General features: G+C 34.9%; 3 protein-coding genes across 3 annotated transcripts; 2 read left to right on the forward strand and 1 right to left on the reverse strand.

The window, feature by feature from the left end:
• Positions 1–11,030: 11,030 nt before the first annotated feature.
• LOC105223965 (LIM homeobox transcription factor 1-beta) lies at positions 11,031–26,183 on the forward strand. Its single transcript, XM_019989442.3, has 4 exons — positions 11,031–12,423; positions 24,482–24,680; positions 24,764–25,419; positions 25,491–26,183. Exons 1-4 carry the CDS (start codon positions 11,667–11,669, stop codon positions 25,736–25,738), a joined length of 1,860 nt encoding a protein of 619 aa, XP_019845001.3. The 5' UTR covers positions 11,031–11,666; the 3' UTR covers positions 25,739–26,183.
• Positions 26,184–28,113: 1,930 nt separating this feature from the next.
• LOC105223926 (U6 snRNA-associated Sm-like protein LSm2) lies at positions 28,114–28,710 on the forward strand. Its single transcript, XM_011201819.4, has 3 exons — positions 28,114–28,205; positions 28,284–28,351; positions 28,412–28,710. Exons 1-3 carry the CDS (start codon positions 28,203–28,205, stop codon positions 28,626–28,628), a joined length of 288 nt encoding a protein of 95 aa, XP_011200121.1. The 5' UTR covers positions 28,114–28,202; the 3' UTR covers positions 28,629–28,710.
• A 10,182-nt stretch (positions 28,711–38,892) lies between these two features.
• On the reverse strand, positions 38,893–47,529 carry LOC105223924 (gonadotropin-releasing hormone receptor). Its single transcript, XM_019989452.3, has 5 exons — positions 46,721–47,529; positions 42,871–43,054; positions 42,563–42,765; positions 42,302–42,447; positions 38,893–39,785 (listed from the first exon to the last, which is right to left on the reverse strand). Exons 1-5 carry the CDS (start codon positions 47,474–47,476, stop codon positions 39,248–39,250), a joined length of 1,827 nt encoding a protein of 608 aa, XP_019845011.2. The 5' UTR covers positions 47,477–47,529; the 3' UTR covers positions 38,893–39,247.
• Positions 47,530–72,089: the final 24,560 nt, after the last annotated feature.

Here is a 72,089-nt window from a genome sequence, read left to right on the forward strand (position 1 = left end):
AAGCCAACAAGCAAAGGGTAGCCACTGGACCACGTACGCGCCCGGGGCTCCAGCATTGCGGTTGCGTATTTTGCTAACTTTCAAGTGTTTAAATAAACCGACAGTTTGACTGCTTCATATTATGTTGGTTGGCCCAGCAGGCCGGCGATGTGGAGTAGACTAATTTTACGAACCCCGACAGGCTGAGCACCCGTTCGATCGCCGCACAAAAGCGGCCGAACGTGGCAAACACACACACATACACACGCAGAAATGCGTCGAAGTGTCTACAAAGAATTGGTACGTGTGTAGGCCGTTGAAAGATTTACTCCTCGCAATTGGTTCATAATAATAATTTCGCAGATGTTTAAAATGTTCGTGGCGTGTCATTTCGTTTGTGTTTGGGTTCGTGTTGTAAATATGCACTGAATTGCCGGCAAATTAGTGTACTCAGCAGACAAATCTGTCGATTGCGCTGTGCGCTCGCATTGGCCGTCCGTCCGTCCGGCCGTTCGTCGGTTCGCAGCTATTGTCTGCATGTGCAACACAAACACTTAACTCTTCAAATGCTTCCCGCTATGTTTATACTCACACACATACATATGTATGTGTGTATGTGTTTGGCAGGAATCAAAATCGGAGGAATTCTGCCGCGTCTCTTGTGTCAACATTGCGATATATCAATGGCATTGCTTGCTATTGCTCCAGCATTTGTGAGCGAGATTGAGCGTGTTGTGTGAATGGCATCGCATGCCATCTGTTTGCCCGTTTCGCTAAGTCAATTATGTACAATATTACGAGTAAGCAAAGAAAAGTGAAAGTCGCTGCATAGTAACACACACATACTCATGCATAAATGCACAACTACTTTACAAGTGTTTGTGTGTCCGTTTAGACATCATTTAGATGCAAATGAATTTAGTATTATTTGAGTAAGCAAAAAAGTGCAAATTTATCGGGACTTATTGATGTACTTTGCATGTAAATCTGTGTGTATGTATGTATGTGTGATTATATAGCACACAACGGAAAAATTCACTTGTTTCTGGATATTCAGCCAAACTAATTTTTTCGAAAAATCGCGTAATAATTAAAAATTGTTATTTCTTTGTTTTTCGAAGTTAGCCTCTAAGTTCGAAATTTTGATTTTCGAAATTCGAAATTGAACTTATTAATATAACAAAGAGAAAATATGTACTATAAGCACGTTTTCCTCTTTTTCTAAATACATACATCAACGTTTTTTCGTCAGGCTTCTTTGACAGATGCTGTGCGTTGCAAGTTCTGTAAGGTCACTCTCTTGGAAACCATCGTGACTGTTAAAGAACTAAGACCGTGGATTTCACAATCTGCTCTTGACACATTTTTTAGCAGCAAAATCATTTGCCAAAAACAGAAAAAATTAGTATTCACTTGGAGGCAGATCTAATCAATAATAATACGGAATGCGCAATAGACTCCCAGCTAAAATTTCGGAGCTACTGCCGGGTCACTATCGATGTGTGTTAGCTGTCGTTGCTCTACTGAAACGCAATCCCTCTTTTATTTGCGAAATCAATCGGTTTCTAGGCGATTTTTTCATAAAGAAAGTCCAAAGTTGACGGTTCAGATCCGAATTAAAAGTTTGGTCGTAGAGAAATAGCTCATAGTACATGATTCCTTTCTAATTGCATCGAGGCCATAGCTAAAATTTTCTTGACTTAGCCACAGTTCGCCGTTGTTCGACCACGATTGCTTTCGCTTGACGCGTGTGACCACCTTTTCATATCCACAAAACCATCCGCATTTTCAATGAGGTTCAAGACTGTCTTGCATTAACTCAAGTGGAACCAAAACATTGAGCTTCTTTGGCAATCGAAACAGTGCTTACAAGGCAGTCGTGCTCGACGATTTCCATATTTTTTACCCTGAACAGGGTATATTAAGTTTGACACGATAATTACAACATCCAAAATGAAGCGTCAGAGTCTCCTATAGTATGTATGTACATATGTATATAATGATCAGGGTGACGACCTGAGTCGATTAAGCTATGTATATACACGAAGTAGTCCCTTAGTATTCGAGATATCGATTTGAATATTGCACCCATCTTTTTCTCACCAAGAATCACTCATTGACGAAACGGCCGATATCGGTTTACTATTGTACTTGTATATTGACGACCATACAAACTGAATGATCGAAATCAAGTACTTCTATGGAATACTTTTCCTATGACTAGATACTATATCACAAAATTTTGCTTATTATATAATTAGCTGGCATAAATTGACCGATCAAAGTTCTTGTAAAGAATTTTTTGTGTTTGTGAAACTATGGATCATATTATGACTACCAAGAAAAAAACTACATCAAATCAAGCTGCAGTGGCTACAAACAAACCCAAAAGGGAAGGGACGAAATGAAAAGCTCTGCACAGTATTAGCCTAACAGCGGCAATTAAGCAGAAGAAACCTCTTCTATATAAAAAAAATATTGCAGCACGACTAAAATGCAGCAGGGTATATAAACATTGGAGCATTGTAGAGATTGGAAGTAGGTTATTAGTCTAGTTAGGTCAAATTAAAACCGATTAATTAGCCGAATGGCAAAGCATATTACTGGCGTTGGTCTCATGAAAAGTTAAAAGACACATCAAGCAGAGGAGACAATGAAGCACGGAAGTGGCAGTTTGAGACACAAAATCCTGGGGAATACTTATAAAAAAAAAAAAATTACATATTTTAAAGATTAATTGCCAGATTTCATGCACAAATACATATGTCTACACCGTCACGCACATCAGTTTCAAATAATACGGTGATTCCAGACATGGCCAAACATTGGTAGTGAAAAATTGATTTCATGATAAAAGTTTTCGCCTTTAGCATAGGTGGCCTCAATGCCCAGATATTGTGTGGACTCCACGTGTTTACCATTGCAGAGTCTGACCTGCTTTCCGTTCTTTAACTATCGTGTAACTTTGAAATTTATGACTATTACATCGACGTGAATTTTAAAATTATTTTTGACTTGGTACTGTCGGTAACGAAGTTGCCTTATGCTTTTCAAAAAATATTGATTATTCTCTAGTGGGAGAGCCGAAATTTGTTTATTTGTTGTAGTTCAGTTTTTGAAATATTGATCTGAAATTTTGCACACGTTTTTTCCTCTCATTTGTCAGAAGGGACCACCTAGCATGTACACTCGTGGCCACGCAAACCTTACTACTATACTTTCTTAAATTTTTTCGGCCTTTTTGTTTCGTTCGGCATTTTCTTCAATTTTGTTTTTTTCATGTTTTTAGTACGCATAAGTAAATTAAATTATATTATCTATCTTATAATTAATTTTATTTCTTTTTAATTTATTACGTTAATGAGTAAAACACAAATTAGGTTTTGTGTGCTTATACAAAAGCGGCCGATTTTATTGTTTCTAATTAATACACCTACTAAACTTCGTATTTCAATTTAAGAAAATTAAATAAAATATTAATTTCAAATATAGTGTAAATGAAATTAAATTAAATAAATAAAAAAAAATAAAAAATATAATTTTTCATCGCATGTCAGTCTCTAACATTTCGAGCTCATTTCGTAAAGTTCACTATCTTTCAATTGATTTATCTATAGCTGAATGTGTTTTGCTTCTGTTTTTAATATTTTTGATTATCATTAACTTATTTCTAAATAAAAAATTTCTATACCGCTATAAGTAGTCAAATATGCACAATACTTGAAAATTTTGAGTGGTAACGTTTGCGTGGCCACGGGTGTAGGTGAATCCTAATTGCGCAAGGTTGGCTATTATTCTGTCAGCACAGGACAATATTCAATATTTTCTGGGTATTTTTCGTTTTATTGAAGAAAAACTGCAAAATATAATGTGTTTTTTCTTTTCTGTTGTCCATCTTTGACATGCGATCAAACACTCTGTTACGAAAAATCATTAGAAGGACCTTTTTGTAGAAGATTCAATTTCCTACAAATTCTATGAAACGAGATAATTTTTTCAAATATTTGGAAAGCGAGATTGAATTTTCTATCTGATAGTAACAACAGAAGGGTTACAATTGCCTAAAAAACCTATTTTTCAGGAGCACCAGTCGAAAAAATGTTCGCTTATAAAGGATGACCCATTTCAAGGTTCCTACTTTTTAAAGGAAAAAACCACAGAAACTTTAAATTTAACGGCGAATGTTTATTATCACCCAAAAGAACATTCTTTGTCATTTATTTTTTGAAGATCACATTTTTCAAATGTTGGCCGCGGCTACGTCTCAGATAGGTCCATCCGTTGAGTCCACTGAGTAATTGGGGGAAATGATACACGTAATGTTTTCCTCCCAGGCCTGAATCGAAGAGCGATTGTCCGCATAGACTTAGACTTTACTCTTCCCCATAGGGAAAATACTAACTGTATGATATCACACGATCTTGGTGGGTCACGGGCCGGCCCAAACCATGAAATTATCTATTCACTGAAGTTGTCTCTCATATCAATTGATTGCTGCAATGTGTGGGAAGTGGCACTGTTTTGTTCAAACCAAATGTCGCCAAGATAACGAGCTTCAATTTCAGGCATCAAATAGTCGATTATCATGGCGTGATAAAGTTGCTAATTGACGGTTATGTTCTCATCGGCATCATTTTAAAAGAAATATAAAACTGTTGATTCCACCGACACACTAACCACGCCAAACCGTTGTTTTTTCAGATGTAATGATAGCTCTTAAGGTTGAAGGTTGGTCTTCGTCCTAAACGAACAAAATTTGAATCGAAAACGTGGGATCTTCTAGGAACTTTTCAAGAGCCCATGGAGCGAAGCTGTGTCGCTTAAAAAAGTCGATCGGTTTCAGTTCCTGCACAAGCTGTATTTTGTATGCTTTCATTTAAAATATCGACGTTAAATGCGTCAAGTCCGAGTTGCTGCAACGGCGCCGAAGTCGACTCTCCACGGTCTTCATGTACGCTCTCAGCTACGGCTGCTATATTTTCTTCACGGCTTGCTGGACGTGGTCTATTTGGTCCAATATTATCCAAAAATGAAATGCTGAGTCTCAAGATGGGTGGGGTTGTTGCGCTCAGTACGCAGATTATGTTGACCATAAATTGAGAGGAGCTCGCGAAATTCATTCTTTACAGAACGTGAATTTTCGCAATTAAGTTGAACGATTGTTTCAGGCGTAAGTCTTTCCATGATGGAATGTTAAAGAATTCTGAGCAAAATTAACATGACAGGCTTGACACAACTCACGCGTGATCTGTCAAAAAAAGGTTATCGAAAAAAGTTTGTCTACTTGGATCACCCGTTATTTATGCTATCAACGTTTTTCTTTGACGCAGAGTCAATATAGTAATAAAACCAAATTAATCTATGGTCTTCAAAATAAGTCAATATGAAGCCAAATTTGAATAATCCTTTCACGTTTTCGTTGAACAATAAAGTTGAACCCTTTCACTACATTTTTTTAATATTGCCAACATATGCTTTTTTCGATTGCACCTGAACTTAGTCCTTCCGTACTTATTTTTTAATAATTGGGTTAAGCTTTTGGAATATTAGTATTAGTATTAGTATAAAAAAAAATTTATCAAATATCTTCATATGTACATATGTATGTATATGTAAATGTAGGACTGTGCAGAGTATATTAATATACAATATACACTCATTAAATATATTCTTTCATTACAAATCAAATTTTTTTCTATTAAAGAGCTTTAAGCTTACATGTTTACTATTATCTATTGCACACACACATACGAACTCAAGTATGTATGTGTATATATCTGAATGTGTAAATAAAATATGCGATTTTGTAGTGTTTTGCTTTTGTCCCCAAGCAACAGCATATTACCCCCCTCCGCCTCACGGTTGTACACAGTAGATACTCGTACAACACAACAAACACTTCAGAAACCAATTGAAATCGTGCTCTTGGATAGATGGTTGTCTGGTTAGAAATTTAAATTGTTGCATTGGGAACACTGCCAATGTTCTTGGAACCCCTTAACGTTTGGCTAAACTTAGCTCTTCACGACCATAGACCTCTACTACACGCTATGTATGTATGTAGGTGTATATATGTGTGTGTGTGTTTGGCTGTATTGTTCGCATTAAAAACAGCAAAAGTAAAAACAAAGGCAAACGGCTAGAATAAATATTTCCACGCATCAACTGATCCATAAAAGAATCGAGTCAGAAAAGATGTGGTGCTGGCAACTTGGTAATGCCAGCATGCACAAGACAACAAAAACAATGCTGCAAGTCAAACAAAATGAACAAAGGAAAATGGATGAAACCAACTTTCTCGTACTCTTGGCAACGCCATATTTGGTTTGGCTTTCTAAGTAGACTTGACGTTCGACGTCGTTCAGGCGGAAAGTCAACTGATAGGGTGTTGTGTAGGGTATGACATAGAAAAAAAATTAGAGAAATTTGAATTTTGTTACTGAAAACTTCAATTTAACCAGCCATTTTGTTTTTATTTTTTAAATTTTTTTTTAACTAACTGTTAGACCCTAGAATACTAGATACAATTTTTTGTTGTCAAAGAGCAAGTAAGTCATATAAGGTTTATGTATGATTTTTTTAATGAAATTTCCTACTACTTATGACCTTTGCTTACTTGTGATCCGTATAAGTTTGAAAAATATTTGGTTGTTTTAATCTTTTTTTCGAAATTCTGAAGTGTAGTTGCTGTGGGCAAGACAAAAAAACCCTCAATCGCAAAGAGATTGTGTTACACGTATCAATTATCCGTCACACCCGAATTTTACAAGAAGCTCTCTGGTGCAGACTAAATAAAATATAAAGAGAGTTGCCACCTCTATGAAAGCAGTAAAAATATAATAATTGTTACAGAACCACATTAAAAACTTAAGAAGTTCAGAAAATTTTTTAGTTGAAAATACTTTTCGAAGAGAGTTGCCACCTGTTCAAAAATAATCTGAAAATTTTAATCGTTTTAAGGCAGTTTACAATTGAGAATTTTTTGTATAAGAGTTGCCACCTGTTCAAAAATAGCCTGAAAATTTTATGTTAGATACATAAATATATAAACACAGATTATAAACTGAAGCGGTTTAAGGCAGTTTACAATTGGAAAAATATTTACGAGGGTTGCCACCTGTTTAAAAAATACTTGCATAAAAAATTTTAATAACACAAAATTTCACATTTCCCAAATTAATGGTATCTTTTATCCATATTTTTAGGAAAGGTTGCAACTTTTTAAACTTTTTTGGAGAACCTTTTAATATAAAAAATATATAAATATATAAACAAAGGTTTTATTTACGGAATCTAATATATTTTAATCATTGGCAATTTATCTGGAAAAATGTTGGATACCATTGATTCCGCGGCTAGTCTCCAGGAGGACTTCGGAAAAAGATGTCTGGTGGTAAGAGAAATTTTTTTATTTAAAACTGTTTCAAATCAAAGTCAAGTCATCCTAAGATATACATATGTACATAAGTTTTTTTCGAAGTTGTTATCGAAAATCGGATTCCTTCGATTATCACCTGACAAAATAATCTAAGAACGTTGTTGTTGTTGTAACAGCAAAATTCTTCGGGTCTGCTCCGGTTACGTAGACCCGACTGCTGTGGGTCAAATCGATCGGTCAAGCCATTTCAGAGGAATTTGCCTCACTGAATGATAAACTGAAAGAACGTTTCGACAAGTTGAATTTTCTTTTCACATTCACATTTTCATATTCATTTGAAAAATTTAGAAGCCATTTGTTAAAAAACTTTCATCGATAAAGGAACATCATTCGTAAACTATGTACTAGATTATTTTACTGCGAATCTGCAGTCAAAATTTCAAGTAAATAGTCCTCGGTTCTATAGTCGCCAACTTGAAAAAGTTTTGAAAAAAATGCTTTGAAATCTTTTCGTGCTCCGATAGTATTTTAGCAACTCAACTCAATTTTATGATCGTAAAATACACAAACTTCAAGCCAAAATATTTTTTTCGAATGTTTGAAAATCCCGGGCTGACCTAGCCTAATAAATATCAAGCTTGCAAATGCTAATGAAAAAAACTCGTTTTATAGACTTTATTTTCGAAGAAGTAAACGCTAAGAAATCCTTTTTGTTTCCTCATTCGAGCACATGAACCGTTAGAAGTGATGGTTTAATACTCTTTAGCTCTTTTTCTTATTGGTGAAAACTGGTTATATAATTTATACCAAACCAATAATTCCAAATTACTTTCGAACTAACTCTACACCACATTGCAAAAATTATAAAATCTCCAAAATTATATTTTATAATTTTTATAAACATTCTTAATAAATTTTTTTTATTTTATAAATTTTCCTACACTCTCTCTTATACAAACACCCTATATTTATCGGCAAACTTTATGTATGCGCATAGCATTGCTGTGCTATTTATGTTCTGCCTTTGCAACCACAAAAAAAGTCGAATAACAATTGTACAAGAACAACACGACGTTGGCACGAACAAAAACAAGGCCACCATTTTTTCTTTTCAAAAGAAAGTGTCGTCCACTTTGTTTCCAAGTTGGCGAGAAAGTCTGCCTTCTTTCCACAATATCCACTGTTTTTTTGCTGCTTTTGTTTTCTGCGTCTTCGCCCATCCCCTTTAAATAGCTTACCGCCCTTTTGCTGTCTTGCCGCCCGCTGCCCCTTCTTGCATTGCCTGCCTTCGCGAGCAATCATCAAACCAGTCACCACTCACTCACGCTCACTTACTCGCTCACCACACAACGCTCGCCAATGCAGTCATTGCATAGAAAAGTGCCAAAGCGGCTTGCTGTGGCCGCCAACAAAAACAAAAACACAAACAACTACAATGCAAATACAAATGTGTTATGGAAAAGAGAGAAAAAGTTCGTTTTGAATTTTATGCCAACTTTACAGCAGTGTTTCCCCTCTTGGAAGTGCCGTTAGCACAAAAGCCATAAGTAAATTTCCCTTCTGTCATAGCAAATCGATTCTCTGCTCTCAGCAAAATTGCCTGCCAGCATTGAGCAGCGCCAGCCAATCAGCGCCCATGTGGGATGTGACCTCCTCTCCATTGCACACACAAGGCAAACTTAATCGTGCATGAGTGATTTCCTTCGCGCAAACGCTCGCAAACACTCGCAATTGCTTACGAGCATGTGCATGTGTGCATGTGAGTGTGTGTGTTTGTAGTTGGCAGTGAATAATTCGCTTGTGCTCCGTTGAGGGTTGACTCTGCCTGAAGTTGAGTAATAATAATCATTGGGTCATGCGCGTTGTTTGGCTTAAACTTACAACCCTTACCAAGTTAGTATGTTATCGCATTGGTTAGCCAGTATTGCCATGTGCTCGCAATATTGTTGTTATTATTATTTGTATTGCATTGGTTGGGTTTTTACTTATGATAATTATTAGTTTTTTAATATTTTAGAGAACACAAGAATTAATAAATTAAAAAAAAAATAATAAATGGAATTAAAAAATAATGTAATTAAAATTAATTATTATTTCACATGCAAAAATACATTTATTTATTATTTTAGTTAAAAAAAATTGGTGAAGCTCATCATTTTTTTTTTGTTAACTTTTTAATATTTTTTTTGGATTATTTGATCCTGAGAATTTCGTCTCATAATATTGCAAGCACTTTTCTGATCGAAAATTATAAAAATGTATCAAAGATTCTTAAATTTAAGGAACCACAAATAGACCACGTCCAGAAGAATATAATACAGCAGCCGTAGCCGAGAGTGTACACAAAGCCTGAGGACAGTCGACGCGGTGTCGTTCGCAGCAACTCGGACTGACGTATGGAACTACTTGGCGCATTTTACGTCGAGATCCTAAATTGGATGCGTACGGAATACATCTTGTGCAAAGACTGAAGATGCTCTACCTTCCACAGAGACATCGCTTCGCTTTATAGGCTTTTGAAAAGTTCCAAGAACAGCTGACGTTTTCGAGCTAAATTTTGTTCAGCGATGGAGCCCATTTCGATCTCCATGGGTATGTAAATAATCAAAATTGCCGCATTTGGATCGAGGAGTAGCCCGACGACATTCAAAAGCTGTCATTTCATCCAGAAAACAACGGTTAAATTTGAAGTTTCTGTGTTTTTTCTTTAAAAAAGTAGCGAATCCTTAAAGCGATTACCCTTTATTAAAGAATATATTACAAACTTTTGAAAAATATAATCTTTTGGAGCCTTCTAAAATTATAAATATTTATAAAACTAAAAATACGTGAGAAAACTCAAGAGTTGCTTCTTTCAAATTATAAAAATTTATAAAAGAAATCTAGAATACATTATTATAGAATTACATTATTACGAAAATATCAAAATGATAATAATTTAAACCCCGACGTTTGTGGGAAATATCTTCTTTTTAGTCTAATTTCTGGCTTTTGATGCCTGTAACATCGGGTTGATCCTTTTCTCTTCGAGAAGTCCTTCGAGTAAAGCGATTTGTGATAAAAAATGAAGGATTTGAAACAAACTGACGACTAAGCAATAAATGATACCACTGTGAGAGAGCTTCTAAGCTAAATGAAGGGTTCCAAGCAAATTAGAGAACAAGTTTCATATATTTTTGTGGTAGAAAATATGTATATTGAGTCTATATAAGTCTAAAATTGACAGTTTAGGATCATTTGTAAACCTATTTTGAAGAGCTTTTCACAATTGCGATCCCCAAGCAACAAAACCCTTTAAAATCAGAATCCTTCAGCCGATATAACTTGCTACTCAAAGCAAATTCGCTTGAAACTCAAATACTAGATCTTTCAGCATTCAGTAAGGTGTTGAACAGGTCCATGTGTCATTCTTCTTCTTTTTTATTGGCGTAGACACCGTTTACACGGTTATAGCGGAGTTTAAAACAAAAACTTTAACTTTAAAAATCCAACTAAGCGTGTATATCCACAGCTTAAGCGCTGGTCACACGATAAAATATTTCACTTCAAAATTTTTTTAACTATTTAAACTCATAAAGAAGTTTTGGCAACCCTGCTCACGACTTCCTATGACCGTTTAGTGGTGGTTGCTCCAGCCTATGTTTATCAGTGTTCACGTGTTATTGTTGTGGGAATATTATTGTTACTTGAACGACTTGTAAACACACGGAACGCGCACGAAGGGTTGAACGGCTATAAAGTTCTTGTTTTCTGTTTTTTTTGCGCATGCTGCAGCACGCTGCGGAGTACGCTCAGCGCTGACAATTGACAATGCCAATGGGCGCCCAAAAAGAGAGTCGCACGGCCGACTTTTATATGTGCGCTTGTGTATAACGGTGTTGGCAGTGAAATGTTATGATTTCATCGTCTGCAAATTCACATGTGAACTGACAGCGGACGTTGACGGTTGTGCATGCAAGTCAAAACGTTAAGTAACGGTATACAAAAACGCAGAAAAACACACACATACAAAAAATACAAATAAATAGTTGCAGTGAGTTTGAAAGTAAAAATAATATAAAATAAATACATACATACATACATAGAAAGTGAGTGCCGCAAGAGTGTTGCCACACGTGTTGAAACGCTGCAGTGGTCAGCAGTGAAAGTGCAAAATGTGCGTGAAAGCTCAAGCTTTTTACTAAAACAAATATCACAATTAAATGCGCGTAAACAGTGTGTGATTACAACAACAAAAAATTAAAAGAAAAATTTGCATAAGACATAACGGTGTCTTAATCGAGAGCAAAGTAGCAAACGCTGGTAGACAATGCTTGAATTCTATCCAATGCCCACAAACTTGAGTCGTGGCGCTGGCTTTTATTCACACCATCATCAGAATCATGGCGGTACGCGTACATTTGGTAATGCGCCCAATGCGGTCGGCAGCGCAACTGTATTGAATAATAGTGGCAACTGTGGACAGCAGCAACAACAACAGCAACAGCAGCAATTTCAACAACAACAACAACAACAACAACACCAGCAGCAACAGCAACAACAACTACAACATAATCAAGTGCAACAACAACAACAACAACAATTAACTGCCTCGCCGACGCATGCAACATGCGCTCCACTTAATCGCAGCAACAGCAGTACACCAACAACAGCGGCCACTTCGACACCCGCTACACCAACTGCAACCGTTTCCGCAACTGCAACAGCAGGCGCGTCCGTCGCGTCACCGCACCGCGGCGATCCGTCAGCAAAGGCGGCTTTTAACATAGCCGCAAGCGAAAAAGCCACTGCGGCAGCCCCCGAAGTCAATTCCAGTGCAACACTTGCAACCGCCATACCCGTGTGTCCCGCCGCCGCCACCGCTGCCGCCACTTCCACGGCACACATTTTAATGATACCCACTTCAATTTCAACATCGTGTTCGTCATCACCTTCGTCGTCGTCATCCTTAATGACGGTGTCCGCCTCCGTTATGGCTCCAACACCGGCCGCTTTATTGCCGACGGCGACGGCGTCGACGACAGCATCGCTGTCCGAACTGTCTGCGGGCTGTAATGGTCGAACAGGTATAATAAATACTAGTTAAGCGTTTTCGTAAAGTTTTGAATAATTTTGCGCAACAACAGCAACAAATTTCAATTGTGAAAAGTGTTAAAGGCAAGCGTTTTTGGGCAATTATCGCGTGTCGAGACATTCGCAAGCCATTTGAGCCATTCGCTAGGTTCCCCGCTAAGGTGTGTACATTCGTGGAAATTGCGTTAAAATATTGAGAATAGCTTGGTCATACTTTAAAAATAGTCAAGGTTAAAGTTGCATACACATATACAGAGGTGTGTTTGTGTTTTATTTATCTCAAGGATACTGGCTAGTCGTAGCTTTGTGTGGGTCGGCGCTTTAAGTTTACAAGAAGGCGTGATTAATTTGGGGTTTTCTTGAGAAGATTTAATAAAAGTAAGCTTTAAGAATTTAAATATTTATTTTCAATATTATTAAAAATTTTGATTTAAAGCGAAAAATATTTTTTAATTACACCTTATAAGTTTTGAATACATTTATTTCATACTTTTGGAAAATAATGGGTAACTAAGTCGCCAGAGTCAATTTTCAGATTTCTTGCCTTTTTTGTACTTTGTTACGTTACTGAGATGTACATTTTATAAGTGGTTTAAAATAAATAAGCGTTTTTTTGGCTCGGATCAAGAGGTTTGAGTACTAAACAAATTTTAGGCGTGTTGAGGGTTCGTGAAATATTAAAAAAAGAAAAGAACAAGAATTCTTTGGAAAATTGTTAATATAACTGTTACAGCGCTCAAGTGAACCTTTTTTGCATTCGTGGTTTCGGATATCATTCCTCAATGTCATGACATGAAGTACAGGAAGTATGATTAAACATTGAAAGCTTCTTCTTTATTGGCATTTAGTCGGAGATTGAGCGCTAAGCTATCGAAATAACGATTTACTCAATTTTAGAATAAGAAGTTGGTAGCAATTACAACGAGTGTGTTTTGTAAAAGTATTACTGTTTAAGGGAACATTTTCAGCCAAAGTTCACTCAACAAAGAATGTTGAAATAACACCCGAAAGGATTCAGTTCTACAAAAAAAAGTAAGGTTTTTTATGGGATGATGGTAATTCCCTTCTAGTGAAGTGTCAAAGCGTTGAGTTTATGGTATGCTTAACAGTAAAGTCTTTTCAAATAAATCTTTCAAAAAAAAAAAAATAGCTGCTAAAAATTATCGAAAACTTATACGGTATTGTGTGTTAAATATTTTTGATATCATATTCAAGAAAACTCAGCAGCTTCAAGGATTACAGAAAGCAAATTAAGGGGTTACATGGGTTCCTCGGTTAAAAAACAGCAGTTTTCAACAATTCTTTCTCATATAAAATATTAAATATTTTATTAGAAATTTGTATTATTACAAACATACACTATTAGCAAAGAAATCCTGAAATTAAAAAAAAAAATTTAAAAGTACCGTGCCATTTTCGATGACCCCTCGGAATAAAGATGCGCCCACGTTGACAGGATAACTCTTTACGGGATCATATAAAGTAAAAAATGCGTGTTTTAGTTAAAACCTTAACTTAGAACTTGGACGAAGGAAAAATAAAACAAAAAATCCTTCTTCCAATTCTTGAGGAGTTGTATCTCAAAGCCTGTGTAAAATTTTACGAATTTCGGTTGGATAGTTCTCGAGAAATCTTGTCATCCGTCTTCAAAAACACAGTTTCGATAAAAATGTGTTTAAAGACGGCACACTTAGCCTAGTTAGCCTCGAGTCCATAAGCTCTCAAGGCTGTATTTCCGAAATTATTCCTCGGATCAACTTGACAATATTCTAGAGGTATTGCAGAATTTAACAAGATAATAAAAAAATTGATTTTTTGAAACCCGTTAACCCATGTAACCTCTTAATATACAGTATTCTGATAAACTTACGTCCACGGTGGATAGCTTAGTTGGAAGGAGTTATTAAGCTGTTGAAAGGGATTTTTTTTTTAAACTACTTTGAAGCTGGCAAATTAAAAAATGTATGTGATTTATTACAAATGATTTTGTTATTTTAGTCCAAAATAATGAAAATTTATAGACTGAAAATTTATAATTCTTCGAAATGTAATTTTTAAAAGCTATTTTTTATGCTAGTTCCACAGAAAACATCTTGATAGATACTAGGATTGTAAAAGGCAAGCTTATATTATTTTTAAAACAATTTTATACAAAATTTAATTTTTTTGATTTGATGCAAAGTGCCCAAAAAAAGTATTACGTATATTATGAATTTTTTGGTTTGAGTTTGATAGAAGTGTTGCAACTTGGCTTCTACTGTCAACGGATCAATGTGAAGCTAAAAATAAAGAGTTTAGTGGAAGTACCTTCTCAAGCTCGGGGGAGCTCAGTTGATTCAAAATTTTCTCTTTCAAAATGACAATTTTGCATTATAGAGCGTGAACCATTTTATGTGAGAAATGAAGTCAATCAACGAGAATTTAAAATACTTAGTGTAAAAGAATCTATAGAAGAATTTCGTAATCGTTTTTTTCTTTCTTAGAAAACCTTGATAACGTATTGCGATTCAACCGCTGGATAATAGACATGTAGGTGACTTAAAAGATAGCATCTCTTAGGTATCCCCTTTCGTTTCAATGGGTCTCAACTTCATTTATTATAAGACTGTCTAGACAAAAAAATCAGATTTTGTGAGCAAATTAAAGTTTTCAACTGACTACAACCTTAAACGGTGACTCAAAATAAAACCTCTTCTCAACAAATTATATAAAAGGTAATCATATGAATGCTTCTTTGAACAAGAATATGTGATTTCAGCAGAATTCTGCAGCATTAACTCAAAAATCACGTTTTTTGATTTATGCCGGTCTTGCAGCAAATGAGCGATATGAATACTTAACTCCATCAAGTCGAATTAAGCTCCGAAGTCAATAATTTGTTGGGAAATTGTTGCGTTGTCTTGAACAATAATCTATGCCAGGTATATTTTGTGAAATAAAAAAGTTTTCTTAACAAAGACAGCTATTTGTTAGGTGATCCAAGTAGAAGTACTTTTTTCAAAAGCCTTTTTTGACATGTCAGACTTTTTGACAGATTACGCTATATCGATATAGTCGATACCGACAAATGAGCGTCTGCTTGGGGAGAAAAGAACGTGGGCAAAATCCATTTAGATCCATTTCTCAAAAACTGAGATTAGAACTGATTTAAAGAACAAATCTGGTATCTATCACATCCGTACTAAAAAATTTCAGTCAAGGAAAGAAAGGAAAAGTAAACTGCAATTAACAATTTTATTTACAGTTAGTTAAAAAAAAATCATTACATAAATTGTTCCTCAAAGTAATGCGGGATATATGAGCACCCAAACATTGGTTGCGGATTAAAAACTTGAACCGACTTAAAAAAATCATAGATATTATTTACACGAATTTTCAGATTAAAAATTTGCTGTTTTAGTTGGGAGGAAGGTTAGAAATGTAGTATTAGGCTAGTGCTGAAGCGTATGAAAATGTTAAAAAGTAAAAAAAAAAAAACTAGAAACCTATTGGAAAAGTGAGCTAAAATAACAAAAATGTAGGAAAAATTACTTATGGACGAGACGAGGTTGGGAAGAGGATTGGGAGGCGAGTCGTTGAATTTTTAAGCGTTAAAAATGGTTTATCGTGATTTCCGGCAAAACTACGAGACCAATGGAAAAGAGTTGTATGATAAAATTGGAGAGAATTAAAGGTTGTATAAGTTTTACCTGCAACCTTTTTTACATAACCTCAAAATTTATGTCAAAAATTCAAATAACCAAGTTATTGGTGATATATTATTATTTTTTTTTAAACATGTTTTTTGCATGAACTCTGTTATTTTTTTTAATTTAAAATAAAATTTTTAAATTTTAATTTAAATTTGAATTTAAATTTTTAATTTTTAATTTTTTTACCCCATTTTGTCATTATTGGAAAATTACCTTGATTTTTAATCAAAAATTCTCAATTTAAAATAGCAGCTTTTTTTTAATTTGGAATGTATATTTTTTGATAATATAAAAATACACACTTCTTCTTTATTGCGCAATATTTTTTTATTGCACAATAAAATTATTCAATTTTAAAATTGAATTTTTAGAATATTTGACAAGTTGCTAAACCTTTTTTACAATTTTTTTTACTTGTTCCTTGTGCTTGTTTACTTTTCGTTGGTTGTTTTTAATGGCATTAACTTTTCTTTAAATATTTTGTTCAATTATAAACTTGCTTTGCTATACGTCACAGTTGAACAATATGTAAAATCTTGAAATTTCATACAAATCACTTGAATTGTTATTCCAAATGAATTTCTTGACGAATAAACTACATGCCTTGCTAATTAAAAGTGTGTGAAAAATATTGAATTCTTCTGCATTAAACACTTAAATATCACCCTAACATTTTTGCTCACTTTTTAGCTTGAAATTGAAACATAATATTTACATAAGAAAAAATCTTTAAATGTGCACTGGCTTTTAATTTTCTTCTAACCCCGACCACAAGTCAAGCAGCTTAAGCCAAAAAGCAGTTATGTATTTACAATTTTATTTATTTATTGCAAGTAAAATAAAGGCAAAGCAACAAACACACACGCACGACAAATTGTAGGCAACTATTTGAAGGCAAAACCCTAAAGCCAACACACGCACACATGCAAACTCCACAACAGCAGACCCAGCAGCCCACGCACCTACGCGTATGCTACACAATTTGTGCCTTTTATAAGTATGACTGTGTGTGTATTTGTGTGTGTGGCTGTGTAGGTGCAATGCCCGCCGCTTGCCTCGTTCGGAATGCGATGCACGTAAGTTGACCACGAAATTATGCCGGCAATGAACCTGAAAAGCGCACACACCAATTATATAACGCAGCGATTGGATGGCCACTAAAAATTTGCATGCGTCCATCAGCACACACGCACACACATACATACAAACACATACACATAAATACCTGCTTAAGCCATTATGAAGCGCCATTTCGTGCATTTCAAGCACAGCAAATTCTTCACACACACACACATACGTCCATATACATGCATACAAACAAATAGCCTGCAGATCCACTCATTCTTCGGTTGATAACAGATGCCACTTCGAATTTTTGAAATAAACACACATTTTTCTTACTAAATTTCATGCGCATAAACTCCTAGAATTTTGCAAAATTCGCAAACAATGTCAGAATGTCGAGAAACGCCTCAAGTCTACTAAATACTACTACAGCGCAGATAAATGTGTATGTGTGTGTGTGCGTCGCAATGCATGTCTAAACTAGTAAATATTGTACAAGCGCTCATTTAAATGCATATTATTAGAATATATGTGAGCTTTGTACATTTCTATATACATACATATATACATATGTGTGTATCATGTATAAATGTATGTGTTATATACATACATATGTGTGTTTTGAGCTGCTTTCACTGCACTTTGGCTTAACGGTATGTCGCAGCGCTGTGCTCCACCACAAATATTCCTGTTGACATGTGTGCATGCGAGCGACAAGCCGTCGCCAAATGCAACTCTGCGTTGTGGGCGTTCGACTTCACCTTCCAACGGCTAGGATACCGTTAGATGAAATGTTTTCTGCACTCCAACCATTGATGTCCCGAACTAAATGAGGCTCAAGTAATTTTCGCCACAATTTTAGAGTGAGTTCCGAGGCAGTTGGTCTTGAAGACTTAAAATGATGTTGAGTGGAAATGTATAATATTTTAAACTGGAAATTTATAGTACTTTAAATTTATAGAGAAATTAAAATTTAATTTATAATTTTTTTTTTTGATTTTGAGTATATGAGACTCTTTGAAATAGAGCACAGCCCTCCTAGAATAAAAGCTGTTACTCTCTCAAAACTCTTTTGATCAAGCATAAGTAAGATGATTACCAAAGGCTCCCATAACCTTCTTTGAAAGAAAACTGCTATCACTAGATTTGAGTTTAACAAGTCAAAGCTATTTGAAATTTCAAGAGATGCAACTGAAATTTAACTCCAGTTCCTTTTTTTTCTGCTATACTGAAGTTTGTGAAGTACTAGGTTCAGAAGAAGTTAATATTTAAGGGATTATAACATTTGAAAGTCAGAAAAAAAACATTATTTTTTGTGAATTTTTGTTGAAGAGGCATTTCAAATTAAGAATATGTTAATTTACGAAATTTAATGTACTTTAGTAATCGGTGACTCCTTCCGAAAAGTTGTGGGTCTCCTTGATTCCGAAGCCGACCTCTATGAGGACCTCCACAATGTTCCCAGACAGCCGGGTTTACGTAACTGGAACGCACCCATATTTTTTATCCGGCGAGAACTGTCAATTTGGCTGAATTCTGCTGCCATAACAACAAAAACAACAACTGTTCCTCCGTAAACGATGTCTAGTGGAGGGTTTACTGCTCAAAATTATTTCAAGCTCCCAAAAAAATATTACTGGTGCAATACATAGATGAATGCAGGTAGCAATAGAAGAACTAGTCAAAATTTTGAATTTTAATAAATGACGTATTCCTAAAAAATGCGTTTTTTGTTCAAAAAATTTACGTATAGAGTGGCTCAAAAAAGGTCTTATGAAAAGTCTTATTTTTTCGATTATTACCTGACAAATATATTCAAAGGAGGTCGTGTGTAGATTTCAAGTGGATCGGTTAGACGTTTCGGAGAAAATGTTCCATTTTTTCTTTAGAGACATTATTCCATCAGTGTAAACTTTTCTGGTTTCTCTGCGACAAGTAAATTTCACAGGCTTCTCTTGAAGCCAACATTACTCCATTAAGGGTGTTTTGAATTGACCAAAACAAATGGTAGTCCAATGGTGCAAGGTCAGGACTATATGATAGATGCACCAAAACTTGCCAGCCAAGCTCGCCCAGTTTTTGCCGAGTTATCAAAGATGTGTGTGGTCTAACGTTGCCTTGATGGAAGACGAAGTTCTTTCTGTTGATCAGTTCTGGCCGTTTCTTTCGATTGCTTGCTTCAATCTCATCAGTTATTGACAGTAAAATGTAGAATCAATCGTTCGACCAGGCTGGATCAGCTCATCGTAGTTAATTCCTTTCCAATCCCACCAAACACACAGCTTTGCGACCATTTGCTGAGCTTCACCACGCTTGGACATCAAACATCGAGCTTCTTTTGGTAGCCAGTCTTTTTTAAATGGTTCAAAACCGTTTGATGATGAATGTTCCGTAGCGATGTCGTGGCTGTTTGTGCGATGGTACTGGTCAATCTTTTCTATAATTTCATCGACTTTTTCAACGATAAGTCGACCAGAGCGAGGTGCATCTTTCACACCGAAATTCCTAGAACGGAATACGAAAAGACTTTTTTGACTACCCAATATATTGATTTTTTCCTCCGAAGACATAACTTCTCTTACTCTTTCTTTAATGGTACAATTTTCCAATTAAAAAAAACAATCAGATTGGATTGAATATATACCATAATATATAGTCCATTGAAAGAACTTAATAACTGATTGGTTAAGTCAACGATTTCTTATTGCAAATGATTCGAAATCCCCTAGTTCGACTAGACAGTAGACCCATTGATATCTCACGAAAATTCGTATTCAAGATTCAGAGATCTGTTATTACCTCTGCCGTCTCGAGTGGCCTTAAACCAATGTTTAAATTATTACAGTTTACACTGTCACGCGGTCAAACAAAATTTCTCTAGTTTGTGGGCAAACATAGTTAAGAAATTGCTGCAGGGCAGGATTTTCGGGCTAATTTTAAAAAGTGTCGATGAGTATTTCAAGTTTTCCATATAAATAATACGAAATAAGTCTTTTGCAATAAAAATACTATTAATCCTGAACCAGTTTGGAAACATTTTTTATATCATGGATAATTGTAGAGCAGACAATTTTTTCAAAAATCCACCTCAATGGAGTTTTTTTTTCAATTCAAAAATTTTTATAGTTAAAAATTTTTAAAAGCGCTTACCCATACCTTTGAACATTTTCCTAACATTTTTACTTCTTATATACAAGTATGTGGGTTCATTTTAATCCATAAATTCGATAAGTCAGCTTTTTGACACAGCCTAATAAACAGGTTTGTATTTATAGAACGCGAAATAGCAGTGTCATTTATTAAACAGCAGTCAACTTACAACCAACCAAACCCACACACATACATACATACATATTTATGTAAGGATATGAACATGTTTGTAACATATTTGTATTGACTGTTTCGAAATCATACTCGTTGCCCCATCGCTTGTCCTTAGTCAGTCAAATCATGGATAGATAAGCAATTTATCATAATTCGAGTGCCTAACTGTCATGCTGTCAATCGACAGTATTTATTTTGTTTCACTTTGTTTTCGTTCTGTTTTTGTCTGTTTTGTTCGTTTTTTATGCCTTTATTATTTGTTCGAATATCGCAGATAACCTGTTATCAAGCAGCTAATGTGTCTCTAAATAGGCGCTTTGTGGCAGATATTGGATACAATTTTCAACATTTGACACGCAACAATGAACCCTAAGCGCTCGAATGGATGACGGCACACAGATACTCATAACTACAAAGATGTATGTGTATATGTCAGGCTGCATTGTGTGATTATTAGGGGGTTATATTCACTTGAGTTTACAAAAATCGAATTTATTTTTTGCATATATGTATGTACATATAATATATATGTTATATATGATGTTTATATGTATATTTGAAATTATTCCCCGAAATTTTGAAAATTATCCCGCAAATAGTTTCGGAGATATGATATTTTAGCCAGTCTGAACACTCGGAAATCCTTACACACTTCGACTTCATACCAAATCAGCTGGATCATGAAGTCTGGCGACACCTTCTCTGCCCATATACCGGCGAGGGAGTTGAGGGTGGAAAGAAGCCGCTACAGGAGAATGGCAGTGAGCTTCTTTACGGATGCGGTCAAAGCTTGGCGTGAAGATTCGCGGAGGGTTTTACTGTACGGAGCTCTCTATCAACTCCAGCCACAGATTTCCTGCCTATTGCAGTGTTTTCCAAGCCGAGATTGCAGCCATTAAGGTAGCAGACAATATACTGCTCCGGAGTGCAGCCTCCTTCAGCGAAATAATCATCCACTCAGATATCATGTCGGCGATATTAGCTTTGAACTCATTAACAGTGCATTCAGGGTTGGTCAGGGAGTGCCTAACCTCGCTAGCAATAGCATGGACAGTCTTTGTGATGAGACTGGTATGGGTGCCAGGTCACAGTGGAGTTGCAGAAATTTTAAAGCTGATGAGCTAGCAGCGAAAGGCACTCTAGAACCGCTTTTAGTACAATGAGAGCGGGTCGGTGCTCCCGTATCCTCTTATGTTCTACTACTAGATAGCGGGGCTTCGCGGAAGCTATCGCAAAAGCCTTTTGACCGATAATGGATCACAAAAGATCTAGGGATCTCTTTGTCCTCAGCAAGATTAGCCTCTCCTTGCTCTTAGGCTGGAAATCTTACCAGACGGAACCTACAAAAGTTGAGGTGGAAACCACTCAACACTTCCTTCTTGACTGTCCCGTGGTTGAGAGGTCAAGACTTAAACACTTGGAAGCCTATAATTTATAAGTTCGAACACAGGAGTTCTTCTTTTCTATGGCTTTACAAAGGACTACATACATATAGTAGTCCACGTGCGATCTCTCTAGATCAGTCATTAAACCTAAACTAATCTAACCTAATGGGCTTCCAAAATCCATCAGTGAGCAAAATTTCTTTTTACCGATCGATTTAAAGATTTGCACACGATCTTCTTAGACATATTCGTAAAGTAGTGATCGAAGCAATAAAATTTTTGATAGAAATTTCAACTATTGAAGCCAGTCTAAAGTCAAAATGTTGACTAGTCGTGCGATAATTATCTGTGTTCATCTATTGTAATAATGATTTTGTTTCTTTTTGTTTTTGGCTTTTGGATTTGAGTTATTTATAAGCTGAAAAATCTTCTATACGGGTCCGATACTTTTTCGGATGTTGCCTGTATGTAGATCGACTACGGAGTCAAAGCAATTAAATTTTTTTCAAAATAAATCGCTGATTACTTTCGAAACAATCATCATAAAATCTATTGGGCATACGAGTATAATGTATTGACAACCCACTATTTTATACCTGAAACTGAACCTCGTAATCTCGGCGACATTTGATTTTAGCCAGCCGGCGCCGCTTCTTCAACTTCTGTAAGCAGGTCGATTGCCCACCAAAATCGTGTGACACCGTTACACTTTTTCATGTGGGGATATGTAAAGTCTAAAGTCTATGCGAATAATCCCGCTTCGATTCAGGACTTGCAGCTAAACATCATTCGCTAGGTACCAGTCGAAATGCTCGAACGAGTCATCGAAATGTGGACTCAACGGATGGACCGCCTGAGACGTAGCCGCGGCCAACATTTAAAAGAGATAATCTTCAAAAAATAAATGCCAAAGAATGTTTTCTCAAATGATAAAAACATTCCCCATTAAATTTGAAATTTCTGCGTTTTTTCTTTCAAAAGTAGGAAAGCTCGAAATTTATTACCCTTTATATAAACACATGCAATTTATCTATAAACCTGCGCCGAATAGATCGAGAACTAATGGATTTATAGATAATCAAGTGCAATAAGCATTCCTATGTATAAATATGTATGCACGTATATATTCATATATTTATTGCATTTATTTATATGCTCTTTTTATGCATTTTCCATTGATACAATTCTTCGTATTCGTTTAGGGTACTGCATATACAATTTGTGAAATTCAATAGTATTATCTCAATCAATAAATGAGTTAGTAAATAAATATACTCAAATATACACATACATATGTATGTATATATAAATTGTATTATCTGTTTGATATCGCTTTATCGCTTATTCAGAGATAGAAAGGATTAAAGGTTACTTTGTTTACAAAAATCTAATTTACGGTAGTCAAGTTCGTATATAGGATACACAATCAATAGGGAATGCTAGAGAGCCATGAAATAAGACTTTTTCGGGTCTGAATTGAAAGATGTTAATGTGAGGGACATTTGGTTCCAACAAGACTGCGCTAGATGCCTCACAGCCAATGAAATAATCAATTTGTTGAAAGAAACTTTGATAACCCCACTATCTGACGTCATGGGCTTGTGGCGTGGCCTCCAAGATCGTGCGATTTAACAATAACGATTGGACTATTCTTATAGAGTTTTGTGAAGTCGCTTGTCTACGCGACCATTGACGCTTTTAAGGAAAACAACCGGCGCGTTATTGTTGACATATAACCTCAAATGCTGTAAAAAGAAGTCGAAAAGGTCTCTAAGCTGGAATTTATTCGAGTCAGCCGCAACGGTCAGCCTTGAAATCTAACGCAAAATTACTCTTCCCAATAGGAGTTGAGTTACATTGGACTGACTGGGCAAATAAAAAGCAAAGTGCTCTCTCGACGAACAAAGACCAAACTTTATTGCTAATCAAGAAACTGCGGCCGCGCTGACTAGGTCATATTCTTCGGATTGAAGAGATCACTCCAGCTTTGAAGGTTTTCAATTCAGTAACCGCCGGTGGCAGCAGAGGAAGAGGAAGATTTCCATTCCGTTGGAGATATGTTGGAGAAGGGCCAGCTGAACTTGGTATCTCGAATTGGGGCCAAATAGTGAATACCCAGACTTGTTGGATCACTTGATGGCCAAAAATCAGCAAATAATATAGAAGTTGCTGTTTAATTTCGTCCAAAGCTGTTTTGTTGTATCTTTTGTCTCTGTCACTTTGAAAGGGTCTTAGTTCCCACTAAACTCTGCATAGATTTTAGAGGTCTACAAGACTTAGAATTCATTGTAATTGTACCTCCGGTAGTGTAGACAGTGAAAGAGTAATAAAATTGTCTTTATATCCAGTATTGTTGGAAGACTAGACACCAACATTGCTTTAGAAGAACAGTAAATAGTTACCACAAGCAATAGAACAGTAGTTTCCGCTACCAAATTCTCCAGCGTCAATAAGGTTCGAACTAGTTTTGGGGGGTTGTTGCTAAAGTTGCTTTAACCCACGAACTAACCTCAAATATATCATATTTTCTTGTAGCTTTTCACTAAAATCATAAAATATAAACCACAAATCTTCTTTATTTGCAGAAGTTGGACAGGTGAAGTGCGAGAAGAATTACGAAATATGCGAAGGTTGCGGACAAAAGATACACGATCGTTATCTCATGAATGTCGGCGAATCGAACTGGCACGAACACTGTCTATCTTGTTGTTATTGTGGAATACAGTTGTTCAATACCTGCTACGTGCGCAATTCAAAGCTTTATTGTAAACTCGATTACGAACGGTAGGTAAAATTCCGAGACACGCCAAAACAGCAACCAAAAATGGACGAAATTAATCAAAAATAAACAAAATTGTATTTTTTAGATTATTCAGCATCAAATGCACCGGCTGTTGTCATCCGATTCTGCCACATGAGATGGTCATGCGACCGATACCCGCTTTCATTTACCACCTGCCTTGTTTCATCTGCTACATTTGCCGACTGCCACTGCAGAAAGGCGAGCAATTCCTGCTGCGTGACGGCCAGCTCTTCTGCTGTCGACACGATCTCGAGAAAGAGCTCTACTTGGCGACAGCACAGCATTGCGGTTTCGTCGGACTGGACGATGATGATTTGATGCGCCCGCGTGATGGACGACGCGGCCCAAAGCGGCCACGCACCATATTGACATCACAGCAGCGCAAACAATTCAAAGCGTCCTTCGATCAATCGCCCAAGCCGTGTCGCAAGGTGCGCGAGGCGCTCGCAAAGGACACCGGACTGTCGGTGCGCGTGGTGCAGGTGTGGTTTCAGAATCAACGCGCCAAAATGAAGAAAATACAACGTAAGGCGAAAAATGGCGGTGGCAATGGCGGTGCGGTGAGCTCGCGCAGCGGCGATGAGAAGGATTTGGGTAAGGACGACAAGGATATAAAGCAAGAATGTGGCATAGCGGGTGTGGATGGCGCTTATTTGAGTTTAGGCGACAGCGGTTTCGGCAGTCAACCGCTGAATCCGAACCTACCCTTCTCGCCCGATGGTGTGTAGTGTGAAATTCTCCATTTGTAATCATTGCCAATATTTATTTTCTTCTTTTTTTGATTCCTGCAGATTACCCGCATAATTCGAATGATAGTTTTTGTAGCTCCGATTTGTCCTTGGATGGCAGCAATTTCGATCAACTGGACGATGACACCGATTCGTTGTCACTCAACAATCTGGAGCTGCAGTCCACCGGCTCCTCGGGTAATCAACACTCCAATCCACACGACATCATCGCCAATCTCAGCACGAGTCTCGTCAATCCGATTGACAAGCTGTACTTGATGCAGAATTCTTACTTTAATGTAGAGCAATAAACCAAATTGACCGTTATGGAATAGAGGATACGAATTTATTAGTATTAAGCTACATGTCAAGTGGGGTGGGGACTTGTTGTGGGCGCAGCAAGCACCATGTATGTATATGTGAGTTGAGCGGATTTTGTTGCACGTCCCAGGGGTAAAAAAAAAACCAACAACACAAAAACAATAACAAAACCATAATGAAAAACTATGCGGCAATTAATTATTTATATGTACTATATACATACATACATACATCCATACAGCGGTATGTCTAAGTTAATACCCAAGAAACCAAAATAATTAGGCAGATTCTGGCATGTTGCATACACCTGTAGTAACAACATTTGTGATTTAAAATTTAAATTTTATCTAAAACAGATCTTATTATTGTTAGTTTTAAATAAATAAAACAAAAAAATATAATAATAAATTAAAATAAAATAAATTTAAAAGTTATTACAAAGCAATATAACTATACTTTCTTTTCGGAGGGATCGAGTATAAATTATGAATGTGGTAAGAAGGTCTAAAGAGTGCCATAGTAACTACTGAACTGAAAGAGAACCCTTAAAAATGTATAATATCTGATCAAATTTGACCCGGACTGATAAAAAAAGAACTTTTGATAAGAATCTGACATTGACAAGCGTCATAACCAAAACTTTAATCGAAATTTGTTGAGTCGATCAATGAAAGATGTTGATATTCTCTATTTCTTTGATGCCAACTATCATAGATGATTTTCATTAATTAATAATTTTTGAAGACGAACCCATTCAGTCTTCAGTGACCAGTATATAGTGTCACAAGTTGCCGGAATCTGTCCCGAAGACGTTTATAATTTCTTTGAATCATACTATATATCATTCCACTAACAGATTTGCCCGTCGCAGGTCAGGAGTTAATTGCAAGGTCCTGCATCAAACTGCTGTTTTTTTGCTTTCGGAACAGCTCCTTTGGGGTATAGATCTCACCATCCTAGAAGCGGCTCTGAAGCAAACTCGTCAGCCAGTTTTTTCCTGGCGTTGCCCGGTGCAAACTGACAGGTGGTTTAACACTGCTGAACCAGTAGTTTTGTACCTAAAAGCAAATAATCCAGAGAACTGAAACTGAAGTCAACAATAGAGAACGAAGTTTCTTAACTACCAAAAAAGACCTTAATCATAGCCTTTTATCACTATTAATATTTGACAGAATCAATCCGTTGAACAACCCAAGAGTAGCCTCATCTCACCATATGTATAACTTTTATAGCAGCTTAGCCATTCGTAGAGTAATACCGAAAGCTCCGTCAGAATCGGGAAGGACCTCTCCGGGCCGTTCAATACCAAACAAGGCGACTCCATATCGTGCGACTTCTTCAAACAAACAGTTGTCGGTACCTAATCCCCGTTAGGATGATAAGTTGTCATCGACCTTATCCAATGGAAAGCCCAGGAAACTTGTTTTTTCGACGGGGTCCGACCAAAGGGATTCGGTGTCAGATGAGTAGGGTTACCAGGGCATGCAAAGAGATGGATAGTGTCGTGCGGGGACTCATTGCACGCTGGACATATGGTTGATATGTCAAAGGGTATTCTGGATAAAGGGGAGTTTAATATGCTGCAGTACACTCCCACAACAGCCGATTTTTCTTTACCAGAATTGGGGCGGATTTTATTTCGGAGATCTAACCCCGTTTAGATCGGTAAGTCTTAGTAGTAGTCGATGCGGATAACTACAAGTAATATTATATTTTTCAGGTCATTAGAACTCGACTTAAGGTAGTGTACATAGACTCGACTGTCAAGGTCATGCTGAAACTTATTGAGCCTGGGATTATGAGTATATTAGGGTCAAGTCAGAACATTTATAGACTGAAATTTTAAAATAATAAAATATTTACATTACTCGGCTATTACTCCAAATACGGCTATTGTGAGACCCTTTATTAGTAATATTTCATTATAAGCTTCGAAACAAACTAAACTTTTTCCCTAACTGATGAACTTTGAACAGATATCTTGTAACTTGTATCAAAGAATGTTAATAAATAGAGACGGCGCAAATGTTAAATCAAATCCTTTTGAGTACTAATTTTTAGTTTTCATATGAGAGAACATCGAAAAATGTAACTTCGAAATGCACCCAAACATTAAAAATTATTTTTTAGTACAGCTAACATTTGCACCTTCTCTATTGATTAACATTCTCTGTTTGCGCCTTCTCTGTTTATTAACATTCTCTGCTATAGAAATCAAGACAATACACAAACAAAAGCATTCACATGCAGATGTCGCTGGAATGCAACACTAAGGTTTATAACTTGTCTAAAATCGCACATCAGCTGTAGTACAAAAATTATTATTTTTACATACGGCCAGACCGACAAATCCCAATTAAAACCATGGATTTTCCATATGGCCACACAATCAGCTGTTGTTCTGCCCGAAACAATTGTCAAAAATTAGCGGAAGCGTCTAAATAAATTTGCGAAATGGTAAATATTTCTTGAAATAATAAATATAACATGAGTATATAAATAATTAAATAAGCATTATTTTATATTTCCAATTAGCTTTTCTACTCATTCTTCAAATCCCTTGTGGGCAAAGACGTTGTGGTCGAGCTAAAAAATGACTTGAGGTAAGCACACATTTGCTGCACATATTTTGCCGGTATTTGTTAATTTTATTCTCTATCTAGCATATGCGGCACATTGCACTCTGTGGACCAATACTTGAATATCAAATTGACTGATATTAATGTGACAGATCCCGATAAATACCCGCATATGTTATCTGTGAAAAATTGCTTCATACGCGGCTCCGTCGTGCGGTACGTACAACTGCCAGGTGACGAGGTGGACACACAATTGTTGCAGGACGCGGCACGCAAAGAGGCTGTAGTGAGCACGAGATAAAATAAATACATTTCCAATGTAGTTTATAAACACAAGTATATGTATATCGGTTCAATAATATTTAAAGTGCATAATTTTGTAATTGAACGCTTTGTTTTTATGTGTTGGTGCAAAATGTGCTGAATTGGACGCCGTAGTGAAATAAGTGAATTTAGACCAATACTTAGAAGTTTAAGGCTGCAGTGCTAGAGTTAGTGTGTACATTACCTAACAAGACACCGATATATTTATACAAGGGCACTTAGAGTTCTCAAAACAATAAAAATAATGTGAATGAACTTTGCTAGAAAAGTTTAATCATATCCCAAATCGTGTTAAATGATCAGTTATTTAAAGTATGTGAGTAAAAGAAATGGTTTTCAATTTCACAAGTATACATTGTGCAAGTTAGATGACGTTTCAGCTTCTCTTGCCAGTTGAGTCTACGTAACCATAATGAAATTAGATTTATATCTGCCAATTCGGTAGTTTCTTCTTCTTCACTGGCGTAGACCGGTTATAGTTCGGTAGCATACCTCAACAATTTTTGGAAAATCTTTTCTATCCGTCTATTACAACAACAACAACCTTGAGAAAAGAGCAAGTTGTGTGTATATTTCACAAGCTTGTTGCTTTCTTATATAAAAGGTCGCAAAATCTATCAAGAAAAACATTTTTTTTACTAATGTATTATATTCTAAATAATAGTGTCAAGAAATATGTGTATGTGATTACCCAGCCATAGTTTTACTCCAAATAGACCAGGGTAAATAATTTTTGAAAGCACAAAAAATCCTAACAAGATGGAACTACGCACTCCACTTCTTCTTCTCCATCTAAGATCGTGTGTAAGTTATTATTTTTTTAATTTGGTGTTATTTTATCTGCCTTTTCCAATGGATTTCAACAAACTCTGAATTATTTTAATTTTTAACCATTTTAAAGCGCTTCTGCACTGGAATACAAGGTTAGGGTGAACCAAATTTTGTAACAGAATTATTTTCAATTTATATCTTCTTCTGCTGGTTAAACTGACGTGCTCTTACCTTAAGTTTTTGCCATGAATGACGAATAAAACCGTAAACTCATTCGTCCAGCATATCTTGGCTATCAAAGCAGTTTTATTGACATAACAACAAAGGAAATTAAATTGTATAATTTCATTACATATCCTTTAATATCGAATTCAATAAATAAAATTGAACGATTGTATATCCACTTAAAAACATTTATGTACAGAGGAGTATGTACATACAACCATGTAAGTATGTCGAAGAAAATATGTGTAGGAAGTACCCATCAAGGAATTGTAAACATACGATATTTCAGTGTAAATATTTGATACAAATTTGAATTTTAGCATATGTTTCAGTACTTACATATGCACATAATTTAATATCCTTAAGACACACCATTTTTCCTTTAAATGTCGAAAATCACAAATAGGGATCAGTAAACAGGAAACTTATCGATAGTTAAATTTCCATTACGCTTTTTAAGGCAAAAAGGTTTCCTGCTTGCCTGAAACAGGATATATGTTTCATTCCCAGCGGTTAATTGTATGTAATGTGCGGGCGTACATTAGGCACATTTAGGGCAGATAATTTTTTTTGTTCGAATTTAAATTGGAGTCTGATGATTTGGAAAACATTTTTAAAGTTCGAAAACAGAAAAGTTAAAATATAAATTTTTAAATGTTCATATTTACAATTTGGAAAGAAAATTTAGAGCAATTTAAAATTTAATTTTGGAATTAAAGAACTTTGCTCTAAATTTGGCTTAAAGAGGCAATTTTGCTTGCCTACATACGCATTGAGGCAGAAACGGGCCTTATCGCTGAACTAAATTTGGCTCGAAGCTTTTGAAGAGTCCATAGAACGAAGCTTCGGAAGGTCGAGCAGCTTCAATGAAATGAAACCACCCTAATGCAATTTTTTCTTAATCCCCTAAGTTCGTAAGTTAAATTGAATTATGTTGCTGCAATTGTGTACTTCTGTATGTGTTGTTGTTTGTGCGCCTGCAATAAAAAACAAATCTAAAGCCGTTAAATAAAGCATGCGTTAAAACGATTGCCATAAATGGCGACCATATCGGAATGTCATTAGAAGGTCAGTGATATTGGGTCAACAAGTTGCCATTGCCATTTCCGCTTGGGCGCAAGAGTCATAAAATAAAATAAGCAACGCATAAATAAAAAGCAAAGTGCACAACCAACCAACCGAGCGGCAGCCGTTGACATCGCGAAGGCTCGCACTCCATTAGTCGGAAGTCATAAATCGCAAGACGCAAGACGCCAAACCACCTTCAAACGTTATACAAGTATGTGCCTGAAGCTCATGTAAATGTGCCTTACTCCTTCGCATGCTTGAACTTTAACGCTGCCATATTATTCATTGTTATTGTATTTTCAATACGATTCGAGTGAAATAAATTCGCATCTGGCGTTGGTTATAACAAATTTTAATGCCTGTACTAAAAGCGAAGAGCACCGATGTTATTATATTATATGTGAACGCATAAGGTGGCCGCAGTATATCAATATCAATGGCAATAACAATCATATATACCGTTAAATGTGCACACATATTATTAAATTGCAATATTTCTTAAACGCATAATTGCACACGAATGTGTGGCCCTTCGTTAAATTTATTATGGCATTTACCTGGTTTTGGACTAAATTCATGAATGTGTGGCAAATAAAAATGATTTGCGCACAATTTGTCTAAATATTACTCAAGTACATTAAAGTCGGCTTTAATTTAAAGATTTTACATTTTTAAAAATTATTATATATACGGCTATGTAAGCTGATGTTGAGCAACACTAAAAGCTCCATTAAGATCGTGAAAGACCTTTCCGAGCCATTTGATATCAAGCGAGGTTTCAGACAAAGAGAATTTGTCTTGTTTGTTGTTGTTTGCTCTTTTTAGCTGATCTCAAAGTAATGCTTGAGAGTATGAGGAACTTATTATGTTAAATAAGTAACAAAAATTTGTGGATCCTTTTAAGTGGTGTCAATGAATAAACTTCTGGTAAGAAATTAGAGCGTTCCCAAGGCTTTGACAGGGCAAAAATTATATAATGAAATATATATACCTAAAATATTTGCATGCGAAAATAAAAAAATTGAGTTTTTTGTCAGTCCGGGTCAATTTTGATCATATGGTTGTTGCTTACCAGGTAATTTGCAAAAGAATATAAGTTCAAGAGACCTACTCTAATCTTAAGCTACGATTTTCAATTGACTTAACTTGGGATCAGTTCAGAATAGCTCACCTTCTTGCAAATACAAGCTAAGGCTCTTTAGTGGACTCATGTTATATACTTATGTATATAAGGAACATACATACATCCCTTATTGTAAAAACTATTATTTGGATATTTCAAATAAATAAAATATTTCCTAAAAATCTAAAAAAATACTTTCAAAATATTTACTAAAATATAAATTTTATTTATTTTTAAAAATTGACTTTAACTTTAGTGTAAATATAATTTTTATCATCTTAAGTGTTAAATACTTAAATTACACATTTATATAACTTTTGCTAATATACAATTTTTGTACTTGACAAACCGTAACACACACTTCAACGATTTTAATTTTTATATTGTTTTAATTGTCTCTTTCCCGTGACCTTAGTGAACTAGAAGAACGCCTGAGTTGGTCATTAAATGACAAAGGAAGCAAAATAGCAATAAAAGTGACATTGTCAGAAGTTTATAACTGTAATTTCACACAAATGTAGTATATTTGATTTTATGCTTCAAATGGCAGCAAATTACCTTTATTTCACGGCTAAAGTTGAAAATTGAAAATTTCATTTTTAAATTTTACTTTTTACTTAAATTTGTATTAAATTTAAATTTTAACTTTTTATACACTTAAATATTATGCACAACCAGTATTTGTAAAATATTTACATATATTACAACTTTTAATATTTTTTTAATTAATTTTTGTTTTTACATTTTTTTAAATTGTTGATTTTTAGTATTTTAATTAATAAAAATAATAAGTGTACATATACATTTATTTAAATTAAAATGAATGTTTTTATATTATACTATTTTTATTAATTTTTATAATTTCAAATAACAATTTTTATAGAGAAAAAATATTTATAAAAATTTGATAAAAATGTTATTTTTATTTTTAACTGAAATTTATTAAAAAAATAATACTTATTGTACATTAAAAAAAAAATATTTTTTTTTAGTATTAGGAAAAATTATTTTTATATATACGAATATATAAATTTTTTTCAATTGTTGAGTTTTAATATTTTTAATGAAAAAGTAAATATGTACACGTATGAAAAAATTAAAAATTCAAAACATTTGTATATGCTTTTTCTTCAATATTATATCACTTTAAGTAATTTTTTTTTTATATAAAATAAATTTAATTTTATTTTTCCATTTTTTCCGTTTCCTTTTAGCTTTAACTAAAATTATTGCTAGTAAAAAACTATTACTTTTAATAATAATGCATAATACATACATACAATATTTATAAAAAATTATGTTTATATAACAATCTTAAGAAGTCTTGAATAAAAATTTCGGAGAACAATCTAATGAGTTGCTATAGCATACTTAGCCATAATATAGATTTCGGTGTCAGATTCACATAAAAATGTAAGCATTATATACATATTACACAGGTTAGTCCAGCACTCAAGAAACTCACTTTAAGTAACTTAGACGAATAATTGAGAAATTAAAAAAAAAAATGAACATACTCAACAAAAATCAATGATGATATTTTAAAACAAAATACCATAGACAAATTATACCCACGTCCAAGAAAACAGCGACTTATTCAACCAGCATCATACAGGAAATACGACTTTTTGTCAATTATTCCAAACTTCAATACAAAAAAATTAAGAAATTGTAACATAACCTCATTCACGTACCAACTGTTGTTCGACCGCAACCGGAATTTATGTGCCAAGCACGACTAAAATTCTAATAGCAATTCCCTTAGCTTTAAATGCTGATTAGAGGTTCCTACACAACAAATCCCTTGCACCACTAACCAAACTCAAGTACAAAAAAAGCTTCTCAAAAGCAGCTCCACCCACTTTACCACAATTTTCAAGGACAAAATGAAAATGTTTCTCACATAATTTGACTATAAATCCACTTACCATCATAATTGATTCTCCGATTGCACAACTCTGCTTGCTTGTAGTCGCAACAACACTTGTGCCGCCCCAACCTTCTTAAAATTTGCACACAAAAAAACCTTTGTATACTTCTTTCTTCTAAGTACGCACACAGCCACCCATATACTACATTTAAGCACTTGGCTAGAAAAAGCTTATGCAAAACACTACTTTTCTCTAATTTCACTTATTTGCGCATTAGCGCACACTTAGCTATGGGATTTTGCACAAAAAACTTTCAATTTGATCACAATTTCACAGAATATGCGTAATTTCAATTAAATTCAACACACACGACGCGGAAATATTTGCGGAACTGCTAAAATGGCGCCGGAAATTTGACAGGCAGACAGCGTCGCATTTTTTGTGGGTGAATGGTTGTTATGGAATTCACAATAGTTTGAAAAATTAAGTCACCTATCGGTTAAGTTATCGGTTAACTACCCAATAACGCTAATAGATATTTTTTTTAAAGGTTTTAAGAGTTTCTTAAAAAAATTTATTAATATACAGAGCTGCCATTTGAAAAAAATCAGATAATAAAATTAATATAAAAAGTACGGATGTCAGTTGTTAAGTAAATATTTAAAATATATATTAATAAATATGTACATATATAAAAATATTGAACAAATTGTTGGCCTATAAAATTGTTATAAAAACTATGGAAGTCCGATTAGAGGTTAATATTAATCAAAACCCATAAACAATTTGAAAAATAAACAGAGTTGCCACCTTAAAAAATAAGATAAAAAATTACTGAAAAAAGTATGGAACTAAATATTAAGCAAAATCTATTAAAATAATTTGATTAATAAACAGAGTTACCATATTTAAAAAAATATGAGATTATAAAATTGTTATTAAAAGTGTGGAGGTCAGTTGTTAAATAAATATTAAGTAAAATTAAGTCAAAATTAAAATAATCTGATTAATAAATAGGGTTGCCATATTAAAAAAATAACTGATAGTTGCTGGAGAAACATGCTAAAGCCAGCAGTAAGGTGAATATTAAGCAAAACAATTGTAAACATATTTTTAAAAAGAGGGTTGCCACATTAAAAAAATATTAGCTTATAAAATTGTTATTGAAAGTGACATGGAATATATATTAAACGAAACGTTTTGAAATGTTTTTGAAATAAACTAAAAAATATAGGCCTGCTGGCAACCTTGGTAGAAGCATGTACAAATACATTTTCTAATAAATAAATATTTAAAAAATTTAAATACATTTAAATAAATCAAATCCGCTCATAGTAAATTCAATATATATATTTTTTTATTAAACAATCTTTTCATTATGCAAAAGCAATAAATTATAAAAATAATACTAAAAACTTATAAAAAAAAACAACTCTAAAAGGTCATTGTGAATAGTACACTAAAAACGTCTAACCGTTTTGTCAAATTTCCGCCGCCATTTCAATTGCCTCAGTTCCGAATTTATTTGCCGGTCGTGTGTATTGCAATTTGTGAAATTTTGTGTAAATTTTCGGTAATATTGTAGAAATTTATGATTTTTGCGTAGAATCTTAAAGTAGTGTTCGCCCTAATTGTTATTCAAATGAAACAAATGTCGGTGTAGTGTTTTTCAAGCGAGTTTTTGAGCAGTGAGTAGTTGTAGTACGCTCACATGGACCGAGGAAATTGATGTGCTAGTGTTTGTTTGTGTAATATAATAATTAAGTGTGTGTGTTAATGCAACCTTCGTCATTTGTTGATGACAGCTGCAACTTCAAATTCAAGTAAGGTAAGCAAGGTTTTCTTCTTGAATATTATTAGTTATTAAGTAGAAACTATTGAAGAAAAATATATGAAAGCCACCATTTTAATGGAATGCTACAGCTAGAATAGCAGTATTATTTTTGTTGTCACTTTGACATCATCTTTATTGTTATGAAGCTTGACGTTTCCTGACTGTTTCACAAATGTGACTTTAGATGGTGCTTCGGATCCTCATTTGCATTTTCAAATGCTTGCATACTTTTAGGCTGCGCCATTTTTATTTGCAATTAGAAACCATCTCATGTGAGCAACAGTTTGAGAACTTTTGTAGTACAGTTTTGCAATTAAATTAATATTAGGGGTATTCTCTTGCTCTTGCAAGATTGCAGATTGCAAAAATACTACACCGAAATATACAAGGGCACGAGAGCACCCATTGCAGAATCTAGTGATATATGAGTGACTGATTCAGTCAATTTATTGTAAATGACTATTGTGCATGGCTATTGTGAATTGGCGCACCTTCTGCATACATTTTTTAACAAAAAAAACTGTAAAAAAACTTTATAATTTATATAGAAATTATAAATATAATTAAAATTTACCTTTCTCAACAGTTTAACGACGTAATATGTCTTTATGTAAAATGGCAACTACAACAGGGTTTGCACTTTTATTTTTGCGTGACATTGCACGCTAATATACATGGGTTTTGGTCTGACATATTTTACAGCCATTGCAAATAATTTTCTGCGTGTGTTTGTTGTTGTGCCGTTGTAAATCTGCAATGCTTGCACCGTGCACCGGGTTTTGCAAGAGCAAGAGAATACCCCTATTGTATGACGATCAAATTGAAATCCAATAACTATAGATTCGGCAAAAATTTTTAATTTTCATACACCTCATATTAATTTGTGCTGCTGTGAGCAAAAGACCCATTCGTCAAATATTTTTTCTTAGATTGGTATGACTGTCAGTGACATGTGTGTCAAATGTCACATCAAAATAATTATTAGTGTTTAGTATTCGCTTGTCTTTCTGAGGTACATAAAGTGCATTCGGCGATTTTTACGATGAGTGAAATTATTCAACAAAGTAGTTTCATTATATTTTCAATAAAATTTCTGTTGCTGAAACATTCAGAATGTTGGAACGGGCCTTCGATTATAACTTTTTGTTGGGAGCAAGTGTTTTTGATTGGTAGAAATTATTCAATAATTATTCGAGAACGCCTTGACGACGAACTATGCCCAGGACGGCCATCAACATCAGCTGATGATCAACACGTCAATAAAATGAAGAAGTTGGTGCTTGAGCATCGACGATTAACAGTTACTAGCATCGTCGGAATATCGGAAGGATCGGTGAGAACCATTTCGAAAGATCACTTACACAAATCACTCAATTTTTTCGAAAAATAGCGTCTATTTAACAACTCTGAAATAATGCTTTTCGACTACCAGGATATCATGAAACGTATTATTACTGGCGATGGGATCTATGCTTATGATCTGGAAACAGACTATCAATTGACCGAATATCGTGTCAAAGGTGAGTCGAAGCCGAAAAAACAACGTAAGCAGATCAAAAAATATTATGTTGACAGTTTTCTTCGATTATCAAACTTCAAACTCTTTTCGACCGACCAAATTGCCAACGAGGAATATTTGAGTGTTATGCGTCGTGTGCCTGAAGCTATTCGTAGCAAGAGGACGGAATTATGTGCCGGCAACTCTTGGGTTTTTGCCCCACGATAATGCACCGTTGCATATTGTAACGATTCTTCGTGTATTTTTCGACAAACTTTCAACCAATATCGTGCTGCAACCACCGTATTCGCCTGGTTTAGGTATGTGTGACTTATAAATCGAATCGGCAGAGGAACTAACGTAAGAAGATAATAAGAAAAAAACATAATAGACGTTAAACGAGATAACCTACATTTTTAATGAACATCATTAAGCATAAATAAGCAGAAGCTCCCAAAAAGTATAAATTGATCTAAAAGAATCCGATAATTTTTGTTTGAAACTACAAAAACTACGGCTACAAAATCGTTGAAAACGTGTTTTGAGGAGTCTACCTTACCATGAATACAACTATTTGGGTGGTTGAAAGCATTTTAAGTGAAGGTCGTGAAGTCCTCGAACACTTGAATCATGCAATGATCGACCCTTGTTTATAACGGTAACATAGAAAAAGTTGAAGAAACACTACCATTGTCGTGTTGGCATTAGAGAGGTCGCAAACGGATCCAACTTCTCCTATGGAAAAATCGTTTCTTTAAGTTGCATTATCGGATAGTATTCACTGTAATAAACATTCTAAAGGGAAGAGAGTGGGGAATATAGCTACTCCAATCTTTAAACACATTTTTTTTTCACAATAGTATTTTTGAAAACGCTTTCCACTCTCAAAGGAAGAGTTTAGAAGACATTTAGTTCCAATTTGGAGACTTAACTACAAATTAATAATCTTTTTGAAATTTTTGTTTTAGAATAAAATTGCGGCCCCAATCGTGGACATCGTACAGGATATTTTTCTGTATTCGTCTTGAATGTATTTATTTATAAAAAAAAATCGGACCGATTAGTTAATTTTAGCATTAAAAAAACGAAAAAATTAGTGATTTTTCGGAGGTTCACCCTGAGACGAGCCCTTAAGTAGTGAAATTGTGGTAGATCCTTAGAACAACTGCCCTGAAAGCCTTTGAGAAGTAGTTAAGGATCTTTTACTCACATTTTTGTTAGTTCCCTTTTTTTATATCCTGAACAGTTGAAGAAGCTGCTCATTTGTCGGAACGGCCGATATCGGACCAATCTTATATATATTTGCGTACTGACTGAACGTTCGGAAAACTTTTCCATTTGAGAAGATATCTTCCCGAAATTTGGCAAAAGGCAATGACGCAATTTTCGAAGAAATTATTGAAATCGGATAGCTATAGCATGTAGCTCTCATACAAATTGGCCGATCACAGTTCTTGTAAAGAATCTTTTGTATTTGAGAAAGATATTATAGCTTTGGTACAACCGAAGTTAACGTTTTTTCTTGTTGCTTCTTCTTATTACACATTTTAAAATATTCGTGCGATTCGGACGAGAAGAAATTAACCTTACGTTTTACAATCGAATTGAGCTTACTAGTATAAATAACGTTTTTTTTTAATTATTTAAACATAATTATTTAATTATAATTATTTGCATATAATTATTTAAATATAGTTATCAAACATTAATATTATATACTAAATAAAATAAAATACATACAAATACTCTAATAAATAGCTATTTTCATACATTTTTTTTCTCTAACTTTTTCTGCTTAAAAATTCGTTGTTTGGTATAAATTTGTAATTTTAATTTTTTCTTATCTGCAAATATGTACATATGTACATAATTTTTAAATTTACACAACTTTCATATTTTGCTTCCTTATTGCCGCAGACGCCCAAATATACTTGTAATATAACCTAAGTACTCCCTACTATTATGCAAAATAACAAAAGTTTTTACTTTACATTTTATGTACATAATCCTATTCAATACATACACACACATAAAGCATATTGTCGGAGAAAGTAAATATATAACTACATATATACTTACGTAAACAAGCAGTTATGTACACACAAACACATAACCGGATGTGTTATTTAAATAAGGAACTTTTTCGAAAAGTATTTTGTATGCAAATCCCCCACATACACACATACTCCCCTCCACAGACACTCGCTTACACATTAGAGATATGCTCATCGGCGCATATCTTACAATCTTCCAAGCTCAACACACACACCGACCGATGGAAGCCATTCTCGGACACAGGTGGCGCAGCTTTCGGCGCTTGCATACGATTATTGGGCGGCGCAATTGCTAATGCCTCGAAACTTTGTGCGCGCAAAATGGCTGGCTTCTTAAAGCTATACACGACCGTGGTGCTGTGTGAATTTGCATCGCGCTTAGCGCCGCCACCACCGCTCCCTTCGCAGCCGCTCTCGTGTTCGTGGTCGCCCATCTCGCTGCGTGTAAAATTTGTGGAGCAGGTTTGCGGCGATGAACCCACTGAACTGCGTTCAGAGTTCGAATTGAATTTATGCACGATGGCGGTGGTGGGGGTCATCTGCAGAAGGCTGGCCTGCTCCTTGCTGGAGTTGCTGAAATTGTGTTGGGCGCGATAATAGCTGGGCTGTCGGTTGACGCGTGTGCTGCGTCCGCTGCCGTCGATTTGTGTAACAGCCGTTAGCATGGATGGATTACGCTGCGAGTCGGCTCTGTAAATAGATTGTATTAACTTGTATTGAGTATGTTCGTGAAATGTGATAGCTTTATTATTATCATCTAAGTTCTCAATAAAGTGAGTCTAAATAAAATATTAAATATGTAGCTCAATATCTAGTGAGTTTGATTGACGTAGCCGTAAAATTTATTTGTGTGAGCTGTGCTTCTTAAATAACATTGTTAGATAGAAATTTCGTGCACAGTTTCTTTTTTTTTAATATTATTAATAGTAACATTATTGCTTCGAAGAAGGTTGTGAGTATGTTTACAGATATGAACTATAATAGTACCTTGAACCTTATGTGGAAGAGAAGAACTTTTATTCAAGTGCTTATTGTGTCGATTTAGTGAAGATATATTTTGAATTAGTTTTGCCTATAAAACTGTAAAACTTATGGTCTTCACATGATGTAGGCTCTAATTAATTTTCTAATAATCACCATTTGAACAACTGATTATCAATTGATTACCACTGGATTATCCAATGATTACTGTCTCATTTCTTGATTACCATCTCACTATCTACTGACTGTCATCTGATAATCATCAGATTCTTTCTAATCAACTGATTGCCCTTGATTTACCATCTGATTATCAATTTATCTTCATCCGATCGACTAATTACCATCTGAGTTATTGATTATCAACTTACTACCTTGCATGTATCATCTGATTACTCTCTGATTTATTGACTACCACCCGAATATCTATGTATTACTACCTATTTATCAACTAATTACCACCAGCATCTAATTATCAATTGGTTATACTTTGATTTATCATCTAAATATCACTTGATTATGGAAAGATTATTATTTGATTACCATTTGATTATTTACTGACTTCCTTCTGATAATCCTCTGATTGTGATAACAACTGATTATCTAATTACAATCTGATTATCTCCTTATTACTATCATATTATCAACCAATTATCATCTAATTTCCAACTGATTACCAACTAATTACCATCTGATTCTAAACTAATTTCCCTGTGGAGTTCATCAAAGGATTTCTCATGTGATTATCCACATATTACCACTTGATTATTGAAAGATTACTGAAGATTACAGATTTCTTAAATATCATTTGATTATTTACTGAATTCCTTCTGATACTCCGATTCTGATACCATCTGATTACTAACTGTTTTACTATCTGATTTTCAATTGGTTACCGTCTGATTGTAGACTGTTTACTGATCTGATTATGAATTAATTACCATCTGATTTATTCATTACAATCCGATTAAATCCTTGCTACCACCATATTATCAACTAATTATCATCTAATTACCAACTGATTATCAACCATTTACTATTAGATTACCAACTAATTACCATCTGTTTATCAACTGACTTCCCTGATTATCTGCTTTGCTCAACTGATCATTAAAGGATTTATCATCATGTGATTATCAACATATTTCCACTCGATTACTAAACACAATATTTGATTTCTTGTCTGATGTTCAACTGATTACAATCTAATTATACGACAGCTACTAACTGATTTACTCTCTGATTATCTGATCAATCAATGATGATCAACAGTGACTGAATTTATAATCCGATCACTCTCTCATTGCCAACTTATTTATCAATCACCCTATTTAATATACGATCATCACCATATTGACCAGTGGATCAGTAATTAACTGATCATCGAAAAATCAGTACTGACTTACTTTGTAAATAAGACATAGACGTTGCAATATGGTAATCTTGACCAAATTTATTGCGGATAAATGAAATTTCCAATAATTATTTTCAGTTTTTTTAGTTTGTGATCACTATTAATAATATTTTAGCAAATATCGTATCTAATACCAGGGGAGTAAGTATGGGTACATTAAGTACGGTAACATTAACATTAGCATTAACTTTAACATTAACATTAACATTAGCATTAACATTAACATTAACATTAACATTAACATTAACATTAACATTAACATTAACATTAACATTAACATTAACATTAACATTAACATTAACATTAACATTAACATTAACATTAACATTAACATTAACATTAACGTTAACATTAACATAACATTAACATTAACATTAACATTAACATTAACATTAACATTAACATTAACATTAACATTAACATTAACATTAACATTAACATTAACATTAACATTAACATTAACATTAACATTAACATTAACATTAACATTAACATTAACATTAACATTAACATTAACATTAACATTAACATTAACATTAACATTAACATTAACATTAACATTAACATTAACATTAACATTAACATTAACATTAACATTAACATTAACATTAACATTAACATTAACATTAACATTAACATTAACATTAACATTAACATTAACATTAACATTAACATTAACATTAACATTAACATTAACATTAACATTAACATTAACATTAAAGTTTGTAAATACTAAGTCTTTAACTCAATGTTCTTTTAATCATTTATATGTATATATGTAGATAACCTAAAAGTAGCGCAAAACATTACTCACCTATTTAGACTATAGCCCCCGTTTCCGCCTTTATCGCTCGATTTACTCTTTATGGTGTGTAGATGGAAGGCGCCGTATATGAGAGGATTCACCAGACTATTAGACATGCCAAAGAAGAATATGCCATCAATTAATCTTTTGCTAGTCTGAAAGTAAAAGAAAATACAAAAAACAAAAAAATTGTCAGCTGAATTATAGTACCGTTATTACTTATGTATGTACATATGTATTTTGTATTTACAAAAATTGCCTCAGACTCACCGCATCGTCGATGTCGACAAACTGTAGCAGCACCATGAGCGTACAGTAGGGTGCCCAGCAAATGAGAAATGCAATTATTATCACAAAAGACAGTCGCAGCGAATTCATTTTCGCCTTGTGTATGAGCCGTTGTCGATTCGTGTGCATTAAATTGGCGCTCGTGTGCGGCTCCTGTTGCGGGCCCAAAAATATCTTTTCACTTCCTACAATGGTATTGTATTAAAATTTCCGCTTTTTCGCTTTCCCACTTTCTCTCGCCGTTCGCCAATTTTAAATGTAAGTGTGTGTGTATGTATGTATGTACTTACGTGAAATTGCCCGGAACGTGGAAATGTAGGTGACGGTGAGCACACAAAAGGGTATCAGAAATGTGCTGAATAGCGTGAATGTGGTGTAGCTCTGCTCCTGCCAGGGTGCCGTGTAGGTGCCATGCGTCACGCATTGATGGAAGTCTTCGATGAACGGGCCGCGCGATAAATGAAATATGAAAAACTATACGTGTGGATGGGGGAATAATAAAAATAATCATGTTTTATAGTTATTTGCTTTGATAGGTTGTGCGTGTAGTGTGTGCCTTGTACTAAAAGTAAACAATATTGAAGTCAATAACAAATATAGTATGTTTGTGAACCTTTCATAATAGCTTCCCATAACTGCAACGTAAAAAAATTTATGCATGCCGTAAATTCTTGGAGGGCATTCTTCAGTTCATAGTATAGAAATATATATACGAGTACGAGGGCTATCATTTAGATTTCTTAAGTTGGTATTTGTCAATGATGGTGGCAGCATAACACCAGGAGATGCTAAACCCGATTCCCCAATCGAGGACGACGGAGCAGACGTTCCATTGCCCGACTATGAAGAAGTTCGAATAGCAATTACTCGTCTGAAGAACATCAAAGCGGCGGGGGCAGATGAATTGCCGGTAAGCAAACGCGGCTGAGAAGAACTGATAAGGAGCATGCATCAGCTTCTTTGCAAAATATGATGGGTTAAAAGCATGCCCAACGATTCGAATTTAAGTTGTTAACTCGGATATAACCTCGTAAGCCTACCATAATGGCCAGGACTTTTCAAATGACCTGTTAAAAAGACTCGATATCTAAAGACGGAAGCTGGAATCATGAAAGAACCTAAGATCATTTGATAGTGTAGATCTTAAAGCATAAAAGTTCGAAAATGCATTAAGGACTATACCAAATATTCAACTAAGCTTTCAGAGTTTAGAAATAAGCTACACATTTCGGAACGATTTCTTGGAAACATGTTTTATACTTGTAACATCATCCAAATGTTTTCTCTACTACGCATAATCGGCACACTCCTACTACCGTTATAATTATGACAAAGTTAAATGAAAAATTTAACGGACTAACACTTAAACGGCGCCCAACGATGCCTATAAACATGAAAGCGCTACCTCGTATGCATATCAATTTCAAAAGCATTCAAGCACACTTCAAACTCGCACCACAAAAGTTAGCGAGCTTTTCGGAAAACAAGGCACTGCCAGCGCACGTTGTAACTGTTATTGTTATTGTAGTGTAGTGCACAGTATATTGGCACACGTAGAAGTTATCAAACGTTGTATTTATGGCGCTTACACTTTATAATACGTGCACCGTTATATTATGACCACAACAAAGCATAAATTATAAAAGTTCGGGCGCACGTTTAGTCGACGAAATTGCGCGAACACAAAGTGAGGCTGGCGTTGGGCGACGGAATGCAATGTAATATGAAACAGACCGACGACTGGAGCTACAAAAAAATATTACCAATTAAATAATTCTCAATAAAAACAGAAAGTTCTGAGAGAAATTGGTAGCTGCCCATGAAATTACAGAAATCTGCATTAACTTATTTACGATTGCAGAGCATGCTAACCACAACTTTGGCTTATGCTTGCGGCTATATAATTATATGTATATATGTTTAAGCAAAAGACTAATAAAAGCGTTTTTAATGCATGCCTGTGCGTGAAATATAATTTGCGCAAATTTACTTTTGTGTTCTTTCTGCCAGAAAATATATCATTTGATACGCTTAGGAAGCGTGAGAGTTGTTGAATGGGAGCTTTCCTTGAGTTGCACTCGTAGCTGTGAATAGTTTCCCTTCTTGATTGGCACTTTAACCGTCTGAAGATTTTTACTAATTTAACTAAAGTGGTTAAATGATCCTCTAGTTTACCTCCGCTGACATTACCCGTTTCGGCGCACCACTGCTCCACTTGCTAAATCTGAGCACTACTCTCTTGGCAAGAAGTTTGCATGCATATGAAAGTAGCATCAAATGTATGCCGTTGAACTTAGTACAAGAGGAGACCTTTTTAAAGTGGTTTGCACCCAATTTTCATCTTTATTTGATTATACCATTCTGCTATGTCTATGCCAATTGTTGTTCGATTCCCCGTTCTTCAATGTTTGCCAAAATGAAAATCGCCTGGGGTTTAAATCGAATTATTACGCACTTTCATTCAATATTTTCTTCTACTTTGGTCTTTTCACGAAAAGGGAAGAGTATTTTAATAATACATTTTATAACGGGTGATCCCAGTAGAAGAATTTATTCAACTATTATGATCTAGATTACAGATCATAAGAATTGTCGATCTCGTTGCAGCAGTTTATACTTACTTAGGTTAGGTTATGTTAGTTTAAGAAATGGATCCTAACAGAGGTTTCACTTGGACTTGCAACCTCTTCAACTGATCTTTTATATTATAGATCATAAGACTCTCACAAATCTCTAAAGCTCTTTTTGCCTATCACGTATTTGCCAGATTCGGTTATGTCTTCTGTTTCGCCTAAGGTAAAATTGACGAGATGTTTTACCCTCAGTTTATCAAAGATTGAATAATTCTTCCAATTCAAATCTAATAATTTGCGTCCAACAGAATTTTTACCCTTACCGCATGAGCGCCTATTGGAATAGTTCAGTATGAACCACTACGATTGCAAAAATATGAACTTTGCTAAGGGTAAGTCCTACGCTCTACTATAGACCAAAAGGAGCTTGTACAGCACGATCTAGATTCCCCCGATGTGCCCACTATTTCACCGGCTTGGTAGTTACCAGCAATGGCGTTATGACCAGACACCAAAGTGATTCTGAAGATGAAGTAGCTTCAAGCTTTTCAACTTAGGACGCGTTATGCCTCTTCTCTCTCGACTCCGTGGGTATGGAAGCACAGAAGAAGCCGCCATGAACAGTCTCTGCGATGCAGATCCCAATTCCCAAGACAGCCGGTTCTACGATACTGGAGTTGGCCCTGATATTATCCGACCAAAGGCTGTAATTTCGACGATCTAACCCGTTGGATGAGTAATAATATTTTTAACGCCCAGATCCAAGCTTTAAATAATGCAGTTGAAAAAGAGGACAATTTCGGTTTGTCCTTGTTCGGGCCTCTTCATATACTCAGCTTCCCTGAGCCTTAGAGCGCATTTCGCAGCAATGCAGCTGCCAGCAGTATCCACGGATGTAAAATGGCATTAAATGGTACTGGTGTAGTTCACAGGGATGCTGATGACAATATTGGCTTGACTATGGTTTCGTAAAACCAAAACAACGCCTTTGGTGAGAGGTTCCATCGTTTGCTTATACCTCTACAGTAATATAAGGCAACTGATGTCTTTCTTTTTCTCTCCCCAATACTTGATCTCCAAGAAAGCTTCTTATCATGGATAAGCCCTAGATATTTCGCCTTATCAACAGGTTTTGTTATATTTAGTCTTGCCAAAAATTTGTATTCGCAGAAATACCCTTAGAAAACGGAAAACGGAAAATTATGTCAAGGGAAATGAAAATATCGCCCAGATCAATGTCTAGACTTATTAGAGAAGATCTGGCGCGCAGCGGCTTAAAAGCAACCCATATGATTTCACAGCTGGCGTCTGGAAGTCCAAACTTTATTCCTTTGGGCTACAGTTTGAGATCAGAGTTAGGTAACATAGCCTGACGAATACCCCACAGAAATTTGGTGCGTCTTAAAAACCTTTAGTTCAATAGAAACTATGCGTGTTGTTATTGAATAATGTCTGAATCGTTTGAGGGCTTGTATGCAAGTAAAAGGTGGACTAAGTATTTTTAAAATAAGTTCTTAATAATAACTGTGTATGATAATATTTCCGAAATAAAAACAACTCTACTCACCTGTGGTATGCTCAATATGAACGAAGACATGTAGACAATGCCCAGAAATTGATAGCATCTCTTGGTCATATATAACGAACGCATGGGAAATTTCACCGCAAACCAACGATCCACACCGATCAGCACCATAACATAGGTGGATAAATATAAGCTGAACATCTGGAAGAGCTTGAAGAATTTGCACAAGAGATCACCGCCACGCCATTGCACCGTGTACGCCCAGGCCGCCTCGCCGATAATACAGAAACCCGTTACAAGCAAATCGGCGATCGATAGATGAAATAACAACGAATAGATGGCATTCCAAGAGTTGCGCAAGCTACGCCGCTTGAAGCGTGTCTTATAGATGTTCCACATGGTGAGCATATTGCCGAAGAGTGAGAAAATCGCCATCACACCCAGCACACAGACCTTTATCAGCGTGGTGGTGGAGAATTGTGGCGCATGTGTGTAGAAAACTTCTTTACTCGTTGCTGACGGTGTGAGTGTTGTGTCTAACGTGTCTGGCAGATAAGGATATATTGTGGTATTATCCGTTAAATTTTGTGTTATTGTGAGAACTTGCGCCAAACGTGACAGTGCTATATTTGGTAGTGTTGTTGTGGCAATTGCGGCTGCCGCCAATCGTGCATGGGGTTCATGACTCTCGTAATATTGCTGTGGGTGGCTTAAATTCTCTGCGAAATGTTCAAGCATTGCTCCCACGGCTGCTTGAGGATTGAGAATGGTTGTTGCCACCACACTTGCACCTTCCATTTAGTGATTTTTCGAGGTATATTTGTATTGGCTCTGCAATGAGAAATTGAGAAAAGTTTTTAGTTAATTTTGAATATTTTTCAATGTTTCTAAAATTTTAGTCTGTTCAAATACGATAAATATTTTATTAGAATTATGAATCTCTACTTCATAGAAATAAATTTCTTTGGAACTCGTATCTGATTTCTTCATTATTTTGTCATTATATGATGTGAGCGAATCTTATTTTAACACTGGAGTGTCCCCGAACACTGCTCTCTACCAACTCTTGGCTGAACTTCATAATTCGATGGAAAATGGCGAAGTTGTGATATGCGCCTTGACAACGAAGTTGCTTTTGATTATGCGTGGAGTTCTATCTTCCCTGTTATGGAATCTAGTAGCAGATGAGCTCTTTGAGTTGCTCACCAACAATGGTATTCGGTGTCATGGGTACGTCGACGATATTGTCATAATGGCACAATTTGAGAATACTCCTTACGACATAGTTCAAAGAAGCTTAAGTCTAGGAAAGGGATAATGCAATGCGGTAGGATTAAATATCAATGTGTCAAAAACAACCGTCGTTCCTTTTACAAAGCGAAGATCTCTTTCGGGCTTGAGGCCCATAATACTTCGTGGTAGGAAGTTGGAGGTGTTTCAAGCGGTCAAATTCCTAGGCCTCACATTAGAGTCAACCTTACGGTTAGCACCCCACCAAGGCACTCACGATATTCAGACACCTAACCCGCAGATCCTTGGTCTGCAAGCCAGGTATCATCAGATGGCTGTACGCCATGATTGTAAGGCATATTGTCATTTATGAAGCGGTTGCTTGCGTATCGAAGGCAATGCAGTTTTCGGTAGGCCTTCAACTATCGAAGCTGCAAAGACTCGGTTACGTCTTGAAATCATGCCGGAGCTCACACCGCTGAATCTAGTGAGCAAACAGGTAGCTAAACATACCATGCTGCTCTTGGCCGCAAAGGGTTTTGGCAAAGGGAAGATAATGTCGAAGGTCTTAGGGAAAGATACACCACTGGCACTTCGTCCAAGGGACGGTGTTATGAAGAGTAAAGTTTAACACAAAGAGTTTTAGAGTTACTCTCAGCAGTAAGGCGGAGTGGAATGATCCAGATTCGACCTACTACTGAGGAGCAGCACTATCAAGTGGTACATTGACGGCTCAAAAACACCGGAAGGCATTGGAGCAGGCATTGCGGAACCGCACAATAAACTAACCATGGCAATGTGAGCTTATAAGGTCAAATTGTTTTTAGTGGATGAGTTTAAAGAAGGCTCAGGAAGCACTTGTATAGTCTCTTGTGCAAACTGCCGGTTTTGCGACATGGAACGGGAAACTCTAGAACGCTTGATTCTATTTGTAGAGACAGGCTCAAGGGCTTAAGTTCCAACTACATGGGAACATGGGACAGGGATCATAACATCTTAGTCGCGCCCAGCAAGCTTCTAGAATTGTTTTATATACTGTCGTACTCTGATATTGGCGATTTCGATAATTTCTCGGGGAGTAAAGAACGTGTGCGTCAGATCGATGTCTCATAGACTGAGGGACTAGTATACAGACAGACAGACAAGCTCGTCATGCTGGCCATTTATATATAAGTATATATTGTATAGGGTCTCCGGCGCTCCTTCTAGTTTTTACAAACCTCATGGCAAACTTAATAAAAAGATTAATCGGCCTCATGTAATTTATAAAGTAGTTTATAACAACTCCTCAAAAAGTTGCTAATTTGTCGGAATCGCCGATATCGGTATAAGATATATCCGCCATCCATACTGACTCACTGCTTCACTGCTGGGATAGTGTTCTGCCCACTATGTACAAGGTGTACGTTTGTACGCTTACACACATGAATTTTAAGTACGTACTAAGGTTCCTCTACACTTCTGTAAACTACTCACTACTCCACTTTTGGATTATGATGTTTTCCCTACTTCTTAAGAGGCTTAAGAAGCTTTCTCATGCATATGTCTCATAAATTCGCATACTTTACGATGCTTTTGCATATGGTTATGGCCTGACTGCGTAATTAAGTGAAGTTGGCTGGGTTTAGCTAACTACTCAAGTGGTTGAAGATTATGAGCACACGTTGGAAGAATTTTTCTGGTCCAAAATTAAAATAATATGTTTTTTTATTTCGCAAAAGTTGTGTGCTCAACATTTTTCCCAACCCTTATGATTACATTTTTACTTTTTTTTAATTTGTTTTATTCTATTTCGTTATTCCTGCAAAATTATGTCATTAGTGGCATCCTTCCAAGCCCTCTTTCCCTGAATATACACACAAAAAATTACAACTCTGGAAAATTACTTGTTTTTCTACAGATGCGTCAAATATAAATTCTTTTGGAATTTACCGTTTTTCAGTTAGCTAAAAAGTAAGTATGTTAGTAGGGAAGTGTACACGTTCGTGGCTTATTGGCAGTTTCGCTTTTATGAAAAAATCCGTTGCAGCCGCGTGAGCGTTCGTGCGTGTAACGGAAAAACGAGAAAGTTTTAAGACCGTTGTAGCAATGAGTAAATAACTGTATATATGTACTCCCTTTCTCTTTAAATATTCGCAAACAGCGCTGATATTGTGAGGGAGTTTTTCGTCCAACCCTCTTCCACCCAAGCGTTTATTTTATTTCATTCTTGTTAAAGGCATCTACGTATGGAATGTAGGGCCAGTCGAGAAGCAGAATTAAATTTAATTTTACGTTATTTGATCAACTTTTGACCATCATGTGGTACCCCTATAAGTAGAAACAACTGCAAGGAAATAAAAACTGTTTGTTCATAGCCCCGACAGATTTCAAAATGTGTTGCTGGTGTTATTGACTGACTGGTGTGTATGCCTTTGGTATACTCGTAGTACTTTCTCGACATCCAAACAAAAGTATCAAGAGGATGTATATGTATACATACATTTGTATGTCAAGTACAAGTAAAGTCCGTCAAGTTTGGTGAAATGTTGTTCAAACAGAGGGGCAGTGAGTAGAAAGAAGTGAAAAACGGTTAAGTTCGCCTGTAACCGAACAATTATAAACGCGCTCTATGGAGAGATACCAGAAAGATTTGTTCCCAGTATGTTAGATCGATTTGACTGCAGTATTTTGTCATAACCTATTTAGGGTCCACACCCACTATTTAAAAATTTTCAGCCCTCTGGTGCCCCTTACTGCTGCGAACTCCTGTCTTAAATTGCAGTTTTGTTTCTTAATTACGAGATGAGTTATTATTGTGGGTGTGGTCTCTTAACGCTCATATAGTCAGTCTTGTAACTCGTGTCAATCTTGATTCCATTCATTGAAGATATGGGAAAAGATTAAAATGAAACGTTTGCGGCGTCTCTGATTGGCAATAAATCCACTCGCTGGCTTAATTTTGTCTACTAAATGGCAATAATGTAATAAATCTCGTTTGTCTTCTGCTCTTTCTTCATTCATTCTAAGCATACGTTTTAAAGCTTAAAGGGTTGGAGGCACACACCAAAACACTTTAACCCCAAATAAAGGTTGCGTGACTTAGTATTGCAATGCAAAAACGATGGAGAAAGAAAAGTAGTCCAACACCTAATTAAATTTCCGGTTACCCTAACCCAGGTGCAGGGAGACCTTTAAGTAAATTAAATTTGTACACCAAATGAACTTTGACACACTTAAGACCAAAATTAAAAATCCAATACTAAAGAAGAAAAATAAAAGGCCAAGCTCGTATTGACTTAACCCTTTAATATTAAAATGTAAGTAAAATCAATATTTATGGCGCTTGCCGAGGTAAAGTGGAGTTCTTAAGCATATAATCACCAGCCACTACACTGAGAAGATAAAAGTAATTAGGTTAGGTTAGGTTAGGTATGAAAAGAGATTATTTAAATTTCTATTTAGGAGAATCACTAATTTAAAAATATTTTACTCCGGTGATAGGAAATCAATACTGGACTCTCTCTTGTTTTTTCTTACTATATACTTACTCATACCCGTTATTTTGATCTGCTGCATTCAGAACGAACTTCTATTGAATAAAAGCCAGTGTAAGGAATCACTCAGCATGAAACGGTCTGATGGTGGAGGGAGGCTTTTCAAAGTAATCTTTCCTAACACATAAGTAATCCTAGGACATCTCGGAACTGTCATTCAAAGGTTTTGCTTTGAAATAACTGCTGATTTTTGCAAAAAAATCTAACATCTAATATCAATCAGTTACGAGAGTAAAATAGTTCTTGACCAGGCCATAAAAAGGGTCTACATAGTTCAAAAATCTAATGAGAAAGTCGACAACAAGTCTATCCAAACCACTTTTAAAGACGGTTTCTATCAGACTATAATTTTTTTCGAAGAGTTTCGGCTCATTACTGGAAGCGTCCAGACAGTTTTAAAGACCGGTCAAAATATGTTTTTTTTTCTAATATACAAATCTTGCTACTTTCCCTTTATGGCAGGAATTATTAAAGTGTATCTTTATTAAACGTCTTAGAGGAAGGAAGGTTTATTTATACCATACATAAAGTGGAACCCGTCAAAGTTCCACCAAACCCCACATATGTTTGCCTTAAATTATTATTAATATTAGAGATTGGGTATTTCTTTTGTCTTGCATTCAATTATTTTTGTATATAATTTATGGACGTTAAGCTTTCGGCATCAGTATCTTCATTTCTCTTAATTAATTAGTTCGTAAATATCTGTTTCTGAGAGTATGATTAGCGAAGCAAAAAGTCGTTGACTAACTATTGGCGGAAATGCTTGGATATGTGCAAAAAAATACCTGCATAAATTTGTGGACATATTATATAATATTAGGGTGGTCACTAAGTATGAGAAATGAACATAAGGTGCAAATTAAATGTTAGAATGTTGCAGCATAATGGTTCTTAAATTGAAATAGCATGAATAGTAAATAGGATGCTTCTTAATGACAATAAATACAAATTAGGGTTTTCCTTATATGTATATGTTTGTATATATGTGTTATATATTTTTAGGGTGTTCCTTAAAATGTGTTATATTATTATTCCGGTGTACTTTAGTTACCAAAAGGAAACATTAGTGCTTAAACTCGTCTATTTTTGGACCGCCCTAATGTAGACAAAACATGGATTTGTTTACCGTAAATGGCTATATAAACCATACATTCATATTAAGCAGCAAATCGATTGGATTCTAATTAATGAACAGTTTACTGACATCGATGGCATATACCTATTTACATATACATATACATACAAGTATATTTATGTGATTGTTGCATTGGTTTTTGTACCTTCATTAGCTTTTTGTCCAAATATTGCTGTGCAAGCGGAAACAAATGATTGTAAGAAAACGTGATTTGCTTGAAGACATGTACTCATCACATCCCCACAAACATATAAGACAAGCCAGCGAACAAGTTGCTTAACAAATTCCTCTTCTAACTTTGCTAATATTGTTTTTCTTTCGGACGCCGAACTATAAAATTTTATTTGAGCTGCAGATTCATCAGTTCTTTTTGTATGTTTTTAACCTATTTTATATATATACTTGTATGTATGTATGTATATGTAGTATTTAGTACCCGAAAATTGTAAGTAAAACACAAAATTATATTATTCATCAATTTTCGTCGCCTTCAAAGAAATTCCCACCAGATTTAAAACACTAATGCCAATGGTTTTTCCAGTTCTCCGACGTATATTCTCACTCAAACGCCTCAATACGGCCAATTAGAACTCCTTATTGATCGTCAGTCCAATATTAAAAAAACAATGCGCATCACTGTGAGTTTTGAGCGGCTTTGTAGGGGTTTCTTTGGTTTTGGCTCGTTTTTTTTCCCGCCATTCTGATGATTGTTGACTCGTTTGCATGTCAAACTCATAACTCTCTGTCTCATTGGCAGTAATAATGATCTACATGAATGTGGAATCGGAATTCACATTATCAATCATGTCCAAAGGCACCTATTTACGGTGCTCTTTTGAAAAAAAATCAGCTTTGTCGGGACGAGTAGAACAGGAACGCGTTTCATAACCAAATTGTCCATCAAAATTATTCGAACGAACTCGCGAGAAAGTCGAGCTCTTTTACCCTTTCTCTAGCAATTGCCTGACGACTTTTAAGCACCATATCCTTAACTTTATAATATACTCTTCAGTTGAAGAGGTCGAATCGAAGGGCGTCCAGAACGAGGCATGTTTTCAACGATCTCTCTACCGTCTTTGAAGGAGTTGTACCACTCGTAGGCTTGTGCTTTTGATTAAACTGAATCATCGTAAACGTTTTCCCACACCCGAAATGACTCCGCATACGAAATTTGAGTCAAATTCTTTGTTCGATATTTTTTTCCTTTGTAAAAATCGCAACGCACTACTGAAGTGTACCGACCTAAGCAGCTAACAGTCCTACCAACTTAGCAAAACAGAATTTTTGAAATATCATTTACCTTTTGTGAAAAAAACTATTTACACCTACAAAACAGAGACCATACATGAATTCGTTTTGGTTATTCATCACTTGTTAGCCATTATATTCGGTTCTGCGTAATTTGATTGTCCTCCCCAAAATGAGAAAAATTAACGACTACTAATGACAAGACGTAGACTCAACCTTTGATGTAGCAGGCGGTTGTGGTTATTTCTTTTATACACATACTATGTATGAAAGTATGTATTTCGAAAGGTAACTAAGCAAACCTCAGCCTTGAAGCGAGGAATTTGACGAATTCTTAGGTGAGCGCCCCACCTGCATGTGCCCTTACTAGTGGCGCTGCTGGTAGGTGGGCACATTTACCCGGGCACTTAACCTCCCACTGTCAGTATATTGAATACAAATACAATTATAACTGTAATAAAAGTGAGAATGCGACGTTGGTCGGTGGTTAGAGATTATTATTTGCTGCTTTGCTTTGTGGAAGCATGAAACATTTCTCGAAATTTAGAATTCACCCAAGTTTGCTCAAAGCAAATTTAATAACAATCGTCTTATTTAAAGTGCATATGTAAATAAGTATGTATGTATATAAGTACTTACATATAAGTGTATAGAAGCATAAAATTTAATTACAGCGGGAACCTGGTACATTGTAATTATATATTTGTTGTTATTGTAACAATATTTTAATGATAGAAAATCACAAAGAATAAGGACGATAATTATTCTACTTTATTATTTTTTTATCTCCCCAAAGACAATCAACCAGAGGTAACTTTCCTTTGAAGATGAGATCATATTGCATTGCTATGGAAATAAAAAATAAGATTTTATTGGAACACTTGAATGCGACTTAATCAATGCGCATTTTGAAGTTAACATTATCAATGTTCGAGTTTTTGAGGAAAATTTAAATTTCTAAGTTCTTTCGCCTGCTGTTATTGTAACCGCATAAGAAGACCAAACAAGTCTTTCCTGCTTCCACGGAACCTAACACTCTCCCCTACTAAAGCTACTATATTCACTAACTGTCTCAAAGAGTACAGGCTTGACCTTAATATTGCAGTCGATGGCGTTAAAATTTCGACTGTCAATAACTCTAAGATGTTAGGTGTGACATTCGACAGCCTGTATTCTTTCACTCCTCACAGGACCACGATTATTGTCAAGCAGCTGGCAGCGCTTGGGGAAACGACAAGCAAACGTTGTTGGCAACATACAAGACAATCAACTGGACGGTTCTTAATTACACTGCATCAATATTGTTGCCTGAATGCAGTGAAACGTAGGCGAGGAATCTACAGAATGTCAGAACACTGCACTCCGGACTACAACAGGATGGCCTGCTCAGTGAGGCCAGTATGCTCCCAGTTAAGAAACATAATGAACTCCTCTTCAAGCAGTTTTATTTCGCAGAAATCATCTCAGCAGTCAATTGCTAGGAGCATTAATAGGTCATTCCTCAATTACGTAGACGATATCAAACAATACGCCGACCAGACTTCGGACGCAACCAATTTCCAACAAGCACTGACTGCCATTCACAATGGAGCCATCAACACCTTCACCGACTTTCTCTCAGTGAACAGCGTACTTGGAGCCAAACCACCACCCATCGAGACGAAGACCTCGAGTTGACGCGAGAAACAAGAGTGATCCTTGCACCGCTTCGTTCTAGACACAGGTTAATCTCATACTTATTCATAATAAACCCCGGTGTATCTAATATGTAATATGTGCAGTGTGCAATGAGTCTCCGCACGACACTGGCTACCTCATTGAATACTCCACTAACTCTACTCATCTGACATCCTTCTACCTTTGGTCTGACCCCTTCGAAACAGCTCGCCCTTGGCCCTGCCGTTGGATGACGTCGACGATGACTTATCTTATCCTTATTGTCCAAACGGGGATTAGGTATCTGTAACAACAAGATCAACCAAAAAATTTTTGGAATGCTGCCGAGTTAAAAGTCCTTGTCCGTTTCTAAATCCGGATCTGCTACGGTTTAACATAACCTGCGCTCATGAGACCGACCGCTGCACCGAAGTTCTAATAACCTGCAAAAGTGCATTTCTTATAGTATAAAGAGGTATACAGAACTTTATTACAGATTTTGGTTGTTCAGTTTATAGGGCAGATATATGCCATAGTGCTCTGATCTGAACAATATATTCGGACATTTTCTTGGACAATAATCTACGTTCTTGAAAAGGAAAGTATGTGCGCAAAATTTCAGATTAGTTCGCGTGTCTAAACATATAGACCGAAGAATAAGGCCATCGTATTGCCAAAGGTCGTTCGAGGGTTAAAAGATACTAGAGAATTGCATACATAACTGTGAATTTATGACTGTCTTTCTTAGAAACTCTTGTTTACTTAAAAATACTTCAAATTTACACTTGAAATATGCAACAATTTCTATTTACTTCCGCTCCTTCCTACACCTTCGAATTAATTCTATTTTAGTGTACGTCTAATCAATAGACACTTACACTTTGTAGACCGCATGAAATGCCACATAATAATTTCGGTTGCTATAATTGGGTAACTATATGCGCATTGGCCTAATAAACCCTTTCGTATGCTGGTGTAATTCAGTTTGCTGACCCCAATCTATCATCTTTGATTGACAGTTATGAGCCGATCTAACGGAAGTGATACGTGATAGTGTGCATGTGTGTGGAATTGATATTCTTTGATGTGGACATTTGTGAAACAAAGGTTGCTGTCAAAATAATGAATAAGGTAGTATACATAAGTATGCTTGTGATCAAAATTATTTTCACGAAAAGTGCGCACTTGTTTGAAACTTATAATGCCAGTTAAAGAGAAGTTAAAAATATGTATATATAACAGTCATATGTAAATATATATTTCCATTTTTAGTTTAATATACTATTGTAATGTACAGTAGCACGCTTTTTCTTATCTGCTAAAAAGTCATGCAAATATCACGAAACACACAAAAATTATTTTCAAGTAATTTCAAAGTTGTTTTCGACTTTAAATGAAATATTGACAGTGATTTTCCACGAACTCAAAATCGAGTTTATTCGTTAATTGTCGCGTAATAGACGTAAATATGTCTGTAGTTGTCAAGTTGAGGTCTGCTTCCAGTCAAGCAATTTTTATTCACAATTTTTCAATATCAAGTTATATTGTTTTACCTTGCGTATACTAAAGCTTAAGGCTAAGGGCACGTATTGTGTAATTCCTGACTAAAAAAACTAAATGATAATAACGTCGTGGGTGCGCAATAAAAATAATAATGCAGTATAGTACATGCAAGATAATTGTAATCACACGCCAATAATTGGGACTATCTCCAAAATTTTGTAATGTATTTGTTTTCTGCTACCAAATTTTTTTTTTGTTTTTTTATTTATATTTTTAAATTTTTTATATTTTTATATGTGTAAATATGTTGATTTAATTTTTCTTTAATTTAAACAGCCAACCATTTGAAAAAATAATTTCCACAATGTATTTGCGTTAGGCAAACGTTTTTGCTTTCAGGGCTATATTTCAACCTTTCATCACTTATAAAAATCAAGTTAAATAATTTTTTTTTAAACAGATGGCAACACCATTAAAAACTGTGAAATAGAAACAAGTATTTAAACTGTCAGCATGTCACACAAATTGTAATATTTCTGTAATATTCACATATTAATTGCATTAATTATTCTAAACAGGTGGCAACTCTCGGAAAAAAATACGTTGAGTTATAATTAAAAAATATGTCACACAAATGTAGTATTTAATTCATCTTAAAATGTTCGTTGCATTAATTATTCTAAACAGGTGGCAACTCCCGGGATAAAGTACGTTGAGCTATAATTAAAAAGTATTTTACACAAATGTACTATTTAATTAGTCTTAAAATGTTAGTTGTGTTAATTTTTTTAAACGGGTGGCAACTCTCAACAAACACAAGTTGCGCTACAAACTTCCCTCAGGATTTCCAGTTTGAAACTAAGATTTTTGTGCTAATTTAACTTATAAATTTTTTTTCTAAAATGTCCAAATAGGTGGCAACATTTTTAATTTCATTTTTCTAAAAAAATACACAACGCAAATGTTCCAAAAATTATTACTTGGTAGATATATTTTTTTCTTTGTTCCATTGTTTAAAATTTGCAGCACAGTTCAATCGACTCACCCTTTATTGTAGAAAATTGGACACACATGCAGCTACTTGTAGTAGCTATATTTTAATATTGCGAAGCAAATAAACCCTACAGCAGCGGCAAGCAATGGATAGCAAGCAGATGGATATTTATGAGTAGGTAATAAAAAGAAAGTCTCGATAATAAGTTTCTCTTGTGAGTCTGCAGCGCGGCAGCTTTGCTTCACTCCACATAAAGTGCACATGACAACTCATAAAAGCCCTTTAGCAAAGCACAACAACTACACAAGTGATGGAAAGTTTGAAAAATGATAGTAGAGCACATCCCCAGTATGTATTACAAAATATTTCTCAAGGTCAAGTAAAGATGCGTATATTTATATTTATACTTTCTGTATGTATATATGTATACATTAGGGTGTACATTATTTCCTAGTTGATTTTTTTTCGCAGACGCCTTATGAGTTTTCAGTTTCTGTTCTAAAAAACTAATCAATGTAAAAAAGCTCTTAATTTTATATTTATATCGCAATTCATATGTATATAGTACACCATGTCGTATGAGCAACGCAAAGTTTATGAGGCACTTGTGTGAACACTCAGTCCATTTGATGTATAATTTTTACTGCTTATAACTTTAAAGAAATTAAAAAAAAGTTTTAAAATATTGTTTGTAGAGTGAAAAATTCTGCATTAGAATGTCACTTTTTCAAAGTCCAATTTTATATAAGTATATATATGAGAAAATAATAATAATTTAGGTAAGTTCTGGTTTGAATTGGATACATATTTAGGGTAAAAACTGAAGCTTGAAAAAAAAAATCAATTGGAAATAATGGATCTCTAATATATTAATATATATTATAATAATATAAATAATATATAAATATATATGTATATGAATATTGTATATATGTTCAACAGTTTCTTAGATACAAGATTTTTATTTTCAGCGATACAAATTATTCTGATTATTTGTTTAAAAGATTTACCCAAACTAAGCCTAACTTTCAACTGCATTATTTCATTATTTGCTCTCTTTATTTTCCTTTTTCCAATATAAATACTATATAAATATATATGTACGTCTGCAGGCCATAATATGTCCAATTATATGTATTTTACTGCCCGCAAATATTTCTTAAGTACCAGTAATATACGAACATACATACATACTTATACAACTTGTATATTTCCATCATTTTTATTCGAGCTTCTAATGTGTCATAAATTATTCCACGCCTATTGTGAACCATTATTCAAACTCAACAAGTTTGCGTGTTTATGACACACAAATTAATTCAACAATGAAAAAAATTTTACACATGCACACATACCAATATATATGTATATGTGAATGTGCACGTGTAAGCGTGAGGGTCAATGTAGAGCCTTTCTTCTAAAAAAAAACCCACTCACAATTGTAAATAACTGAGTACAAGCCATAATTCAACACTCACAAATACACATACATACTTACTCACATACATGCATATATACATACGAATTATATATTTCTTGTATTTCATATCTCCTTAACAGACTGTAGTGTTTGAGTTGCTTGAGTTATGTCCTTTAGTATTTCTGTGTGTGTGCTTCTACTTGTGCTTCTGTTCAAGCACTTGACCATCCTTCCTTACAGCTTTACTGTCATTTCCCTGACACTTTCACACTTATATACAAACCTATTGGCATCGACAGTGATTTGAATTTACGCAAGCCGGTTTCTGTTTTAGCTGAGATTACGGCACTTTTACTCTGGCTTACGATTGCAAAAAGTTTAGTGCAAACTTTATTAAGCGGAATTAATATTCATCTATTTCATATTGGATGACGTGGTAGCTCTCTTAAAGCAGTTGCTCAGTTCATGCTCAATGTGAATATGGAATGACTTTAGTTAGGTCAATCGAGCTACAAAAGTTCTCAAAGTCTTACTGAAGCGCACAATAAACAAATTGACAATTTGGGTCGCAAAGGTTGCCTATTTCTGGCTTTGTAAGTAACATGCCATTACTGCATTATATCCTTAAGTATTAAGTGTCTAATTATATTTGACCTAGACACAATATTTTAATGCACTCAGTACAAATAATAATAATAGCTTTCAAAGTTCTTCTGCATAAAAACAAGTCAATGATTAATTCAATATTCGATAAACTTGTGACGACCCGCTGTAACTTGAGCTAAATTTATCATAATGTAATTACTCCTACCACCACTGCTATAACTTAATTGGTGCTTTATGGTTGAACAATAATTCAAAGTTCTTAGAGTTAGTGACAAGCACCTAAGGCTTTTAGATCGATAACTACATGACGAGAGTCAAGCAGAAGGCAACAGGCCATCTCACATGACAGTTTGGCTAATTGACATCAAAATACTAATTTTCTTAAAAGTGACAGTTTTGGTAACTCGATTTAGGATCCGTATTTGAACTTTCGAGTTTGTTTGGAGACATGTTATTTTCATTTATTTTCTCGATTTAAATTTTTTTATTTTTCGTTAATGTTTTTTTGTTCCACAATTATTAAATATAATAATGCAGAATTTTTATGTACCATTCTATATGTGTTTGTATGTAGTAATTTAAGTTAATTTTTAAACAAACTGCTTACCAAATGCTCTGCTTATGCTAACCTTTCTTGGCGTTTCAATTATATTTTTTATTATTTTTTACTGTTAATTATTTATATTTCATATGTTTATTTGCGTGGTGGCAACTATGTGGTTTTATGCGCATTTAAGATTATCATGTATGTATATTAGGGTGATTCAAAAATTTTTTTTTTCCAATTGGTACTCGCAAAAATAGGTTCCTAGACACCTCTAAGAAAGCCTCTCCAAATATGAGATTTTAGTTGTAACGGGAAGGTCCTCCGCCTAACGGTTTTCTATTTTTTCTTATTATCAGATAGAAAAATTTATATCTCGCTTCCAACTACTTAAAAAAAATCTTGTTAATTAGGTTTTGTAGGAAATTGAATGCTCTAAAATATGGTCTCTTATGATTTTTTCGTAAACCCAACCGTTTAAAATATATTAACCGTTAAAATTTGATTATTTTTGGCAAATTTTTTTTTTTGAATCATATATATACATATGTTTTTCAAAACTAACTACGAAATTTTATTTGAATTTTTCAACTCGATTTATATCGTTCGAAATTCATGATTCTTTTCATTATTCCGCATTTATATTTCACCTTTTATTTGAACAGTTGGAAAACACTTTGTGAACACACAAAAAACACAACAAAAATACACATTAATTAAATGAGCATGTTGTTGTTTTATTTACGAAATTTTTTTATGTACAGCATATATTTATAACACGGATTTGTATAGGTATGTGCCCTAAGATATTTGTTTGTTTTTGTGTGCGTTCACAAATATTGAATAATTCCATGTGAACGCAACAGTTAACCCTTAACGGCTTAGTAGCTAGTAGTACTAGTTGAAGCATTTTCCGGACAGAAGTCAAAAGATTTTATTCCATCACGTGGTATTTGCATAGAAATCATATTTACAACAATAACAGCAACTACACAAATTCCAGCGCAACTAAAGTTGTAACGGTTTTCTGCATCTAAATCACTTTGTTGGTGCATATAATTCGATTATCTACACACATATACACACATTCAAACACAAACGCCGCTTTTTTCTATGTGTGCGTGTTTCACTTTCTCAACACATTCACCTATTCATGACCTTTAGCAGGCCGAAATTCTACAACACTTACACACAATTTGTTGCTATGTTCGTTCGCGCTAACGGTAACTAAAATAACCGCATACTTTTTCAGAACATCCGTTAAAACGCGACCGTCTTGTCGGATATCTTGCTATCAACTGAATAACAAACGAACAGCCGTTATGATGGCAGCAAGCACAAGCTCTTTATGTACATACATACTTATGTATGTGTGTGCCTGTGAAATAACAGTAATGCTTTCCAAACAGCAGCCAGTTACGTTCAACACACACGAACACGCAGCGTTGTGTTTGTGGTTGCGAAATTTGTAGAATTGCTGCCAAACATGGCACAACATGTTCATACATGTTCGCTGTAGTTGGTCTGCTTTCTGTTTCATTCATAAATTACGAACAAACACGAAATCCAATGGCAGCCGTACGTGGCTGCGACTTGGTGAGAAGTGGAACCCGTTGTGGAAGGTATTGTACGAATGTGTTACGAATTTATAAAGTTCCATTCGCTTTTTGTACATGGCTGGAAAGTTGTACTGAGGTGTGGAACGTGTTCTTTAAATTTGAAATGTATTGAAAAAAAGATACTTACGTTTTATTTGAATTTGTAGCGTATTCCTCAGATGTGGAACGTATTTATCATTTGTACATACATATGTTGTTTATGGTTGTGTTTGCCAACTTTATGTTGCTTAAAAAAACGCGCCAAACGATTTCGTTAACACAGTCGGCGGTAGCACTAGTCACGCGGCGGTGACTGTGGTTGTGGCGCTAGGAGAACTTTCCTTTGCATTCAAAAGGTGTTTATTCAATGTCAAATACACATACATACATACAGTGGATGTGAATGATGCGGCGGAGCTCGTCAGTAAACGTAATAAAGGGAATTACCTTTTCGTTTGCAACGCACTTATGTATGTATGTATGTATGTTCGGCGGCGAATAATTCAAACAAATGAAATAAAATGCTGCCCTTTTATGTCAATGAGTTGAGAAAATTTTAGAGTTTCACTCATTAACATCCAGGGAGATGAATATCAAGCAAAAAAGTATCGGCAAAGGTAGCGGGAAGAACAAGAGCAACAAAATGCGGCAAGTTGAATCTAACATATTTACAATGTTCCTCAATTGTTGTTTTTTTTTATCAAAAATTAGATCAAGTATTCTTAAAGAGTTAGTGGTTAGGGAAGGTGTATTTTTCATTCCTGCAGATGTGAATTGTCAAACTTTTGCTTGCAGAAACCTTGGTTCCGGTCGCCATTATGTCAGTCAGAATATTAGTTACATTGATTTTGACTTCGTTGAAACTCTTTAAAGACGGGAATATTAGGACATCGTCAGCGTAGATAGGGTGGTCTACGTTGCGGTTTGAGGCCATTAAGTTAAGATTTGGTTAAAGGGATAATTTTAGCTTTTTTCCAGTCTTAAGGTTATATGCCTTGTTCTAATACAAATGTTATTGTATAAACTTATTAGTCTGATCTTTAAGGAATGTGGAAGGTTTTTCAGTAGGCGAAAAGAAATTTGTCTCATCGAGGTATTTTCCGGTCATTTTGCTGATAGTAGAATATAATTCTTCTATTGTAATAGAAAATTCTATCAAGGTAGCTTTCAAACATGGTGATAGGTTGTGGTATCTTTGGAAATTTACTTGATTTGAAAGAGTAATAAAATTAGATTGAAACTTTGAATTTTTGGAATTGTTTGACCAGAATTGGGTGAAATTTTCAGCAATTTTTTAAGGATCGTAAAAAGGACCTAATGCAGATTGAATAAAATCAAATTTATTTTGTTAGTATCCACCTGTAAGAGCTTTTATGTCACTCCATATTTTTTAGGTCTTGAAGTGGGTATATACAAGCAAGTAGCAATAAGCTGACAAAAAATCGACTTACACTAGTAAACGCAGGCAGCGAGTTGTGTGCATGTGTGCCTTTTCGAAAAATGCCTCAAAAGAAAAGGTAAAGTAGTATACAACCTTCGCTTCCCAAAAAAGTTTCACACTTATCTAAGGCGCCAGAATTAGAGCACTACGGGGTTAAGCTGTCATACAAACTGATCTAGTAAAATCAATTTCTTTTATTCAAAACTTTTCTATTTGGCGTGATAACTTCACGAAACTTGGCATGATCTTGGCAAACCTGTGAAGGGTATATATATGTAGCTTCAACCCAAGTTTTGTCTTGTTTATAAATATTTTTAACAGTTTTATTGCATTAAATTTGTGAAAACAGCAAACACGCACAAACTGAAGCATACACAAAGGCGCACATAAGCAAAGAAACACACACACATATAAATATATGTAATTTTTGCTTACCTAGGTTCATCCTGATTGTGCGAATGTATGTCGAGCTGAAGGCAGAACTTTCAAAGTGTAACAGAGTGTGTTATATCTGCCTTTGTATGTTGTTGTATTGTATCTTTATATGTAAACCTATATCATTTATATTGTTTTCTTGCATGTGAATTATGCTAAATTGACATTATAATTTCCAAACTGACAAAATCCTTTCATAATTTACGAGTGTGAGTGCAGTACTTAGCACGGAATTGGTGAAATCTCACACACAATCGCTTGTGCGTTGACTAATTGATTACATAATACAATATATATATATGTATATATTTGTGTCTCATACTGATTCTTAACGCTGAGTGGATGCCAAAACGTTTCTAACAAAATTCAGCAAATTGCAGGAGGTTTTTTGGAAAATTTCATGTCTGGAAATACTTAAGAGTTTAGCACGTCGCACAACAATAACAACATATCCATGCCAACAAAGTTTTTTTTTTATAAAAGGAGAAGTGCAGGCTGTGAGTTGTCGAGCCTTTCAGAGGTTAAATTTAGTTTTTTCTGCGAAATTTCCTTTGTTCGCAGTCTCTAAATTCGTTCGCTTCAGTCCCAGTGCGAGTGTGGTTATGAAATAAACTGCTGTGCTAAAGCAAGTACCAATAAATCATTATGTTGGAGATCATAGAAAAACACGTACGCACTGACGGGCAGAACGTAGATATCTCAAAAGCAGTATTCCATAAAAGTTACTTATACGCAAAGTAGTCCAGTAACATACAATTAAGTACGAAATGTTGAATGGGCGGAAATTTGATATATTGTATCAATAAAAATAATTAAAACAAGTGGCAAATCTTCGCAAAGTCTTTAAAATTTTGTTGCTTTGATATGATGTTGCAATGACTGGGACTGGGATAATTTGTCACAACTTTTTTTCCATTTTTTGTTCAATACTAATTTCAATTAAAAATTTTGTTATGACGCCATTTTATAACATAATTAATTACAAATTTTTTTTTTAGTTTTATCCAATTTATTTCCTTCAATATAGGCCTTTACGTTTCTTATCAACACATTGAAGGCAAAAGCATGATCATTGCATTACTTACTCAGAAATATGTACATATATGTGCATATGTGTGTATCTGTGTTTGCTATTATTCACCTTCAGTGATCTAATCTAATGTTTTTTATAGAAAATAAATTTTTATATTAGCAATTCAACGTGTCTCAAAAGTGAAACTTTCAGCAAAGCCCAAGCTGAAACCACACACTTATACATATCTACATTTGTGTGAGTATAAACAACTAAATACATATATATACATACATTGTTTAAACGCATATATTAAAGCACACGTGCGACTATATCATTGTTGATACGAATGCTTAATCTTGTTTATGTTGTTCACACAGATGGCAAACCGCTTTTGTCATGAGAACAAATTGATTTCTTGTGTCTTCTGCGGCAAGAAGTTCACTCACTTGTGTGTGTACTTTTCCGCACCTCTGTGCACGCCATATTATTGTTTCTTTTGTTTTGTAGCATTTGCCCATCGTATTAACCTCATTTCATTTATTTATCCCTATCTATTCATCTCGCAGCTCACACGCATTTATATCTACTCTATTGCCAATACAAATTCCGAATTTAAGATATTTTCTCCGCTGTGCCAACTAAATAACGGTTAACAAAAAGCAAACAGATCGGCTTTGACAGGTTGGTGAAAATTTTTGGCTGGCAAAGTGCCTATGTTGTGCCTGTGTATAAGTGTATTGGTGCCTTGAATGCTAGGCAGAATCACCATGCCTCCGGAAGGCAATCAACAAAAGGTCTAAAATCCGCGGGAATGCGTCTGTGACTTTAAGTTTCATTCTTGTTGGTGTTGCTATTGCTCTTTTTGTTGTATTTAATGTTGTTGCCATTTGAAAGAAAACTAAGTAGGAAGAGCATAGATAAGTCGCTCGCAGCGCAGAGTTGTGTTTATCTAAGAGAACAATCACACTTGTAGATTGTGCAAAACTTTCTTTCCCAAGAAGCTTAAGACTTTCGGACTTCAGCTGGCAAATGGACAAACTGGCAAACTTACGAACTGGTTGACAAGCACAACCACAGCAAGTGTGAAAGTTCTAATATTTTCAATTATACATATCATACATGCATGTACATATATACATAGATATAATGGGGATATAACATTAGGATGTGCGTAATTTCAAAATTTGTTTTGTTTTTGCTGATGCTCCTTAAATTTTCAGTTCAGGCCCTAAAAAGTTATCCAATGTATTGTACACCATGTCGTATGAGCAACACAAAATTTATGTGAAACTTGTAGGAAGGCTCAGTACTTTTGATATCTAATATTCAGGTCAGAGGAAAGACAACGAGTTTCTTTGATGAGAGCAGACATCTTAGTGCATAGTGTATATTTATAACGGCTATGAGCCACTCTTCTTTTGAAATTTTCATATATTCAGAATTTTTTAAGATATATATGGGCGAACTTATTAAAATATGCTGAATCTAAAATCGTATGTTGTATTCCATATTCGCAGCATTATCGAATGTTTTGACGGACGCCCGCTGCCAAAGGTATATACAAATATATAAAGCGTGAAGTGGAAAAATCTCGTCTTCTTTTCCTCGGTTTCATAGCTGTACGAGCGCACAGAAAACCGAAATTAGCCGCCCTACTTAATTTTATAGGCGCTTTGTCCACACATGAGCGTCTCTTGATCCCCACTTTTATCTGAATGGCATTATGTAAAACCAGTGATTCGGTTGTTCAAGTGTAATCTTCATAAACTCTGTTACAATGCTCAGTTCTGAAACCCAGCCCAATTTAATTGCTTGTAAGAGTGTTTAAGTGTTGCATGTTGTTGAAAAAAGGTGGAAGTAATGAATTGCTGGCTCTTGGATTTTTTGAGGATATTAAAGTTAGGTTCCAAATCTCATAGTAGTCACAAATTAAACCCTTTTCATCTTTGACTACAAGAACTGTAGTATACATGACCTACAAAACACACCCTTGGCTAATAAGTGTCCTTTATAATGTTGTTATGACAAATAAATTAAAACTTAATTAAGATACTTGGTATATTGCGAACTTCATTAGCAGCCGAAAGATCTACCCACAGGAAGGCCCAAACACATAAACATACACTCGCATTTATGTAAGTATATGGCAAAACCACAAATTATAAATCGGCAGATTATGGATTTAATAAATTTACACTTTCATACCACATGCACACATTTATAAACATACATACATATATAAATAATTTGGAATAAAATATTTCATTATAATCCCTTTGCAATCACTTTTATATACTTGTATATAATTAACAGTTTTTTTGTTCGAATTCGCGCCAGAAGTCGTCATTTGTTCAGTCGCTTATCTTTTCGTCGTTGGCAGTTGCTTGGCCGCCCATTTCATACACTCTTTGTTGGTGTGTTTGTAATCATCTTGTTGATTAGATTTCATTACACTAAGAAGGTGGCAGCCTTGGCACATTAAGACATAAATTAAATATTTTCATTCTTATTCAGATTAGATTCTCGGCTATTGAAGAATTTGAAAGTTGTTCGACAAAAACTTTATGGCGAAGGTTGTTCAACAATCGGATTAAATTGAATGAATTCGCTGCCAAGCAAGAAAAGTGTTAAGAATTATAATAAATTTTAAACTATAAGTCATATTTCTGCGAAAGTTAAATGATAATTGTGAGGTTAGGTTAAGTTGGAACGGATTATTAGCAGAGATGAGCGGATGTACACAATGATCTTTTAAAGAAAACTGGTTATACTTTAAGAGTCACCTTGAAGGCTCTGCTCTGAATTTTGAAACTGTCTCCTTCAAATTGAAAGGTCGACGGCAATAGTTAGCAACAAATAACTTGATTCGAGCTTCTGGCGAGAGATTTTTTGACGTAAAGTGATCTGATTTTAAAACAATACCGTAAATAACGGTGTTTTGCATATAATATGTAAGAAATATAACAAGTGAAAATACTCACATATGTAAATATTAGGGTAGAACTATGTTCGCGGCTTCATATACATTTACCGTTATGGCAATAAAATTATAATTTAATATGATAATTTAAGTGAACATTCAGATCTCATTTGCAATACACTCAAGAAAGTTCAAGATTATAACGGATGCATTTGTGTGGGTGAATACGACTATAGTTGAGAAGGTGTGTGTATATATTATAAGCTATGTTTGTAATTTAGCACACCATTCACCCATTCATTTTACTATCGCAACAGAACCCATTCACAATGAGGAACATAAAGTAAAAATGAGCATATGCCTGATTTGAATAAATTTCGCTCTTTTTAATATATTTATGTCTAAGGAAATGTATGGTGGATATACTTACGTACATATATGGTCGTACATAGTATATGGATACACTTGTATATGATTGACTTTGGCGTCAAGTGAGCTGGGATTTAAATACCATGACCGCTTGGTATGCCTATTAAGAGACGTCGTCAAGTCAAGTCACTGCTCTATGCAGAGTCATTCTCGCTTTTGGCACTAGGTACATATAGTATATACTAGCATGCATATAAATTTACTCGCTCTTCTCAGACATCTTCAGAGGATTATCAAAAGAAAGTGCTGTCAGTGTGCTTATGCAATTCTTTCTTGCGGTGAAAAGGTTCATTCAAACATTCTTGTAAGACATTACTCAGCACTAGTATTGGCTGGAATGCAGAAGTGACATAAAAATAGACTTTAATTTGACGTGTCAGGTTTCATTTACTGCATTCAAACACGCATAAAAACACACACTTTTTTTAATTTTCAAAGCAACCTGTAACTCGAAGAAAGTGATTTTTGGCACTAAAAAATTCTTTAAAAAATTATATACAGTTAAAATTATGCATCAAATATACTGTATTCATAAAGTACACCATGTCGTATGAGCAATACTCTATGAGTTCTCAGTTTTTGTTGTAAAACCAAAGGGATTTTGAAATTTCGGTGGGGAATATATGAAAGTCTATCACTCAATATACCGCGAACTACTGAAATCAGATATTTCTACTGGAAAATGTTCAACATAACCAAAATTGACCCGAAGTGTTACCTGAATAAAGACTTCTTAAGAATATTTTATGCCGCTACAACAACGCTAATAAGTTTGCTGAGTAATCACTCTCAGTTTCATAAACATGACCTTTGATTTTTAGTTTTATAATGCTCTCGACTTTTTTCAACGAATAATAAAGAAGTGTAATAATTACAACAGTTTCTCGAACAGATTTTCTACCACATCAAGAAAAATTTGTTTTTAAATGAAAGCTTACTTGTTGTCGGTGTGTGTATGTGATCGTTAATGATAAGTTTGTTGAATAGATACAAATGTATGTATGCAACTATTTACATACTTACATAGTGAGACTTTTAAAAAAGGCAATAGAAAATCATCATGGCAACCAGCAAAGCAAGTAAACTGCCCTACCAGTTCAGTCCATGGCTCGAATTTGGACGGAAAACGTTGTTCCTTTTTACGGAATATTCATATGTGTGTATATTTGCTCATTTGGGAACCTATCTAAAATATTTTTTCATATTGTATAATACAAAATATAGAGACTTCATTTTTCATAATGCATATGCTTTAGTTGAAACTTTCCTTGTACTTTAAAGGAATAAAGTGAACAAAGAGAAGCAAATATTTATATGTTTGTTTGAGTGTTGGTTTACTGTATAGTCGTAATGAGGTAAAAAATTTACCATAAATATTTTTCGCTACAAAAGACTTGGGCGCAGCGCGTATCACACGGGCACCATCAATTCAATGTAGCCAGTTTTGGTTCGATTTTTACAATTTTTGGTCGTAAGGTGGCGTACTGGAAAGGTACTATTTGAGCAAAGTTTTATCTCGTTCTATTGTTTGACTCTTGATTTGTATGCTGGGAGAGTAAAAATCAAAAGGAATTAAAAATTGTGTTTTATGCGAAGTGGGCATGCCTGTTCTCCAATTTCATTCACTTGTATACAGTCACTTAGGAATATTTGTAGAATGTCATTTCCAATGTCGAAATATAGATGACCCACCCTATACATAATAAGTGACGTTTCTACATTCGCCACCTTAAAGATGACATTTTTTTGGCAAAAGCATTAAATTACCCAACTCATGCGCAATCTTTGCTTGGCTATCGCTTGTCCTCACTTTAGTTTTAAAATTTTTAGCTTAAAATTTAAAATATTTCATAAAAACAAATGTCATAATTTTCTAGTCAGAGAATAGTGCGACACTATAGTACATTTCTACGCATATACATACATATATTTGTATTGTATGACTGAAGCGCTCGCTCTTTGTTGAAACTTAGAAATAGCCTTGGGTCCATCTAGAGGACTCTTAATTGCTTCTATTGTGCAAAATTGCAAAGCGATGCGTTTCTCGGGTAACTCAGCAAATAGCAAGCTTTGTGTTTTTGACAAGTTAAACAATTGAAGAAGCCTTCTTAGAAGCCAGTTAAGTAGTGCACTTGTATATTTACAAACATAAACTTAATATAATTGAAGTAAACTCCTATTAGGGTCTGTTCTTGATCAATAAGTAGATATTGTGTTAGTTTACATATAAATAATGGGCGTTTTCTTAGATATATTTTGTTTCTATGCGTAAACGAGCTGTCAAGATAAACACATGACAATTAACACTTTTAGTGCCAAAACATGCTTAGCTTATCATTGGAATACATTTTTTGGGACCGTATCGTAAGAAGACAAAGGCATGCCCATTGGCTAACTAAACGAGTCATTGACTCCATATCCTACCTTTTGGGAATTTAAATCAAGTCACTGGGAAAAACTATGAAAACTGACAAATTTGAAAAGCAATATAACCTTTTGTAGAGATTAATCGATCAATTGATCTTTCTACGTCTTAGTCACCATGACCATATCTAAGCATTGTGTTCAATCAGTAAATTCCCTAAAATTTTACGAATCCCATTCTATATCAAATTACTTTTAAATTAGTTTTTTTCATATATAAGAAATAAAATTGCGTATGGATTAAACACATTGATAGAATTAAATTGTTGAAAAATGTGAAGGGGTAAAAATGCCGGCTTATAAAAGAAAATTATCAATTTTTGTTATAGTTATAAAAGGTAACGATTTTTATCATGTACTCTAAAATTTTCCGTGCCTGCCAGAGCAGATAATATGAAGGCGCTCAATTATCACTGGAAAGCATGGTGGATAGAAGATATGTTCTGATTTACTAAACAAATTGTCTTGTACTTTTTGGAACACTGATCGTAGGAGAGGGTCCAGGGCTCACATACTATATTGACGCCAGAGAAACCCGCAGGTACTATCATGTGGCTAGAAGTGTAGTCATGATTTGGAAAGAATGATACGCTTGATCTTCACGGAGACTTTTCAAAGTAAAAATTCTTTTCAAAACAACATAAATATATGAAAATATTCTTCCAACGTCCCGGAAGTGTCACTGAAAGGCTTTGCTATAAAATAACTGATAATTTTCTGCAAACAAATCTAACGTCCAATGGTGATCGGCTACGAGAGTAAAGTGGTTCATGATTAGACCATAAAAGTGGTCTCGAAACCAGTTCAAAAATTTAATGAGAAAGTCGAGGACAAATCCTTGCACTTGGGCATTTTTGACTGTTTTTCGTAGACAATCTTTTTTATTAAAAAATAACTAAAAACTTCCCCTTTGAAATAAGCAAAAAAGAGCATTTACTTCCTCTCCTTTACCTACACCTTCGAGTTTATGTCTAATCAATAGAGTACCGTTACACTGCACTGCATCGAATGCACTTAATAATTTGGGTTGAAATAATTGGCTAAAAGTATGCGAATATGCCTAACAAACCCTTCCGTATTGACATATTATACAGTTAGTTGACCTCTATCTATCATCTTTGATTGACAGTTATGAGTCGATCTAACGGAAGTGATACGCGATAGTATGCGCGGGTGCGGAATTGATATCTTTTGATGTGGGCATTTGTAAAACAAAGGTTGCTGTCAAAGTAATGAAAGTATCCATTTTGGCCTTCCATGTTATTAGGAGAACA

The sequence above is a fragment of the Bactrocera dorsalis genome, chromosome 5, assembly GCF_023373825.1.
Source record: "Bactrocera dorsalis isolate Fly_Bdor chromosome 5, ASM2337382v1, whole genome shotgun sequence".
Taxonomy (NCBI): domain Eukaryota; kingdom Metazoa; phylum Arthropoda; class Insecta; order Diptera; family Tephritidae; genus Bactrocera; species Bactrocera dorsalis.

Excerpts from the sequence above, each read along its gene's own strand:
- LOC105223965 (XM_019989442.3), top strand. The coding sequence starts at position 11,667 with ATGCTTGAATTCTATCCAATGCCCACAAACTTGAGTCGTGGCGCTGGC. Across the intron at positions 24,681-24,763 it reads TGTAAACTCGATTACGAACG|ATTATTCAGCATCAAATGCA; the intron begins GTAGGTAAAATT and ends TGTATTTTTTAG. Across the intron at positions 25,420-25,490 it reads CCTACCCTTCTCGCCCGATG|ATTACCCGCATAATTCGAAT; the intron begins GTGTGTAGTGTG and ends TGATTCCTGCAG.
- LOC105223926 (XM_011201819.4), top strand. Across the intron at positions 28,352-28,411 it reads GAGCTAAAAAATGACTTGAG|CATATGCGGCACATTGCACT; the intron begins GTAAGCACACAT and ends TTCTCTATCTAG.
- LOC105223924 (XM_019989452.3), bottom strand. The coding sequence starts at position 47,476 with ATGGAAGGTGCAAGTGTGGTGGCAACAACCATTCTCAATCCTCAAGCA. Across the intron at positions 42,448-42,562 it reads TTGTCGACATCGACGATGCG|ACTAGCAAAAGATTAATTGA; the intron begins GTGAGTCTGAGG and ends TTTTACTTTCAG. Across the intron at positions 39,786-42,301 it reads GGGGGCTATAGTCTAAATAG|AGCCGACTCGCAGCGTAATC; the intron begins GTGAGTAATGTT and ends ATCTATTTACAG.